Source organism: Solanum lycopersicum, chromosome 8, assembly GCF_036512215.1.
Source record: "Solanum lycopersicum chromosome 8, SLM_r2.1".
Taxonomy (NCBI): domain Eukaryota; kingdom Viridiplantae; phylum Streptophyta; class Magnoliopsida; order Solanales; family Solanaceae; genus Solanum; species Solanum lycopersicum.
Window position 1 is genome coordinate 4,096,314 of NC_090807.1, and position 72,089 is coordinate 4,168,402.

At 31.5% G+C, this 72,089-nt stretch overlaps 3 protein-coding genes, 2 long non-coding RNA genes and 3 other non-coding genes across 16 annotated transcripts in view; 2 read left to right on the forward strand and 6 right to left on the reverse strand.

Annotated features, from left to right (window-relative positions):
- Positions 1-725: 725 nt before the first annotated feature.
- LOC101246453 (probable peroxidase 61) lies at positions 726-5,773 on the reverse strand. Its single transcript, XM_004244771.5, has 4 exons — positions 5,392-5,773; positions 2,296-2,475; positions 2,055-2,214; positions 726-1,304 (listed from the first exon to the last, which is right to left on the reverse strand). The coding sequence occupies exons 1-4, from the start codon at positions 5,653-5,655 to the stop codon at positions 871-873; spliced, it is 1,038 nt and encodes a 345-aa protein (XP_004244819.2). The 5' UTR covers positions 5,656-5,773; the 3' UTR covers positions 726-870.
- A 14,769-nt stretch (positions 5,774-20,542) lies between these two features.
- On the forward strand, positions 20,543-30,073 carry LOC101247640 (serine/threonine-protein kinase RUNKEL). Of its 4 annotated transcripts, none has more exons than XM_004244698.5 (11): positions 20,543-20,833; positions 20,924-21,013; positions 22,114-22,166; positions 22,298-22,373; positions 22,900-22,961; positions 23,045-23,123; positions 23,216-23,275; positions 24,234-25,880; positions 26,814-27,683; positions 28,400-29,525; positions 29,665-30,073. In XM_004244698.5, the coding sequence occupies exons 1-10, from the start codon at positions 20,786-20,788 to the stop codon at positions 29,513-29,515; spliced, it is 4,101 nt and encodes a 1,366-aa protein (XP_004244746.1). In that variant the 5' UTR covers positions 20,543-20,785; the 3' UTR covers positions 29,516-29,525; positions 29,665-30,073. The 4 variants fall into 4 exon arrangements, with proteins under 4 accessions (XP_004244746.1, XP_010324693.1, XP_069143858.1 ...); XM_010326391.4 differs by having other exon boundaries at positions 29,660-29,916; XM_069287757.1 differs by lacking the exons at positions 20,543-20,833; positions 20,924-21,013 and adding an exon at positions 21,656-21,862.
- A 1,458-nt stretch (positions 30,074-31,531) lies between these two features.
- On the reverse strand, positions 31,532-35,364 carry LOC104648632 (uncharacterized). 5 transcript variants are annotated; one of them, XR_011210983.1, is made up of 4 exons: positions 35,213-35,364; positions 35,055-35,150; positions 34,354-34,402; positions 31,532-31,756 (listed from the first exon to the last, which is right to left on the reverse strand). It is a non-coding gene; the product is annotated as an uncharacterized lncRNA (long non-coding RNA). The 5 variants fall into 5 exon arrangements; XR_011210982.1 differs by having other exon boundaries at positions 35,217-35,354; XR_011210979.1 differs by lacking the exon at positions 34,354-34,402 and having other exon boundaries at positions 35,217-35,364.
- Positions 35,365-36,883: 1,519 nt separating this feature from the next.
- MIR10535b (microRNA MIR10535b) lies at positions 36,884-37,003 on the reverse strand. The gene has a single exon (NR_161776.1). It is a non-coding gene; the product is annotated as a microRNA MIR10535b (primary transcript).
- Positions 37,004-38,501: 1,498 nt separating this feature from the next.
- LOC138337102 (uncharacterized) lies at positions 38,502-50,048 on the reverse strand. 2 transcript variants are annotated; one of them, XR_011210978.1, is made up of 5 exons: positions 49,899-50,048; positions 49,746-49,826; positions 49,011-49,151; positions 41,127-41,222; positions 38,502-38,708 (listed from the first exon to the last, which is right to left on the reverse strand). It is a non-coding gene; the product is annotated as an uncharacterized lncRNA (long non-coding RNA). The 2 variants fall into 2 exon arrangements; XR_011210977.1 differs by lacking the exon at positions 38,502-38,708 and having other exon boundaries at positions 41,038-41,222.
- Positions 40,352-40,471, reverse strand: MIR10535a (microRNA MIR10535a). The gene has a single exon (NR_161771.1). It is a non-coding gene; the product is annotated as a microRNA MIR10535a (primary transcript).
- A 3,673-nt stretch (positions 50,049-53,721) lies between the features above and the next one.
- TRNAN-GUU (transfer RNA asparagine (anticodon GUU)) lies at positions 53,722-53,793 on the reverse strand. Its single transcript has one exon. It is a non-coding gene; the product is annotated as a tRNA-Asn (tRNA).
- A 12,134-nt stretch (positions 53,794-65,927) lies between these two features.
- Positions 65,928-72,089, forward strand: part of LOC101246739 (disease resistance protein At4g27190-like) — a 6,237-nt gene continuing 75 nt past the window's right edge. The window contains 4 exon segments of the mRNA XM_019215071.3: positions 65,928-66,065; positions 69,432-71,694; positions 71,697-71,857; positions 71,947-72,089. The exon segment at positions 71,947-72,089 is cut by the window's right edge and continues 75 nt beyond it. Of these exon segments, the coding sequence (XP_019070616.2) occupies positions 66,058-66,065; positions 69,432-71,694; positions 71,697-71,813 (2,388 nt within the window). The 5' untranslated portion in view covers positions 65,928-66,057 and the 3' untranslated portion in view covers positions 71,814-71,857; positions 71,947-72,089.

A 72,089-nucleotide genomic window follows, 5' to 3' on the forward strand; every position in this document is an offset into this window, starting at 1 on the left:
GATTTAGTAGAATTGAAAATAAAATCTTTGTTGCCATTGAGTTCATCATATCAAAACAGAGAATTCTAAACAGAGTGTGGTTTGACACCTTTATTGGGTGTTCGGACCAATTTACACACACCTCGAGTACTTCCACAAGTGAAGTCTCTGGAGAATGACATATATGTTGGGTTTTATTTTGCCCTGATTTCTTACCATAAATAGGTTTTCCTTTTAGGGAAAGGTTTTGGATTGACTAATCATTTTTCTGGTAGAAAAAGGTTTAGGACTCTATAAATAGAGACATGTTCCTTCTAACTTAATCAGCATTCACAATGTAGTCTTAAGGGCTTTGAGAATTTTGGTTAGAGGGAGAATTTATGGGTCACAAGCTTGATACGTTATCACTTGTGTGAACCTCCCATGTATTCCGAGTGAATTGGTTGAGGTTGTTTCCCTCTGTATTTTGTACTCTCATATTTATAGTGGATTGCTCATCTCCTTTGTGGACGTAGGTCGATTGACCGAACCACATTAAATCTTTGTGTCTTTTGGTATATTTCTCGTTGTCTTCTTACTCGTGGTCTTTTGAGGTTTGCTTTGCTAGCTTCCGCTTTTACACCTGCTTATTTCCGGTCCTAACAGTATACACAAATCTTACCCCCTACCTTATACAAGTAGAGAGGTTGTTTTCATGAATAGACCGACTTTTGTAATAAAGGGAATGCCAAGATGAAAATACACAATTCAACTAGAAAATTGAGATTTTCCACATATCTTTATTAATCAACATATAATGTCTTCAATTATTACAAAATACATTGTCCTTCATGAAAATTCAATGACTTATTATAATTATATGTATGACATTTGAGAATCCACTCTCCAAACCTAATTGATGTTAGGATTGTTCTTATTTGTAAACTTGCAATCTTGGCGAATTTCGCCATTTTTACCTGTCAACACTTTAAGACCTCCCATTCTACTAATCGATAATGCAAATCCCCTTCGAAATAGCTCTAAACTCTTTGCGTATTCATCGACTAGTTCACCTGTATCGCTTCCATAAGATAATTGTTGATCAACTCTAAGAAGTGATTCATGAGCAAGAACCTTAGTGTATAATTTGTTAGTGAATGTATAGTTAGAACCATATTCTTCATTGAAATAAACAGGTGAATCATTTTTGCTGTTTTTAGGGCATTGATCCCTTAGCTTTACTAACACAGATCTCTTCATGCTGGGGTCTGGTTTTCCTGTACCTTGGAAATCGTAAAGGCGGTCATAGAAGGAGCTGCAATGTGCTTGTCCCATTGTATGTGCCCCTGAAATAGGAACCAAACGGCCCGCGTTTAGAACAATAACAACATATCCAGTATAAATCTAGTTGCCTGGGTAGAGTTAGTGAGGAACAAAATGGTTAAAGGACATGGAAAAGGACGTTGAGGGAACGACAACAACAACTATATAAAAGTGGATCTTGGGTCTGACTTGACCCCAAAAGCTAGTTCAAGAAGTGACGATTGTCTAAGACATATGAAGAGACCAAGTGCTCCATCCCTGAGTAGGAGGCTCAACACACCCTCGTACGTCTAGACCTGTCAACTAGAGCGTGGACAATATATGGAAGCCCAACATTAGTTAAACGTGGAATTAAGAGCATGGATAATATATGGAAGCCCAATGTTAGTGAAACATGGAATTAAGTACCCCTCAAACATATATATGTCTCACATCTCAAAGACACATTTATACTATACTAATGTCCTATTACCTTCCTGAACTTAATTTATAAATAATTTTTTGCCCCTTTTCGGCCTACGTGACACTATTTTTTCGGCTCAGTGTGTGTTGACTTTTTTTTCAAGCTAGTACCACGTAGACCGAAAAGGGATAGAACATTATTTATAAAATAAGTTCAGAAAGGTAATAGGACCTTAATATAGTATAAATGTGTCTCTAAAATTTCGGACATAGAGTTGGAGCTACTTGTGCATTTTTGCTATTAAAAAAACAACTATTAGTTGAATGTTAAAATGAAAGAAAATTATAATATAAGTCATATATTTATGTACCTAAAAGTGTGACAAAGTCTTGAACATCAAGATTTTTGGATTCAAAGTAAGCAAGTCCTTCCTCCCAAGACATTGAAGGTGAAGGATAATCAATCCATTCAGCTTTTGATTCTACTCCATCCCTTCTTCCCAAGAACACTGGATAAGATGGTGCACCTGCCTGTTTTACATGTTTTTTTTTCGAAATTAGTTAATATATATCGCGATAAATTAAATAAATAAAGTGCAATAGAGTAGTTACATAATGGACGGCATCCCTAACAGCAAGATTGAGAATATCAGCACAAGAAACGGCTCTAGGACATCGAATTTCAAGCACTCTTTTTATTTTATCGATCAACAGGTATCCATCCAGCCTTGCATTTTTCGATGAATTTCTCTCTGTGTTTGGACCCGTTAGCAGGACTGATGCATCACAACCCTGGACAACAATAGTAAAGGAATAAATATCACAAATTAATAAGTTACTGATTGAGTTGATACCTCAGATGCTCATTCAACTAAAAGTTATATTGTCAGAAAGTCATTGTCATTGTATACTCTATATGAGGATTTAGAATATATATAATTAACTCATATTTAGTGACAGTATAATGAATTTCAGACCTGTTGTGGTTAATTGCGTCATTTTTTTAAGTTACTTTCAATTATAGTCAAGCTTCTTTATAACAATCATATCTTATAATAACATTTCACTATGGCAAGGATTGAGATGGTCAAATGGAAGGAGGTAAGAGTATTTGGTGTGTGAGGGGAAGATAATAAATTCGTAATGTTATATAATTTATTTTTTCTATTCTGATAAAAGAATATTTTTTTATTTATAAAGAACTCGTTAATCTAGAAAATATATTCGACCAATTAAATATGAAGAATTGAAAAATATTTTCCTTGCCAACAAACACACCCTTTATATTATACATAATTTGATTTCTTGAAGAGAGATCACAAGCCAAATTTTGAGGCTTAGATCTAGATTATTGTCTAATATTTCCTTATTTTTAATTAATTAGTTGCTTAATTAAAGCTATTTTTCTTTATGACACTGCCCATGATACTTTTCTAAGGGTGAATAGAGATACATTCCCTCCGTTCCATTTTTAAGATGAGGTGTTATTGTTTTGGGAATCAAAATAATATTTTTTTATTATTATAATTTTATCAAAAAAAAATTGAAAATATTATGAATTATTAGTTATGTTTGTAGTACTTCCTCCAATCCACAATTCCACATTAAGTGAATTATTGAGAACTTTTTTGTTCAAAATAAGTAATTTTGCAAGTTGACAAGAATTATTGAGATTTTTTTTTCATATCATTTCTTTTTTTATAATAAAGTTCTTAATTACTTTACATCTTTTAGGAGAATAATAATTAAAAAAACAATAATAAAAATAGTAATTTATTTGATTTATATTCTTATATATTTTTCTTAAAAGGTGTGTCATACCTCCAATTCGAATTTAATTATATAATTAATATAAACTAGAGAGAATACTTTTCAATGTAATTTTCATATATTATATTCTAAATATTTTAACTATCGTACTTTGAACTTCTTCACATTAATTAAAATAAAAAGGATTACTATAATTACTTGTATTCATGGACACCACAAAAATTTGATGTAGTTTAGATCCAACGTAACCTCAAAACTCGAAGAAACCTAATTTTTAAAAATATTCATTACTATGGAACTTATTTCTTGGAATTATCTTTTCAAAGCTTGTGCATAACAAGCCCTGTTTAAATTGACTTATTTTAAATACTTTTAAATTAAGTAACTTTTAAAAGACTTTTGAAGTATTAAGCACTTTATATTAAGCTAAAACGATAAATACAAGCTAAAAATTATAAATTAAAAGTTTTAACGTATGACTTCTGACTTATAAGTAAAAATATAGTCAAATACCGATCCAAACAAGCTCGTAGTATTGTATTTACATATTTTTTTTTTCTTTAAAGAGGAGACACACCATTTTTTATAGGCTTAGATCTCTAGATCATTGTCTAATATGTCCTCTATTTTAGTGTGTATTAATTAAAACTTAGTTGCTTATGGTTAAAGCTATGTCTCAATTTACGAAGCTACCCAAGATTCCTTCCTAAGGCCTCCATAGAAATATTATATGAATATGGTTTAACTTATAACAATATGATCGAAATATATATGAGTAATATACTATACAATGTCAGTGTTATGTGTATGTTGTATATAATATGTGCATATAAAATATACACTATGTACATACATTTTATAGATATTTTGTGAGTTTTTTATTAGTCTTAACACTAGAATTATCAATATATACTAGACATTATTCAACTCGTATATATAGGTTCACTTTTGCACTATTCTCCTTGTTTATGTCTAAATAATCGTACACGTAACGTTATTTTGAGAAATTAAAAACATTATTCATTTTTTTTGGTGTGGTAAATTTTATGCAAAGTAGCTAAAAAGGTATCTAACTTGATATTATAAGTTGGGCTAGTTTTAATATATGAACGACTCCCTTAACTGGCAATCATAAGACCCTAACTATAATTATAGAGAGGGGTGGAATAAGTATAGGTTAAAAATGAGACACGTTAATCTGTGATCTTTTCGTAAAATTAGATATTTTATGTATCTATATATTTTCTAATATTGGTTTATATTAATTGTTCCCATCCATGCTACTCATAAATTGATGGATAAATGGTGGACTAGGTTTGAGTCATATTCTAAAAATCTTAGACTTATCATTATACTTCGGTATATTGAAGCTAAAATAGCAATGAGATATTATCGTCGTCCTATTTTATATGTCACCTTTCAGATTTCAAGAGTCAAACAAGTCTATTTTTTATCGCAAATTTTTTATAGATTTTTTAAATATTTTGAATTATCAATTATTGTGACTCATATTACTTTTTACGCAGTTTACAAATATATAAATTTCATTTCAGAAAAAATAAAAATTTCATGCACAAATTTCCAGTCAAACTTGAACTATTCGACTCTCAAAACATAAAAGGTGACATATAAATTGGGACAGAGGGAGTAAATGGAGGGGAGTAAGTATGTCTTGCAGCAATAATAAAATTATCTTTGTGTGATCTATGGGTAACAAATTCAAGCTACGTATGTCTTGCAGCAATAATAAAATTATCTTTGTGTGATCTATGGGTAACAAATTCAAGCTACGTATGTCTTGCAGCAATAATAAAATTATCTTTGTGTGATCTATGATAACAAATTCAAGCTAAGGAAACACTCACTGCTATTTATATTAGGATAGATTATCTATATCAAAAATTGTGCATGAAATAAAAGAGAGACAAAGAGACATACATTAACCATGCAATCAGCATAGAGTAACTTGAGGAGTTTAGCAGTAATAGTCTTATCCTTGTCCCAATAGAGCTTCACTTGATGTTGAACAAATGGTTCCACATTGGCACATGTATTTAGCTTCTTATAGTAATGTCTCACCAATGGTTTATCCTCCGGTGGCAAAAACACCGCGGCATTTGCATAACCTGAATTCAAGCTCACTGCAACAAAACTCATCAGTATCGGAAGAAGAAGAAGAAGAATTCCCGAGTATTTCTCCATTTTTTTATAAAACGTTCGATCTTCTTCTTCTTCTACTTCTCCTCCTTGCAATAATATTGAATGAGCTTGAATATGATATAGGTTATTATGTTGTTATGTCTAGACAAAGCTATATATAGACTCAAAACATGGCTTAGAGGTGGAATGTACGTATACTATTGATGAAAGTCAATGGAAATTCAAGAAATAATATTATTCGTCTATAGATGCACACTTTTTTATTTTAATATAATATAGTACTATATGCATAGTTGTTTCTAAGGCACTTTTGTGAGTTTTAAGGAACATGTGTGATGGAAGTTGGAACTTCACGTGAATCAAAACTTAAGGGCTTTCTATTGCTGATTTTTTCATTCATCGTTACGTGTTCACTATATATCGACTCGATACGTATACTATTAAACAATAAATAGAAGGATAATTTTACTATATTATCCTTTGAATATTATAAATTCAACGTTTTGGAGAAATGATTTGTAGTTAGTAATAAAATGTTAATTTGAAACTAAATAATAAATTATCTTGTGATTTTATCTAAATTGGATAAGTAAAAATAAACATTTATTTTCAGTATAATGGACGGAAGAAATATTATACATTCGTTTTATGTAAGTTATTTGGTGTTATAGTATACATTTTGCAATAAACTAGCATGCAAATATTTAGTGTTATGTTCACATTTAGATTTAATGTTACTCTATGCAACTTATACGTTTCAACACTCCCATATATTCAAACATAAGAATTTTTCCTTTCAAAATAATGTAGTACGTCAACTAATTGTAATTTTTTTTCAAAATCATAGCTAAAAGTACGATAAATACGAATTTTTTGTTATTCAACTATAAATTTATATTAGTAACTAATTTTTTTATTTTATATCGTAATAAAACCTCGAACCAAAGAAAAAAAATATAGTTGAATACATGCAAGAAAATGGAGGGGAGCCAAATCCGTAATGAATGGTTTATTTTAGCATAAAAAATTAAATAGAAGAACAAAAATGACTTTTCTTCTTGTGGTCGTCAAGCTGTCTCTGAGTAGATGTCAAACTTGAGTTTTTCCTTTTGAAGTTGCTTAAGGATTTAACTATTTCTTTTTTTTTTCTTCATTATTTGATGTTTGACCTAGACATTTATAATTTATGTATAATACTATTAATTAATTTGCAATAAGATTTTCAATTTTTTTTTGTTTAGTTTGAAAATTTAAGTGATAATCACCAAATTAGCTTTTTGTTGGAAAAAAATAAAAATAACTAAAGCTAAGAATCGAGTGAGCTGAATTTGTGCTTTCCCAAATTTACTCAATCATTTCAAGAAAATGCATAAATATTTATATTTACATGTCTATATAGTAAAATAAATACTTTCTAATACTTATCATTTCACAAAAATAATACATAAGTAATACTATTTTTTCTCTTTTATCTTTAAGAGTTATTAGCTTTAAAAATATTAATTTGATCAATATAGAAAAATTAACCTATGCCCGAAATCTCAGAGACACACTTATACTATACTAAGGTCCTATTACCCCCTAAACTTATTTTATTAATATTTTTTACCCCTTTTCGATCTACGTGGCACTATCTTGTGGGCCCAACGATGGTTTTTTCTTTTTAAACTAGTGTCACGTAGGCTAAAAAGGGATAGAAAATTACTTATAAAATAAGTTCAGGGGGGTAATAGGAGCTTAGTATAGTATAAGTGTGTCTCTGAGATTTCGGGCATAGGTTGAGGGGGTACTTGGGCATCATCCCATTTAATTTTAACGTTTCACATGATACGTTTAAGATTAAGATTAAAAAATATTTTGATACATTTTATATATTTTTAGTTTAAACCATAAGTAACAATTTTTATTTTGTTTTTTTTTATTTTCTTAAGCAGTTAAGCTCCATTGTCAACGTCAAAACTAAATCAAACAAAATTGAAATGGAGATTGTGTAAGATAATTTCACCTTGTTTATGATATTTATTTCAACATTGTCTTTTTTAAGAGGACAGTATAATATTATTCCTAAGAGGAGATTTTATTGTATTACTCCATCCATTTTAATTTTCTTTTAGGTCTATTTCAAAAAAATATCTATTTTTTTTGGTGATTACATCGTTTTAACTTTCCATATGACATGTTTAAAATTATAAAATTAAAAAAATATTAGATACATCATACTTATATTTAATTTAAGACTATCAAATTCAAAAATCTTTTTTACTTTCTTAAATTTCATTCCAGAAATAGGTATAAATTGAATTAAATATATATGTATTTTAGTTTCGAGATAGTCTGATCTCAATTAAATAAATTCACTCACCTAATGTTATGAAGAGTTCAATTTTGTATCTAACTTAAGCATAATACTACTAGTATTTGCTATGGACTATGGTTATTATACCTCACCTTTAGAAAAATATTGAAATAAAGTCCACAATATGTTATATTGCCCTATAAAGGGACATTCAAGAAGTATGTTTTCCTAAATTCAAGCCAAATTATTCTCATCCACTTGGCCACTAGTAGTAACAATTGTATAAGGATTAAGTTAAAACAGCTAATTAGCTTGTGAAGAGTGATTAACTACTAATGAAGCATAATGAACAAATTAAATAAATTAAGCAACATATGGATGACTTGACCGACCATGGATTATTATAAAAATTTTGTTTTAAGAAACTAGGAATGAAATAATTCGTTTTAAAAAGGATTCAACCAAATTATGAGAGGTTTATAAGACATGTGAATTGAATCGGTCGAGATATTGAAATATATAAGCAAGAAATCTTTACACATGATAATTCTCTTATTTTTATAGGGACAGATTATCATGATACGATAGTCAAATATATAAAAATTGATAGTTATAATTTCAATTTTTTATTCGCTTGCTATAAATGTTTGTAGTTCTACACTTGTTGAGGATTCTATAGTGGTAGAGTGAGTCTATTGCTCAAAATATGTGTAACTTTAAAATAGACATTTTTATAGATGGTGAATGAAAGTAGATAAAGTAACAATTAACTGTCATTTTAAAGGGACGAATTTAAAAAGATTCGAGGAGTGTCATGTAACACTACTTCATCAAAAAAATTTTATTAAGTATGGATATACCGTTAAGAAGCAGAAGCAAATATAGATACACTGTAAATGACTCTCCATTGATTGAAGTTGCAGGCAACTTGGTTGGTTTTGTGCTAGAGTTTCATTGGCTGTGACTTTGTGAGTTAAAATCTACATGATCTCATTTTGATACATGTTATTTTATACATATTTTTTAAAAAAAAGAATCGGAAAAGATATAGATTCTTTCTTGAACTTATATCGAAAAATAAGTTACACACTTAAACTATATTATGACGATCTATTACATACATTTCTACTTCAAAATGAATTTATTTACTTCCTAAAACTGACGTGAAAAAATAAATAAAAAACTAGCGCGTCAGAAAAAATTAAAGTTGAAAAAAAAATTAAAATTAAAATCTTCCTTCCCCTACCATTACCCTTAAAAAAAAGAATTGAAGAATTAAAAAATAAAAATCTTCCTTCACCACTCATTTTTCCCTTCTTCTTCATTCTTTAATTTTTATCGCAACTTTTTATTTTTCATTACAACCTAAAAAATTCACAATGAAGAGAGTGTAGTATTAGTGTTGCTGGTTGTGGTTATTTGTTAATTGTTCAGATCTGAAAGTGTGGAACTCTTTGGAACTTCATCGGAGCCATGATTCATGAAGCTTTGAGCTCGCCGACACACCAACAAAAGGAATCAAAAGAATAAAATCGTAAAGGGATAAGGTAATCAACTATAGTATTGCTTGAACAAACATGTTGCATGAAAATAATAAGATTGATAAATATTCAAGATGATGTGACATTAAATGTCTCACATAGTTGTAACGACCTGTTTAGTCGTTTTGAGCAGCAGATTTTATTTGTGGAAAAACTGGCAGAAACGACGGACCCCACGACGGACCGTCATGGGCACGACGGACCGTCGCAGGGTCTCGTTTCAAAACACTTAGAAAATCTGAAATTGGGTACTGAAAATCGACTCTCTGAACTTCGTAACGGAATGGCAGGACGGACCGTCACAGGTGTGACTGACCGTCACAAACTCTTCAGAGAAATTGAGTCTCTGAAGTCTGTGACGGAGCAGCAGGACGGACCGTTGCAGGCGCGACGGGCCGTCGCAGGCTGCGTAATCCCAGTCTGGGTCGGATTTCTTTATACGTTTTAAGGGACGTTTTTGACTATTTCTGCTTTAATTATAAAGTTAGTGGGTTAATGTTAATAAGTCTAATTACTTGGGGGTTAAAAGAGGTAACCTTGAGTTAATTAGTGGGGTATTATTGTCATCTTTTATACTTAATTATATGCTAATTAGGGTAAAAGAAAGGGAGTTGGAACAAGAAAACTAGAAAGAACAAAGAGAGAGAGGGAGAATCGAACGAGAAGGTGAAAAGAAGAGGAGAAACACAAAGCTTTGGGAAATTGCTTGCTTGATTACTAGTCTTCGGTGGAGGTAGGTTATGGTTTTCATGCTTTCATAGTGAACTCTTAATAGAGAATGATATGTATTAATAGTATTGTAAACCCTGCTATGTGCTTAATTGTATGCATGCATGAACGTGATTATATAATTGTGATTATATTAAGCATGATGAAGTTATCGAATCCCAAATCTTGATAAAAACCTAATCTCTTTTTAATGATGATGCCTTGGTAAGGGAGAAGGCTTGATGAACTAAAGTAATGAAATTGATGATGCCTTGGTAAGGGAGAAGGCTTGATGAGTTGATAGAATGAGATTAGGGGATCGGGTGTCACGAATCGACACGTAGAATTAGGGGATCGAGTGTCACGAATCGATACGTAGATTTAGGGGATAGGGTGTCACGAACCGATACGTAGATTTAGGGGATCGGGTGTCACGAACCGACACGTAGATTTAGGCGATCGGGTGTCACGAATCGACACGTAGATTTAGGAGATCGGGTGTCATGAACTGACACGTAGATTTAGGGGATCGGGTGTCACGAACCGACATGTAGATTTAGGGGATCGGGTGTCACGAACCGACACGTAGATTTAGGGGATCGGAGTGTCACGTACCGACACAAGAGGATTAATGAATATGAGAGAGCGGAGTGTCACGTACCGACACAAGAGAAATAAAGATAATGAATCTTGAAAGATGATAATATACTCAATCGAATGAACATAACTCCCAAATGAGTATGGTATTGAGGCTTGAGTCCTCATGTGTGAACTTGACGGTAATTGTTAATGATATAGTACTTACTGTTGCTACATGTTGAGTATCATAGTTGATTTTATGATATTAGTTGGTATATATTGATTTCTATTTTGAGTTGGCCGATGATATCTACTCAGTACCCGTGTTTTGTATTGACCCCTACTTTTATGTTTTCTTCTTGTTTATTTGTGGAGTGCAGCAAACGCGCCGTCATCTTCGACTCAACAGTAACTCTAGCCAGTCTTATTACTCCGGATATCAGGGTGAGCTAATGCTTCTAGCTTGGACTGGATCTTCCTCTTCATGTCTTGACGCCTTGAAGTTCCGGCATGGACTAGCTTTTATTTGTTTTAGCTTCTTAGAATACTCTTAGTTTAGTAATTTGATCATAGATGTTCTTGTGGTGATGACTTCCAGATTTTGGGAAATAATAGTTATTGAATTGGTTTTTATTAATGAGTTTAAGTCTTCCGCATTACTTTATGTTGATATTACATTGAAATGTTAAGGTTTAGATTGGTTGGTTCGCTCACATAGGAGGGTAAGTGTGGGTGCCAGTCGCGGCCCGGTTTGGGGTCGTGACAATAGTGAAATCATTGCTTATGAAAATAAAACTTCATGTGTTGATCTGAAATACGATATTGCATAGAAAAGTAATTGTACGTATCAGACCAATAAATTATGATCAACTTTTTTCTTAATTGGTTTATTGTGAGGGACCAAATATTTTTCATCTGATCATTTTGATGTGTAGTATATGATTAATAAATATACTATGACGCACAAAGATGGGTACTCCAAAAATAGATTGAGATATATGTTAGTTTGTCTAACATGGGAGGAGGGGAGCTAAGAAGCAATACAAGAGTTGTAAATGTTCCTATTAATTGGATCAACTAATGTTGAGACTGAATACGTAAATTCTGAAAAGTATAAAAAGTGAATAAGGCTGAGCAGCGGAACGGGATGTACCGGTATCGTTCCGGTTCGGTTGCCTACGGGATGGAATGGGACATCCTGAACCGGAACATGGAATGGAACGGAACCAAGGTTTGGTATCATTGTACCGGTCCTAATTTATTCTGGTTCCGATTAATTAATGTTTATCAATTAATTTATATTATATACTTATATATTATAATTTATATTTTATATTAAATAATAAATACTACCCAAGTAACCCAACTACCCCCTGTTAGTATTACATTAGTATTACATTCGAGATTTAATTGAAACAGAATCCTACCTAGAATTGGTTGTATAAACTATGCACTCTACTAATAGTGGTAAATTGAAATTGTAATTTGTAATACAAATTTAAATAAATTAAATGGATGTTTTTTAATTTGTTAATTGTTTTATCCTTATTTTTATTTAATTTTTTCAAATTACAAACTTAATTTATTTAAATTACAAGTTATAAATATAACTTATAAATTATAACATATTAATTAATAATAAGTAATAACTTATAAACTTCAAAAGATTAAATCTTGAAAACTTAATTAGACTTAATTTGCAAACTTAATAAGTAAAAAAAATTAAAAAAATATCTTTAAAATAAACTTAAGTAAAAAATTACATTATAAATTTTAAAATTATTAATTTAAACTTAGAAAAATAAAAAAATATTCATATTTTCGTAATTCAAAAAAATCATTTTTTGAAATAACTAGATGTGTCATTCCGTTTCAATCCGATCGTTTCGATTCCATCCCGATATATAGTGGAACAGGACGAAACCGAATATCCGTTCAGTAATTCTGATCCGGTTCATTTCGATACCGGTCAACGAACCGATCAACTCGTCCCATGCCGTTGCGGTACCGGTTCATTCCGGTCCGTTGCCCAATCTTAAAGGTGAATATGGGCCCGTTCAAAAATATTTGGTCCTTGACCATAAATTAATTAAGAACAAAATTGATCATAATTTATTAGTCTGATGCGTACAATTACTTTTGTATGCAATATAGTATTTCACATCAACGCATGAAGTTTAATTTTCATAAGCAATGATTTCACTATGTGAGACATTTAACGTCACATCATCGTTCTGATAACGTGTTATGAAACTATATAATAAGTAAAAAAATAGAGATAAGATGAGACTTATTATTCCTAGATCCACAAATCTGATTTACAATGAAGGAAAATCTCTTTTATTTATAGGAGAAACCTAACTTGGTCTCCAAGTAAGATTCCTAACCATATAATAAAAGGACTTCACATAATAAGACATTCACTACAATACAAATATGTTCCTCATTAAAATCTTACTACATAAAACCAGTGGAAAAAAGAAAAAGAGTATACATATCTAGTAATACACATATTGTATGCCTCATTAAAAACCTTACAAAGAAAATTCAGTGGGACAAAACTTTGTGAGGAAAAGAGAGTACATCATGTATTAACTCCCCCTAATGAGAACATCAATCTAGAGACTTAAATCTTCGTTTTTCAAACTTCCGCACCATCTTCTTGAAAGTTGTAGTTGGTAGAGATTTGGTGAATAAATCAACTAGAGTATTACTTGAACAAACCTATTGCATGTTGATATCACAATTCTTGAGAGCAACATGAGTGTATAAAAGCTTTGACGAAATATGCTTCATTCTATCTCCTTTTATGAATCATACCTTTCAGGGCCAAATAATTCTGCAAGTTCCTCATTTAACTTCTTTAAGCAAATAATCTATTGTCTTTTGAAAAACTCTTCAAGAGTTCTAATTCAAGTATTCAACGTGCATAACAATAGAAAAGATTTTTGATTGCTTTAATCTATATATGAGGATTATAAACAAGTTTTTCAAAAACTTGTAGATAATTTAATTTTTGAATCCTTCAGGAATTTTCATATTGATTTAGTCAAGTAATTGACAACATTCAGTATTAAATGTATGACATCTTTTAGTGCCTAGATTGCAAGTCAAATAAGCTTTACGCTTATCAAAATGTATAATTTCACTTTTTATTTGATAATTATTTCACCTACGTGCTTTAATAGTCTTAGAATTTATATCATCATACTATTTTACAATATTGTGTACTATTGTATTGAATATATCGTCAATGATATATCATTTTGTATCGATTCACAATACGACATAACTTATTGAGATCTAATCACTTCATTATTTTCAGGTAGCTATCCGTCTTATGATTTCATAAATTGTATATCATTGGCTCTTCAAGAGCAGCTTGTCTCCTTATTATAATCATTTTGATTCTTTAATCCTCTCTTTTTTCAAGTATTATTTTACTTAGAATCGATTAGTATATCATGCTTCATGCATATCGTAGACTCTATCGTTTAAAAACATTCAATAGGAGAATTTACAACTTCTGTATTATTTCTTAGACTCCCATTATGTTAGACAAACTAACATATATTTTAATCTATTTTGGAGAATTTATATTTATGCATCATAGTATATTCGTTAATCATATAAAATTATCATATGAAAAATATTTGGTCCCTGACCATAAATCAATTAAGAGAAAAATTGATCATAATAAATTGATCTGATGTGTATAATTACTTTTGTATGCAATATCGTATTGCAGAACAACATATGAAACTTAATTTTCACAAGCAATGATTTCACCATGTGAGACATTTATTGTCACATCATCCTAAATATTTATCAATATTATCAAGATGAATTATTTTGATTTCATATTCTAAAAGTTGTGCTCTTAATTTGATTATAATACACTAACAATTTTGCGAATGTCAAACTACAGGTTGACAATGAACGCATATGTGATTATCATATGAATGCATCTCTTTATCATGTCATATGATAGGTGAACGAGCCCAAATTCACCTTTTATGCTTTGCAGAATTTGTAAAAAATTTAGTCACAACATTAGTCGATCTAATCAACTTATCATTAGAACAAGCAACAAAAAGAATTCTTGAAGAATCTTCTAGTTCTTCAATGTATGTCTATTACTCAGTATGCACATCTTTGAGAGATCAAATCATTCATGTCAACTAATAAAATTATTAGTACTTGTAAACTCCAAGTTTACTTTGCCACGTGCCTTTTGCTTTAGTAAATTTCTAATTTTACTATTATATGAGTAAATTTTAATTTTATTACTTTGAGAGTAATTTTCATATTTATTTCTTTTCAGTTACTGTACCCCTTCTAGAGGTGAGTCGTAATTCCACACTAAACGAACTAATTTGATTATTAGAAATTTTATGCACGCAAACATACTATTTGTGCCAACACTTTTGCAAACATCAAGTTGCGGGATGACAATATGCACACTTGATACCATCCAGAAGAAATATCTATTATGATCATTAAGTATCAAAATTAACCACTAAGTGGACGAATATGTCCATAAATATCTTCATGTGTACGTTCCTAGAATACAGGGGACTCAATCTTTACTCTCGTTTATGATGACCTCACAATTAACTTGTCTTGCTAACAAGCAGTACAATAAAATTTACCATTTAAAAGAATTCTTAGATTCTTTAATGGATATCTATTTTAATCTTCTATTATTCGTCTTATCTCTATGAGTATGAGTATTGAAATTAGTAAACTTCTGATTTATCTTAGAATGTGCTTCAATTGCAGTAGTTTTTGTCAATACAAGTAAGAAGATAAAACATGAACCTTTTATATAACAAATGCCTGCTCAGAGGCATTCTTGGTGATACCACATCCACGTCTAATGGTCGCGATCATTTTCACGCCTAACATGGTAGCTTACACCTCATTCATATTAGAGAATGAATCTATATCTTTAGCATTTATCAAAAAAATTTATTCTTCCTGAATAGAACACAATCATCTAAGTACATCAATGTTTAAAAACTTAGTACTCATTCCATATTCATGCGCATCATTCAATTAATTGTCTTCTTTTAGACATTTATGCACTGCTACATTCACTTCAAGGAATGAATATGCTTCAACGAGATACATTTCATGACTAATTTTTATCAAAAACTTATTATTTTGTCTTAGTTATAATTATATCATCAATATGATGCATTGAGACTCAAACCCAACGTCTTATGTCATAAATTAATGAGGGACTTTAACTTAAGTTATTTCATCACGGTGCACCAAGACTCCCGATGTCTTACCCCTCTTGGTGCGATTGAACATGAATCCATCGTCTTATCCTTTTGGTGCGACAGAATCTATCATCTTACCCACAATGAGGCTCAACCTCAAACCTTCAAAACAATTGTAATTTTATCACTTTTGATGATCATTAATATGATCGTACATTATAGCTACACATAAAATTGAGATTACTAATTTATTATAACTAACATTAGTAGTTAAAGGTATAACTTAATAGATCGCATACCTCATATGAAGATTTAAAACACAACTTTCACTAAATTGTTCTCATTTAACTATTAAAATAAACTAAGAAATTCTCTTCTCAATCGGTTAACATAAAACGTAGAAAAAGTAGACAAATCTCTTTAAATACTTACTCCAGATGGTAACTCCAAACTGTAACATAAATAATTATAATTAAGAAAGTAAAATTAAAGCATACCTTACAGAAAGGTATGAGAACCTAATTGCATAACTTATGCAAGATCTCTCTTGCCCTTTCCCGTCTTTTATCATAATTCATAGAACATTCATGTTGATAATATGTTATGGAACTATATAAAACAATGAGAAGAATAAATTAAGGAGAAGAGAGAAGATTTCTTATTCTCTTGATTGATATTTAGAGATTCACACATCTGATATGCAATGAAGGAAAACCCCTTTATTTATAGCGAAAACCTAACTTGGTCCCCAAGTAAAATTCATAACCATAACCTAAAAGAATTCCACATGATTAGACATTCACTATAATACATATATGTTTATAACATATAAAATGTTTTTTTTAAAAAAAAAAGGTAAAGTGGTATATGTAAATTTTATTTCATTTATATTTTGTTCCTTTTTATTATGGTATAACATTGTTTTATTTATGCTTTCTAATTTTAAAAATGACGCCGCTTATGAAAATTTTGCTTCTGCCGTTGATGATTTTAACACTTTGTTATAGATCGTAAACAAAGAAAAATGAATTCACTTAATGATTAAAATTCAAACCTTGTAAACAACTAGACTTAAGGATTGAGATCTAAATAACTAAGATTGAGACCTATCAAGCGCTAACAAATGAGGCTCTAAGCTCTTTCAAATTTCAAGATTTCAGCTATAAGGTCTGATGTAATACAACATGTAAAACCAATATTTATTACTAGACAATAATTTCTCATCCTAGTTAACCCTATGACACAAGGACATAAATCAAGTTTCAGTTTTTCGATTCGATTTTTTGATTCGGTTCGATACTATTTTTTCGAAAGTTTAATTGTTCAGTTCGGTTCGATATATATATGGGCATACTCTTAACAGAAAGTTAAAAATTCAGTCAACAATTAAATCATTCATGAACAAATTAAAGTAACACCAAGTGTACAATTCAATAGTTAACTTGAAATATCAATTTTGAAGAGAAACTCAAACATATTTCTATCAATGTACATTATGTAAATCCTCATACTTGTTTTTCTCGATAAATTATTGGAGGCATAATGTTCTAGATAAAGATAAATATAATCTTTTAGTTAATAAAATAAGTGTTCCACGGTAATAGACATCATTCCTTAACATAGTTTTAAATTTCAAAGTCTCTTATACTTTATCTTTATTTTATTTTTCGTTAAAGCTGATTTAAAAATACTGAACTAAACTGAACAGAAGTAGAAAAAATTGAACGAATCAAATTAGTTTGATTTAATATACGGTGCACAATCTCTAAAATCAAAAACCAAAAGACCGAATTGAAGTTTGAGAAAATCAAACCAAATAATTGAACGTCCACACCTAAATCAAGTGTTATCTCATGTATTCAGATTTGCAAACCAGAAACAATTAAGATGAAAGAAAAAAAAAGAATTATCCGAGTCCATAGAAATCACTGTGTATTCTTAAGAAATTCATCCCCTCAAATATCCAGGTTGCAGATTAATTCCTCCCAAGATAAAACAGATTAATCATTAAAGTAGTAGTGGTACCTCAAACTTCAATAATTTCGACGAACTCAAAATGACAACAATGAATCACACACACATACACGATTGATCTATTTTGTTTTGTAAGAAATGTAAGCAAAAGAAGAGAACAATTCGATGCAAAAAAATGAGAGAAAACCTCTCTATTTATAGCCAATAAAAGGTAAATATCACAACTCTTTGAAAAAAAAAAGACAACCTTTTAGAGAAGATTAACATTTTGGAAAAGGCACAACCTTTCAAATGGTCACAACCTTTTATAAAGGTCACAACCCTTCATTTCATGTTCACACCTTTAAAGGCAACATCAAGTACTAGAAGGTATTGATATTTCTGAAGCCTTATATGTAGTTTGCGAGCTATTGCATAGAAATAGGGGTTTTATCCTGTACGCACTCAAAAGATAGCTGATGCGGACTTGGATTTCCATTATCATAGAAAAAGTATTTCTAAAGCCTTACAATGTGATGGTTACAATAATTATTTTTTACAAGAAAGCCTGGCCTATATGATCAAATTAGTCAATCAATTAGTTATTTTTTTTTTGATATTTTAGAGGTCTATATAGTCGTCAATTATAAATCATTAAATATGTTAATCAACTAAGCTCAATGTTTCGAACTCAATGAAACTATCAAAACACAAATTAGAGTTCTCCTTGATCCGAAACTCATGAAAGTCAAAATGAACTAACTTAAGGCTCAAAATTATCAAATTATCCTCGAAATAAAATTCAACCAAGATCCCTCTTAGATCCAAAATCCCCCCCCTCCTCCCCACCTCCCGAAGCCAATGGAACCATAAAAATTTATATCCAAGTATCTGAACTCTGAGTAGACCAAAGTCAACACAAAGTTCAAAATCACTCAAACTTTCAACTTAAGACCTCAAGTCCACGAAAGTCCTTTGAATCTGAAATCGACGACTCTTCGAGACAAAATTTCACATCCCAAAGTTGATGGAATTACAAAATTTCATTCCGAGACTCAAAACTTGATTGTTAACGAAAATTACTTTTTAACAACCTAAATCTTTAAAAACTCAAAACTTTTAAAAACTATAATCTCTTACACAAATTTCAAAATCTATTTCAGAAACGACTAAGGACAATTATCGAGAGGGATAAAACGATAATTTTACAAAAGCTTTCAAAATTGACCTTCCATGCCATTGCATACACTTTCTCTTCTTGCCTTGCCTTTTTTTCGAACTTTCTCTCCCTCCCCAACTAAATAGTTACTTCTTATGAAATTCTATTTGACCAAAAGTATATTTTAAATAAAAGCGTAAGTCATCTGCAGCCCCTTAAAGTTGTCAGCATAATTCATTTAGACACCTTAACTAGGACCTATACCTATTGAACACCTCTACCCTCTAGAATTTGAACCATTTAAACACTTTATGCAGATGTGGCATAAGAAGTGTGATGCACGCTTGGTAAGCGCGTGAAATCGTAATTTTAACATTTTCCTTTTTATCTTTCAATTTTTTCTTTTTTTTTCCTTTTAATTTTTCTATATTTTATTTTTCTCTCTCTCTTTTTTTTTTTTAAAAAAAACAAGTTTGTATTTTTGCAGAATACTCCCGTCATTTCTGCAGCCATTCTTGAAAACAATTTGATGTCACTTTTTTCTTATATGAATTTCCATTTTTTTGTTCTTAATTTTGTTTAATTTATTTTCTTATCATTATATTATTAATTTTGTAGATGTAGAAAGAACTTTCCTTTTTTTTTCTTCTGAAAAATAAAGATCAAATATCAGCGGTTCTTTACCGAAAAAATGAAGATATAAATCTACATTTTCTTCGCTAAAAAAATGGAGACCAACAATGGTGAAGAAGGGTGAGTATTAGGAAAAGGAAGAAAAGGACATTGGGGTTGGGATGCAATGGGAGGTGGGTGAGAGGTGTATAATTTTATTTTTTTTTTTAAAAAAAGTTGGGAAACTTTTCTTTTTAATTTTTGACTTATTTATATTAAGAAATTATAATTATATTTTTTTAAAATTAAAATGCCACGTGTCTTTATTTGATTTGCTATATTGACACATCATATGCATGTGTATCACACACACTTCCTTTTTTTTACTCAGTATCAAAAAAATGTTCAATAGTTATTTATATTTTAAGATTGAAGTGTCTAATAGGAAATGAGGTCTATTAAAGTGTCTAAATGAATTATGCGGGCAACTTCAAGGGGCCACACATGACTTCGGCCTTAAATAAATATATGTTCTAAAATTTTGATTAAACATCAGTATATTTTTTCTGAAAAAATAAAAACATGCTGTTTTCCAATAAATAAAACAACTTTTTTTTATAAAGAATATTTATCTAGTAAAACTAAAAAAAAAAGGAAAAATGTTATCAAATTAGATGTACCTTATTAAACTAAATGAAAATGCATCTATGGATTCAAATTTAAACCTTATGATAATAATAGTATATTAATTAGTCAATCAAACCGTTGCATACAATTATTAAACAAATCGAATATACCCTTTTTGCCCCCTATTCTATATTTTAAAATTCTCTCTGAAAAAATAAATAATAATATTCCTCATTACATTTCATTATTTTTCAACTCTAAATCTTCCCGCCCACACACTCTCTCTTTCTCATCCTCACAAATCTCACCATTTTTTTCAAAAATTTTCAGTAGATTTTTGTTTGATTTCAATTCATTTCTTCAGTAAATCTCTTTGATTAGCAGAGAAAAGAACTGTATTTGTTTCAATTTCAGATTCAGAAAAAGAGGAAAAACCCTAGCTAAATTTTGTGTGAGCAAGTGAAAAAATATGAATCAATATCATATATATGAAGCTATTGGCCGTGGAAAACACTCGGTAATGGTTTTCTTTTTGTTCCTGTTCTTGTTCTGTTTGCATTTTTTGGGTTAACTTTGTTGTTTAAGTTTTTTGTTTTTTTATTCGCAGACTGTATATAAAGGGAGGAAAAAGAAGACAATAGAGTATTTTGCGATTAAAAGTGTGGATAAATCTCAGAAAAACAAGGTTCTTCACGAAGTAAGAAACCCCTGGAAAAAAAGTTTCTGTCTTTGTTTTGAATTTTAATTTTAATTGTATTTTGAGATTTATTTCGTATAGAATTTGTTAGGGACGTGGAATTGGATCGTTGAAGGTTTGAATTTGATTTCATCTACAATAATATACGTAGTGTAATCTCATAAGTGGGGTCTGGGGAGGATAGAGTGTACACACACCTCATTATTACCTTGGGAGGTAGAGAGACTAGACTGTTTTTGATAGATCCTTGGCTGAATTTGCTTGCACCTCTGTTTATATAATTGTGGAAGTGCCTGATTTATCCTCTTGATAACAGTGGTATTTGCGCCACCTTGTATTGTAGGACATAGTACTGTCTATTAAACTATGCACACCAAGGTTTAGGTGATGAGAAGATTTCACCTATCATTGTCTTTGGTGAAATTCGAACCTTAGTTTCCAAGCTGTTACTTGATCTATTTGATTGCTAGGCCAGGATGAGACTGTACGATTTAATTGGTAACAGGGCTGCAGAGTTTATTGCCTACCTAGTAGCTCTATTAGAATTTTGAAAACTTCATAATATTGACTTTCATTGTAGTCAACTTCTTCTAGAGGAATAGACAAAAAGTATTTAATAACTATTTGCGAACCCTCCTCAGTGGAATTTAGAAATCGTTTGCAGGAAGAAAATACTTATAACATGTTGTGTACGTTATGCATTGACTTGCTGTAAAAATTCGATAGGTGCCTGCTAATCTGCAGTTGCTCAATAGATCTGCATACTCAATTGTTCTAACATTATCGGTAGTTCCTGCACATTTTCAAAAGCAGCTGAACTACTTCAGAAGCTAAATGTATATTCTTTTAGTAAGTTTGGTCTTAGAAAAAAACTTACCTTATCATATTTATAGTTGTTATGGATTGTTGTGCTTGTGACTATTGTAGTTGTGAGATTATTGGAAATTATGCGAGTCATAACACAGTCTTCCTATTCTGTGTCATAAAATTGAAGTTTGGTGAACAAATTGATCAAGAAACCCAATCTTTTCTTAAAATCTATTTCCTTCAGTTTCCTTTATGCATGTATTTTATTCTTCTATTGGCTACATTTATTGCAGGTCAGAATTCTTCATTCTCTAGATCATGCAAATGTGTTGAAGTTCTACTCCTGGTAAGAATTATCTTTTTCCTTTCTTGCATATAACTTCTTTTTTTTATATTCAATTTCGTTGAAGGGGTGAAGTCTTTTTGGCGTTTAATAAGAAGATTCCTGACTTATTTTCTTAATCAACTGACCCGTAGGTATGAAACATCTGCACACCTGTGGTTGGTTTTAGAATATTGTGTTGGAGGAAATCTCATGAGCTTGCTTCAGCAGGTAAGCACTGGCAGGTCTGCCGTTTTTCATAAATAAATTTCATCATTTCAGTGGTATAACTACTTACCAAATGAGGTGTGTTTTGCCAGTGTTTGCCTATAGGATGCCTCATGCAGCATTAGATATAAACCTCCAAATTTTTGACATTACCCTAATTCTTCTTGGTTTTCTTTTTAATAGAGGCATAAAACATTGAGGTTTCATGGTAAGTTTGTTGCATGCCTACATTGGGATTCCCAAACAGGCACTAAGGACATTGGTTTCTTGTGGGATTGACCACTTCAATTTTAAATGATTGTTTGTAGTTTCACAAATGAATTTTGTCGACACTTTGGGCTAACTTGTTTCTTGTACCAGTAAATTGAGGTGAAGGAAGTAGGTTCCTTTTTTTGATTTGTATTTTGAGAGTAGTCAAATGACCACACTTTACTGGTAGTTGGTAATGTCACATCCTTATCATCTTACCTGTATTTTAGTTTTAACCACACCTGGGAGATTTTAACATCATTTAATCTTTGGGTTGAAGGATGGTAAGCTTCCTGAAGATTCAATTCATGATCTTGCTTGTGGCCTTGTTAGAGCTCTTCTGTAAGTAACTTTAGCCTTAATTCTTCTTTTGTAACACTTGTTGTTTTGGGCATGAATAACCTTTCTGGTGTCTACTATACCAGATACTTACATTCAAAGGGAATAATTTATTGCGACTTAAAGCCATCAAACATCCTATTGGATGAAAATGGAATCACAAAGGTATGGTGATCTTTATGTTGTGATTTTTCCACATTGTGATGAGTTCTTTTGACCAATTATATGACTTTGAAGTTGAATTTGTTTCCTGGCAGCTGTGTGATTTTGGATTAGCAAGAAAATTGAGTGATATATCAAAGACACCTTCCTCCCAGGTAGTTCAACTCTCTTTCCCTTCCTTTTTCCCTAAACTGAACACAGGAAAAGTTAAATTGGTGGCATAACTGTTTTGCAGTTCATTAAAGGTAAATCCTGAATGGTGCACTGGTCAATTCATTTTTTTTAATAAGGGTAGTGTGCGGGTTCGCTTGCGCGCACCTCCACTGGGTATGCGTTGCTTCCACCAACATAGGGTACCGACTGGGTAACTCTATCCACCACTTCATAGAAGGATGACAAGAAACCACCAAGTGTTTTTTGTTGTTATTGAGATTTGAACCCTAATTTCCAAGGTTTGCACCCACTTCATTGGTCCACTTTCTTTGGTGACTGTGCACAAGTCAAGTCTGGTCACTTTTGTGTTTGTAGAAGTGGTTTATATTCACCTGTAGGAGAAATTCTAAAGGTATTGTGACAGCTTTTGCAAGCTTTTCGTTCTTACATTAGGCACCTTCTCATCTGAGGCTGCGCTTTAGAATTAGGAAACTGAGCCAGAAAACATAAAAGGAAGCCAAAAGAAAGAGATTTTTGTTCTTCTGGTGCAGAAAGTGAGGAAAACTTAAGAGGAACACGGTTTTCGTTGTTTGGACATTGAAAAGAAGCAAAAGAAACATCTTACAGTGAGCTAACTTCTAGTCATTTCTGCAGAAATTCTCTAAATTATTCTTTTTTTGGTCTGTCTAGAGAAATTTCAAAGTCAAGACTCAAGAGGACGCACAAGGTCTCTCAAAGATCTTACAATTAGTTGACTTCTTCCTTCCTTTGCTTTTACTTCTCAATTCACAAATCACACATGGAAACCACAGTTCTAAATTCTTTTGTATTTTCCCTTTAATCAACTACCGAATAGAATATAGAATTTATAAAGTGATAGTTATTGCTTCCGGTTTTGATTTGTGTCTTTTCCCTACTTTGTCATTCATATGTGCTATTTTTGTATCATGTATTTTTCAGTTACCACAAATAAAGCGAGGAACCCCATATTACATGGCTCCAGAGCTTTTCCAAGATGGAGGGGTCCATTCCTATGCCTCTGATTTCTGGGCTCTTGGTTGTGTCTTGTTTGAATGCTATGCTGGGATACCTCCTTTTGTTGGCAAAGAATTTACCCAGCTAGTGAGATCAGTCATTTCTGATCCAACTCCAGCACTTCCTGGCACGCCAAGCCGCCCCTTGGTCAATCTGATTAATTCTCTTCTTATAAAAGATCCTTCTGAAAGAATGCAGTGGCCCGAGCTTGCAGGACATGCTTTCTGGAAAACAAGATTTGCTCCAGTGCCATTACCTCCTCAGCCTGCTTTTGATAATATGATAGAAATGTCTTCTAAGCAATGCCTTTCAGAAAGGAACAGTGAAAAGCCAATACAAAACAAGACCCCACAAAAGACTCGTGAAAAAGATTCTAAGGTGTCCCTCAAGCATGATGAAAATTCAAATACTGGATCCAGAGGTTACGTGACACCAATTAAAGGCATATCCAGTGGCCGGAAAGCTCAAGCGAAGGGTTCTGGCAAGACAACTGATGACAAGCAGAAAGACACCTCGAACAATACTAGAGGTGTCAATCTATTACGTCTTTCAAGAATTGCAAAATCAAATTTAATGAGGGAGAATGAGAAGGAGAACTACCGTAGGCCACTGCCTAATAACTCTGAGAATGATGCTGAACTTAAGGTTGAAAATACTGACATGGAACTTGACTTTAATGAGAATAATGAGGATGATACACAAGATGAACCTGATGAAACTGATAGCACTCAGAGTCCCGAGTCAACTACTTCAACTCCAAATCTGACGGAGGGTAATATGGAAGAGATGGATATTGATAGCAGACATCCAGATACACCAGCTGTGGTTAATACACCTTGCTCAGATTATTCAAGGACATCTGACCATGAACAGTCTTCTAAATATGAAGTGGCTGCTATGCTACCTAATGATAGCCCTCAGCTAAAGACTCCTGTGATTAAAGAGAACTCTGCGAATATCTCTGATATCTCAAAACCATCTACGAACCTTTCAGATATTCTTTGGCATCCATCTGATCTCTCAGTCAGACCTGTAATGCCTAGCAGAAAATCAGATAAAGGTTCAGATGCAATTCCTTCACTTCCATTCGATGCACCTCAACTGTCTGATTTTGTCAAAATGTCGAAGGAGCAATTAGACTCTTTTAATAGTAGAATCATCAGTATTGTTAGTGGGAATACTCCCTCAGGGGAGAAGCAAAATGTGATCAGATACCTTGAGCTTTTGAGCAGCAATGCTGATGCAGCCAACATCTTGACCAATGGGTCTATTATGCTGGTTCTAGTCAAAATGCTTCGTCACTCCAAGGTTACTCTGTTGCGTGCTCAACTTGCTTCACTTATCGGTTTGTTGATTCGTCACTCAACTTTTATTGGGGATGAGCTGGCAAATTCTGGAATATTAGGTGCACTAACTGATGGTCTGAGAGACAGGCAAGAAAAAGTGAGAAGGTTTTCCATGGCTGCTTTGGGTGAATTACTATTTTATATATCTACTCAAAATGAGCATGCTCGGGATAACAAACCAATGGAATCTCCATCTAAGGACAGCCGACCCTCATCCTGTTGGCAGGTAACTTCGTTGCTGTAATTTCTTATTTGGTGCAACTTGTCAAGTTAATTACTCCCTCCGTTTTCATTTTTGTTCGATTTTGACTTGGCATAGAGTTTAAGAAAGTTAAGAAGATTTTTGAATCTTGTGCACTTAAATTAAAGATATATAGAATGCACCAAATGTTCTTAAATCTTGTGGTCTTAAACATGTCATATGAAAAGATGAAATTAAAGAGTTGCCAAAAAAGAGAAGGCACATTTTTTTTAAAGGACCCAAAAGGAAAGTAGGACAAACAAATTGAATTGGAGGGAGTATTATATTCGTTTAAATTCCTTTCCACAATAAATTACTAAGCTATATTCCAATGGGGTTTTAAGTGTTCTATGAGCAATCACTTAAAAGCATAGGCACTATCAGAAACACAATTCAAGCACCAATGCAGCTCTTATGAGAAAAAGTTATCACTAGGATATAGATGGTATACTTATTAATGGGTTACACACCTTACACCAGTAATCTTTTAATTAGTGATAATTATAGTCACGTATACTATCAGACATATAAGTGTATACAATGATTATCTTGTAGTAAATCATGTCTATAAATCTGCATGGAACAAATTTCTAACATGAAGAATAGATGGATGACAAATGACAACTTGGCATAGACTTCAATTTTTCCCGTAAGCTATCTTCCCTTATCATGAAATATTGTTGAATCTATATATACAAGATTCTACAAGTTTTTCTCTGTATTTCTGGAAGAACTAATAAGCTGGCAATTCCCTTGTAATGCAACATTATATAGCAGTAAAATGAACAAGAGTGTTAAGATATTTCTCTTGGGGTTGTGGGAGAAATAAGATAAAATCATACAAGCATCTATACTATCTTTAATTCTTTACATATTGCAAAACCTCGCATTTCCTTTCTGAAAATGTTAATGTTTTAGGTGACAAGTCCAATAATTTCATTGGTTTCATCACTTTTACGGAACGGAGAAGATGATATTACTCAACTTTATGCTCTGAGGACAATTGAAAATATCTCCAGTCAAGGAGGGTACTGGTCTGCTCGTTTCACCAGCCAAGATGTCATTACTAACCTCTGCTACATATTTAGGGCTCCTGGAAAGCAGGAGAGCATGAGGCTGACAGCAGGGTCTTGCTTGGCTCGTCTTGTTCGTTTTAGCCCTTCTAGTATTCAACGAGTCATGGAAAAACTTTCATTCAAGGATATGGTTTCAAGCCTGGTCAAGCGTAATCCACGAGAGCAACAAATCTGCTTAAACATTCTGAACATGACTCTCCTAGAAAGTCATACACTTCCAAGTATTGGAAGGTACCTTCTTGCCTTGGTCGAAGACAAGAATCTTGTTCTGAATCTTGTGACTCTAATTGAGCAGGGAAGTGAAGTTTTGAAGGGAAAGGCACTCATATTTGTGGCTCTACTTTGTATGAATGGAAAGAGGTGGCTGCCACTATTCTTTTGCAATGCTAAACTGCTCTCAACCGTTGATAGGTTGGTTAAGGAGAAGGATGACTTTGTGAAGCAGTGTTTAGATGCACTTGGGATGGTTATCGCATCAACTGTACCAAGTTTGCTTGAATGTATATCTGGGGACATTCAGCAACTGAAGGGTGGTAAACGCCGTGGGCAGATAATTAGTGTCACAAGTCGAAATTCTTCTAAGAACAGTATGCATTTATTTCCTGTTGTTCTCCATCTTCTTGGGTGCGCTTCACTGAAAAGAAGGGTTGCTAATCATCAGGTTCTGCAACAGTTGGCAAATCTACTTAAACTGGTGGAGTCTCCTTTCCAGGTAATCTGATGATATCTTTGTTGCATCTTCTAATTGTAAAATTTCACATATAAGCAAGATTCTTACTTAGAAGAAAAGAAAAATCCAAATGTTTCAAAAGCCCACATAGAAGACATATAATCCTTGTCCTAGATTTGGAACCTTCAATTTAATATGGTTCGTTTACAAGACCTCCTGTTAATCGTCACCTGAGCCAAGTGTTAGCCACCAAGCTAATATGCTCCAAACTCTGGTAAAGAAGGGTGGGTGTAGGAGTGCATAAGATTAGGTTGAATGATCTGTCAATGTGGACTGTTTATTTTAAACACTCAAGAGTTGTTTGGTAGGATGTATTGCCCTTGGTATTATTTAATACCTTGTCTGGTAGTGTTTTCAACGTATGTATAGCTAATATATCTATAACTAATCCTACTTAGTACTATAGGGTGTATAACTAATACATAGCAACCCATGGTATCAGCAATACCAGTATTATTGATACTAGGTTAAAGACAGAACTACCTTGAATACACCTACCAAATCACGGATAAGAAATGATCCCAGCATTGCTAATAATACCCTATTCAGTACTATTATTATACACCCTACCACATGGCTTAGGGATTTAGCTTAGTTTTCTCAAAATTTTGATCCATGATAAACTGAAGATGCATGCAGAAGATTGGGTTTCTTGTTGGTCTACGAAGCACTTACACGATTCTTACTTTCGGTTGCAGGGTAGAGATGATTTTCAGATAACACTTTTACGTGTTCTTGAGTCTATAGCAGAGGAGATGTCTCTGGTTCAAGATAGTTCTAGCATTTTTATTAGCCAGATTCTACCTAGTTTATCTGTTGTTTACAAAGGGAATAAAGATGGAGATGCCAGATTCTTGTGCCTGAAGATTTTGTTTGATGTGATGGTCATTTTACTGGATGAAACATCTGAAAATGAACAGAAGCCGGAGAATTTGAAGTCCATATCTAATTCTTACTTCCTCCCTCTCTACCCCTCTTTGATTGAGGATGAGGACCCAATACCTGTGTATGCTCAGAAACTTCTTGTGATGCTCATCGAGTATAACCATATAAATATTGCAGACATTGTCCACATGAAGATAATCTCCCAGTGCTTTGAATTTCTCCTTGGTGATTTCTCAACTGCAAATGTCAACAATGTACTGCTCTGCTTGGCTCTTACATCTGCTCCAGAGCTGGAAACCAAATCTCTCTCCCAACTAAAAGTTGTCAGAAAGATCGGAAGCCTTTTGGAATTTGTATATGCTAAGGAGATGGAAGATTTCATTGAACCTACACTTCGTTTGTGTAGGGCTTTCCTTTTACGCTCAGTAGGCACTGTGAGAGGCTCTATGTTTGCAAAAGAACCTGTTCGTTTATATGAAAATTCCTCAGATGGAGCTAGTGCCTTTGATCAAAATGAATGCATCAGAGATATTATGGACTTTGGTGAAAATGTTGGGGTCTTATTAGAACTCACCCATCTGAATGAGATTAATGTTGCAGATTTAGCTTCTGAATGCTTAATTTTATTGCTCAAGGCAGCTCCAAGGGAAGCTACCACTGGGTTCCTGACAAATCTTCCCAAAGTCAGTCTCATCCTTGAGTCATGGAGACAAAGCATATCTCACTTGCTGTTGCAACGAATTCTGATCGCACTTGGTTATTCTTGTAGACAGTACCTGTCACATGCTATGATATTGTCAATAAGTTTGCCTGAGATATCGAAAATCGAAGGGATTGTTTCTCAGGTCAAAAGCTCCACAATACCATCTCTCGTTGATGCTGTTTCTCGTGCAGCATTGGAGCTTCAGAGACTGCCTCGTTGCATTTGAGTTTGAAAAGGTTAGTTGTTTGCTTTGGTTGTATGCCGCTTTCTTACTCTTCTTTTTCCATGAGGAGTTATCACATCATAATAAACCTTGGTCATCGCTCGGATTTCAACTTATTGAAACCTTAAACATTTCCTTTGCTCTCAGCGCAGCCAACTATGTGTTGAATCATGTTATATCTCCCTTTTGGGACAGATACATAAACTGCAGCTCGGATCAAATGGATATTGTGAATGAGGAGATAACTGTGGTTGTCATCGACTTTTTGTATAAACCAATGTATGACTTATCATCCTTAATATCTTCAATTGAGTGATAATTCTTTGAAATACTTCATGCAGATTCCAGTAAATTTTTGTAATCAACAGTAAGCCATAATAGCTCAATTTTTATGCCCTTTTCCAGGTTCTGCACCTTTCATTTTGAGGTAAAGACTTTTACCTTCTACATGGCCACCCTCTCCCTCCCACATTTTATACACAATTTACATACAATTTGGTGGTATGTATAAGTTATGATAAAGTATGTGCAAAATGGGTATAAAAATTGTATTTTCAAACATTTGATCAGTTTGTTTCCTTGTCATGTTTCATTCAATATCTTACAACTTACATACAATTTGGTGGAGGGTTGTGCAAGACTGTATTGGAAATATTACACTCCCCTCTATTTCTAATGCCCTAAAACTTTGTTTCGAGAATCAAAATTATAGTCAAGGGTGTTTTCTCAATCCAATATGTGCATGTCATGCGTTTAGATTTATAGTTCATTTTACTTAACTTTAATTAATTAACATGCGTTTTACTTCATTAAATAAAAGAATAATGAATATTGAATTAGTTTGAAGTAGACACTCGGTGTGGATAAGTTTTTTCCCTGTGATAAGTCTTAACTGCATCCTCAAACATAGAATTTTAGAACTATTTACCTTCTAATTTATAAGAAGTCTTAATTACGCTCTCTTGCTTTTGATTCAATTAATATGACTTGCTTGCTTTTCTTTTCAGAATCTCAAAAGGAATGACAAATTCTTAGATTTAGTTAAAATTTAACTAAAATTTTTTGTTAACTCCTGATGAAATGATTTATAGTCATATAAATACTTATGACTTATTGTTTTAGATTTTTTGTCAAGTCAAAGTACGTCCTATAAATAGAAATAGGATTAAACTTTTACTAAACATAGAAATATGCTTTTTTTTTGCGCAGGGAAAGTGAGTCATATAAAATGACTTGGAGTAATTTTTTAAGGGTAATTAAGACATTTCACAATTAGAGGTGTGAAGAGTTCCAAAAATCTATGTTTAAGGGGAATAATTAAGACATTTCTTAGTTTAGGGGGTGTAAAGAGTTCCAAAAATCCATGTTTAAGGGGGTATTAAGACTTTTCATAGGTTAGGTTTGCATGCCAAGTTTAAGAGGCTTTTTAGCTATTAACTCAATAAAATAAGGTTTGGCTCTTGGATGGAGATCACGGATCTTAAAATACTTAAATGCACTCCAAGAAAAGTTAAAATAAAAACTAGAGGTTTGAGACTTCCTATAGGTTCAGATGATAATTTGAAATTTGGTTGAATAGTTTGGACGGGTCCCTAGAGGCTCGTGTTTCAGATACTTCAATTGAAAATTAATGAATATAATAAATAAGAATTGATGAGGATCAAGTATGTGTCTATACAACCTTCCTAACCTTGGCTAGATCAATTGAAACTTGGTGCCTTAACTTGGGTCCGGATTTGGTGGGTCGAAACGACTCGAATCAAGACGACTCCAGTCGAGTTTCCTCCGGGACTAGGATCAATCGAGTTGCGATACTTGTGACAAAATGGAAGTTCCCTCCTGTCACTTTCGAGCCAACACCCTAGATGTGACCGACACTCGAGAATCGTTGTTGGTCTTCAAGCGAACCCTTAGCATGGCTAACTAAAAACTAACTCAAGCAGAATCAAGTTTTAAACATAATTAAACCTTTTAATCTCAAAGTACTCGAATGTTTCAAAAATACTTCAAAAACAAGAATTGTTGAAATGCAATTTAATTATACCGAAAATATATTCAAAACTAACAATCTATGAAGCCTTTGTTGTTCTAGACTGATGTTGGTTCAAGACCCACGACACCTCAAAGTAAATAACTAAAATATAAAAGTAGAGTCCTCTAGAATGCAAGGAGGCTCAACTAAGCTAACTGGAAGTGCAAGTGATTTCAATGAAGAGTCTTCTGTATCTGCATCATAAAAAGATACTGATAGAATGATATCAATACATTGAATGTATGAGTATGTAATATAACTAAAGCAAAATAACTGAATGAAAGAACTACAATACATATAAATATTTACTCAACTGTAAGTAAAGAAATAAATGAGTGAAAATATTTAAACTTTACAAATACCTACTCATCTGTGAACTCAAAATATTAAGTGATATGATAAAAATACACTTTTAATTCTATCTGGGAGATCCTCTAATCGATAACCATCACTATGAGGAACGCGACGGTATAACGTCTTGTTCATGCTGCCAGAACTGTCCTATACCTTGCAGAGAAATAGAACATTTCAACTAAGTGGATCCACTAAGGCTTTGCTTGAAAGCAATAAGGAGTCGTCTAAATAATACGATCTTTTACCCATGTTGGCTACATAATTTATGAGGGATGTTACTTGTCTGAACTCATTCCCATATCGGTGCTCAATACTACTCTCAATAAATATATGGTCATGCTAAAATGTATAAAACATATTGTTTCTCAATTTTGAGATAATTTCTCAAGATATCCTCTTTAAGGAGGTAATGTTTTGAAATATCTCTAAACTCGTTAACTCATTTGGAAATCAAAATACTATTTTTCTCAATGTAAAAAGTGATACATTCGGAAATACATAGTTCCCTTATACTCTTACTCAAATCATGTTTAAAACTCTTTCTCAAAACTTATCTTTACTTGCTCCGAAAATCAGCTTAAGACAAAAATGTTTGCTTTAAAAGATTCTCAAAAATTACAACTCAAAAAAGGATTCATGCTGAAATATAAACATGAACACCTTAACTCAAGGATATCAATAACAATATAGAGAACTCAATACTAAGAAATCAAAAACTCAAGATTCGACGATATTACTCACCTCAAAAATACTTAAAATTCATGATAAAATCCTAGATTACTCTTTTACTGAATTTAGATAGATATAGGGTGTGAGGACGAACATAGTCCACCATTATGATAGCCTTACATACACTGAAGAACAAAGTTCTTGGTGAAATCGGTGAAAATTCAAAGAACGCTCAAAATCTTAGCTTTCTCCTCTTGGATCCTTGCTTTAAGACTTGGAAGCATTAAAGAACGTAAAGGATTCATTAACACTGTTCAAACCCTTAACTAGTCTTAAAAACTGGAAAAAAACCCTTCACGGATCATTCGTGGTTTGATCTACGGACGTAAATCCCATCTGTGCATTTTGTATTGAATTTTAAGACTCAAATTTTGTTCTATGAGTTCAATCTACATACTACGTGTAAACCTACTTAAAATGTGAGTCCAATAGTACTTACGGATCACAAGCCTATAGCATTTTGTGTTTTTTAGGCCTCCTGGTAAAATCCATGATTTAAATGTTACTTATAGGATAATCTCGAATTCCCATACAAATAGCTTTCAAAAGGAGCTAATTCCAAGTGATGTTGGATTTTATAGGCTTATGTACCTAAGAATATGCAACAAAGTATTTTTTTCAAAGAGGACATGTGCTTTTCTGATGCATAAAGAGACTATGAAAATTTATATATTGTTATTGTAAAAGAAATAAAAATTATATACACAAAGGGTTGACACAAATTTGTTAAAGCTAAAGGTTTAAGAGCAAAAGATACAATTATTTGCGAAAATAATTGTACTTTGCTCCTAAACCTCCGGCTTTCACAAACTCATGCCAACCCTTTTGGAAAATAATTTTTTTGATTTCTTTTGCAACAATACATGAACTTTCATAATCTTCTTGATATATCATAAAATCTCATGTTCATCTTTGAATTTAAGAAAAAGAAATACTGCATCTGTTTTGAAAAGGATGATCTAGTTTGACTTGGAATAGAGTTTAAGAAAAGAAAGAAGACTTTTTAATCGTGTTGTTCTAAATTAAAGTTATGTCAAATGTACCAAAATGTCATTTAATCTTGTGGTCTTAAACATGCCACGTGGAAAGTTAAAGTTAAACTGTTGCCAAAAAAGAAAAGTGATCATTCTTTTTGAAACAGACTAAAAAGGAAATATGGTCATTCTTTTTGAAACGAAAGGAGTAAATTATTACATATTTATTAAGTATATACAAGACTAGAAAGTCCAACATCATCCATCATTATCCTAAGTAGCACTGGAATCATGATTTTAATGTTACTTATAAGATAATGTTGAATTCTCATACAAATAACTTTTCAAAAGGAGCTAACTCCAAGTGATATTGGATTTTAGAGGCTTATATACCTAAGAAATATGCAACAACATATTTTCTTCAAATCCAAAGTGATGACATGGGATTTTATGATGCATAAAGAGACTATCAAAGTTTAGATATTGTTATTTTTGTAAAAGAAATGAAAAAATTATTTACACGAAGAATTGACATAGATTTGTGAAAGCTAAAGGTTTAAGAGCAATTACAATTATTTGAAAATAATTGTACCGTTTGGTCTTAAACCTCTGTCTTTCACAAACTTATGCCAACCTTTTTGCAATAACAATACCTGAACTGTATGTGTTTATCTCTGGTATGACATAAAACAACATACACATTTAGTGTAATTCCACAAATGACGTATAAGGAGAGTAGCATCTACACATACCTTAGGACAATGCCCATTAAGTTGGCCTAAACCACCTTTGAGTCTTCATCTAGAATTGCAAGTTTTTTTCTCAGATGCATGAATCTTGTATTTTTTGGGCAATAGATGATTGCTCGCTCTTAAAACGCAATCACCAATTGTTACTTATGTGATTATACTTGATATTAAGGTCATTTCGTCTTTCATGTTGAATCATAAGAATTTTTTTTTCTAAAAAAAAAGATATTTTGAGAAAATCTATGAAAATATTAGAGATTGGTAGGTAGTTAGGTACAATTTCAAATGCTGAATTTTATTGTTCAGACACAAAGATTAAAATATAAAATAATAATATTAAAAATGGACAATATAATAGATGGTCTCACTCAATTAATGTTTATTATCATAGAAAGACATTCTTCTTGTTGATTTTCAATTTTTTTAACAAGTAAATGACTTTCTGAGATGATAAATATTAGCTGAGTGACCATCTGGGAGGTCAATACAATTCTCTCTTAAATTCTATTTTTTTTCTTTTCAAATTTCACAAAATTTATGTCCAAACGTCCATCAAAACAAAAGACTTTCTCTGTTTTTACAAATCAAAAGAGAAAAGAACTATCAAGATATTCATTGAAAGATTTAAACCAGAATATTTTTTGCAAAATTATAGAAACAAGAATTCATGTGAAAAAATACAAGGAGAATGAACAAAAACAAACCTAATTATGTCAATCATTAATGACAGATTCACATAACCCGACCTTTTTGTCGAGAAAATTTAAAGATCTACTGCATCCACCAGAGTATATATACCTCTGCAAAAAAGAGAAAGTTAAAGGAGATACAAAGAATTACAAAGATAAAAAAGAAATGATACCTACTACAACGAGCTGAGAAAGAGAAAGTATATAGCGTCAGGAGATACACATAAATGTTCCATAGAGCGAGGAGGCGGAAAGTAAGTCAAGTTCAAACCAACTCCAGGAGAAAATGTATTGATGAAAGAGGCGGAGTGAAATGACGAGTATCAGGAAACCCTATCATTTAGAATGAATTTATAGAGTGGTCTATTTCCTATTTTTGATGGACCCAGTTAGGTTGTACTTGTTTGATTTATTTGGGCTTATGTTGGGCCTTTTTGTACAAAATTTTTGTAATGGAATAAAGGAGCTAGACGCTCCGCAATTTTATTTTTAAAGAATAGTAAAAGTGATATTATTTTTATAAGAACAAGAAAATTCTTATTATTATGATAGGAAAAATAAACAAAAATATTTATATATATGATTGTACCATAGAGATTGTAGTGATTTTAATTAATTTAATTAATTCAATAGATTAGTTGGAGAATTGATGGAAGTTTCAAACTTGTACATGGTAACTTTGTTTGTTAGTAATAGATAAATATGATTTGTTTGACACACTTTTTATGGAGTAATGATTAGTTGAAATATCTCTAAACTCGTTAACTCATTTGGAAATCAAAATATTATTTTTCTCAATGTAAAAAGTAACTTATTTGGAAATCAAAATATTATTTTTCTCAATGTAAAAAGTAACTCATTTGGAAATCAAAATACTATTTTTCTCAATGTAAAAAGTGATACATTCGGAAATACATAGTTCCCTTATACTCTTACTCAAATCATGTTTAAAACTCTTTCTCAAAACTTATCTTTACTTGCTCCGAAAATCAGCTTAAGACAAAAATGTTTGCTTTAAAAGATTCTCAAAAATTATAACTCAAAAAAGGATTCATGCTGAAATATAAACATGAACACCTTAACTCAAGGATATCAATAACAATATAGAGAACTCAATACTAAGAAATCAAAAACTCAGAATTCGACGATATTACTCACCTCAAAAATACTTAAAATTCATGATAAAATCCTAGATTACTCTTTTACTGAATTTAGATAGATATAGGGTGTGAGGACGAACATAGTCCACCATTATGATAGCCTTACATACACTGAAGAACAAAGTTCTTGGTGAAATCGGTGAAAATTCAAAGAACGCTCAAAATCTTAGCTTTCTCCTCTTGGATCCTTGCTTTAAGACTTGGAAGCATTAAAGAACGTATTAACACTATTCAAACCCTTAACTAGTCTTAAAAACTGGAAAAAAACCCTTCACGGATCATTTGTGGTTTGATCTACGGACGTAAATCCCATCTGTGCATTTTGTATTGAATTTTAAGACTCAAATTTTGTTCTATGAGTTCAATCTAAATACAACGTGTAAACCTACTTAAATTATTTGAGTCCAATAGTACTTAGGGATCACAGGCCTATAACATTTTGTGTTTTTTAAGTCCTCTTGGTAAAATCCATGATCTTAATGTTACTTATAGGATAATCTCGAATTCCCATACAAATAGCTTTTAAAAGGAGCTAACTCCAAGTGATGTTGGATTTTGTAGGCTTATATACTTAAGAATATGCAACAAAGTATTTTTTTCAAAGAGGACATGTGCTTTTCTGATGCATAAAGAGACTATGAAAATTTATATATTGTTATTGTAAAAGAAATAAAATTATATACACAAAGGGTTGGCACAAATTTGTTAAAGCTAAAGGTTTAAGAGCAAAAGATATAATTATTTGCGAAAATAATTGTACTTTGCTCCTAAACCTCCGGCTTTCACAAACTCATGCCAACCCTTTTGGAAAATAATTTTTTTGATTTCTTTTGCAACAATACATGAACTTTCATAATCTTCTTGATATATCATAAAATCTCATGTTCACTTTGAATTTAAGAAAAAGAAATACTGCATCTGTTTTGAAAAGGATGATCTAGTTTGAATTGGAATAGAGTTTAAGAAAAGAAAGAAGACTTTTTAATCGTGTTGTTCTAAATTAAAGTTATGTCAAATGTACCAAAATGTCATTTAATCTTGTGGTCTTAAACATGCCACGTTGAAAGTTCAAGTGTTGCCAAAAAAGGAAAGGGGTCATTCTTTTTTAAACAGACTAAAAAGAAAATAGGGTCATTCTTTTTTAAACGGAGAGAGTAAGTTATTACATATTTATTAAGTATATACAAGACTAGAAAGTCCAACATCATCTATCATTATCCTAAGTAGTACTGAAATCATGATTTTAATGTTACTTATAAGATAATGTTTGAATTCTCATACAAATAACTTTTCAAAAGGAGCTAACTCCTAGTGAACTATATTGGATTTTAGAGGCTTATATACCTAAGAAATATGCAACAACATATTTTCTTCAAATCCAAAGTGATGACATGGGATTTTATGATGCATAAGAGACTATCAAAGTTTAGATATTGTTATTTTTGAAAAAGAAATGAAAAAATTATTTACACAAAGAATTGACATAGATTTGTAAAAGCTAAGGGCTTAAGAGCAAAAGATACAATTATTTGAAAATAATTGTATCGTTTGGTCTTAAACCTCCGTCTTTCACGAACTTATGCCAACCCTTTTGCAATAACAATACCTGAACTGTATGTATTTATCTCTGGTATGACATAAAACAACATACAAATTTAGTGTAATTCCACAAGTGACGTATAAGGAGAGTAGCATCTACACATACCTTAGGACAATGTCAATTAAGTTGGCCTAAACCACCTTTAAGTCTTCATCTAGAATTGCAAGTTTTTTTCTCAGATGCATGAATCTTGTATTTTTCGGGCAATAGATGATTGCTCGCTCTTAAAACGCAATCACCAATTGTTATGTATGTGATTATACTTGATTTTAAGGTCATTTCGTCTTTCATGTTGAATCATAAGAACTTTTTTTGTTCTAAAAAAAAAAACATATTTTGAGAAAATCTATGAAAATATTAGAGATTGGTAGGTAGTTAGGTACAATTTCAAATGCTTAATTTTATTGTTCAGACACAAAGATTAAAATATAAAATAATAATATTAATAATGGACTATATAATAGATGGTCTCACTCAATTAATGTTTATTATCTTCGAAAGACATTCTGTCTTGTCGATTTTCAATTTTTTTAACAAGTAAATTACTTTTAGAGATGATAAATATTAGCTGAGTGACCATCTGGGAGGTCAACACAATACTCTCTTAAATGCTACTTTTTTTTTTCTTTTCTAATTTCACAAAATTTATGTCCAAACGTCCATCCAAACAAAAGTCTTTCTCTATTTTTACAAGTCAAAAAGAAAAAAACTATCAGCATATTCATTGAAAGATTTAAACCAAAATATATTTTACAAAATAATTGAAACAAGAATTCATGTGAAAAAATACAAGGAGAATGAACAAAAACAAACCTAATTATGTCAATCATTAATGACAGATTCTCATAACCCGACATTTTTGTCGAGACAATTTAAAAATTTAATGCATCCAACAGAGTATATATACCTCTGCAAAAAAGAGAAAGTTAGAGGAGATACAAAGAATTACAAAGATAAAAAGGAAATGATACCTACTACAACGAGTTGAGAAAGAGAAGAGTATATAGCGTTTGGAGATATTTCATAGAGCGAGGAGACGGAAAGTAAGTCAAGTTCAAACCAACTCAAGGAGAAAACGTGTTGATGAAAGAGGCGGAGTGAAATGACAAGTATCTGGAAACCCTACCATTTAGAATCATTTATAGAGTGGTCTATTTCCTATTTTTGATGGACCTAGTTAGGTTGTACTTGTTTGATTTATTTGGGCTTATGTTGGGCCTTTTTGTACAAAATTTTTGAAATGGAATAAAGGAGCTAGACGCTCTGCAATTTTATTTTTAAAGAAAAGTAAAAGTGATATGATTTTTATAAGAACTAGAAAATTTTTATTATTATGATAGGACAAAATAACAAAATATTTATATATATAATTGTACCATAGAGATTGTAGTTGATTTTAATTAATTTAATTAATTCAATAGATTGGAAATTTCAAACTTGTACATGGTAACTTTGTTTGTTAGTCATAGATAAATATGATTTGTTTGACACACTTTTTATGGAGTAATGATTAGTTGAAATATCTCTAAACTCGTTAACTCATTTGGAAATTAAAATATTATTTTTCTTAATATAAAAAGTAACCCATTTGGAAATCAAAATATTATTTTTCTCAATGTAAAAAGAGTGATACATTTGGGAATACTTAGTTCCCTTATACTCTTACTCAAATTATGTTTAAAACTCTTTTGTCAAAACTTATCTTTACTTGCTCCGAAAATCAGTTTAAGACAAAAATGTTTGCTTTATTCATGCTGAATTATAAACATGAACACCTCAACTCAAGGATATCAATAACAATATAGAGAACTCAATACTAAGAAATCAAAAACTCAGAATTCGACGATGTTACTCACCTTATAAATACTTAAAATTAATGATAAAATCCTAGATTACTCTTTTACTGAATTTAGATAGATGTAGGGCGTGAGGACAAACTTAGTCCACCATTATGATAGCCTTACATACACTGAAGAACATAGTTCTTAGTGAAATCGATGAAAAGTCGAAGAACGCTCAAAACCTTAGCTTTCTCCTCTTGGATCCTTGCTTTAAGACTTGGAAGCATTAATGAACGTAAAGGATTGATTAACACTGTTCAAACCCTTAACTAGTTTTAAAAGCTGGAAAAAAAATCTTCATGGATCATTCGTGGTTTGATCTACGGACGTAAATCCAATCTCTGAAATTTGTATTGAATTTTAAGACTCAAATTTTATTCTATGAGTTCAATCTACATTCTACGTGTAAACCTACTTAAAATATGTGAGTCCAATAGTACTTAGGGATCATAAGCCTATAGCATTTTGTGTTTTTTTAGTCCTCTTGGTAAAATCCATGATTTTAATGTTACTTATAGGATAATCTTGAATTCCCATACAAATAGCTTTCAAAAGGAGCTAACTCCAGGTGATATTGGATTTTATAGGCTTATATACCTAAGAATATCCAACAAAGTATTTTCTTCAAAGAGGACATGGGTTTTTATGATGCATAAAGAGACTATGAAAATTTATATATTGTTATTGTAAAAGAAATAAAAATTATATACACAAAGGGTTGGCACAAATTTGTTAAAGCTAAAGGTTTAAGAGCAAAAGATACAATTATTTGCGAAAATAATTGTACTTTACTCCTAAATCTCCGGCTTTCACAAACTTATGCCAACCCTTTTCGAAAATAAATTTTTTGATTTCTTTTGCAACAATACATTAACTTTCATAGTCTTCTTGATATATCATAAAATCTCACGTTCACTTTGAATTTAAGAAAAAGAAATACTCCATTCGTTTCAAATGAACTTTCATAATCTTCTTGATACATCATAAAATCTCACGTTCACTTTGAATTTAAGAAAAAGAAGTAATCCCTCCGTTTCCAAAAGGATGACCTAGTTTGACTTGGAACAGAGTTTAAGAAAAGAAAAAAAACTTTTAATCGTGTGGTTCTAAATTAAAGTTAATAATGGACAATATAATAGATGGTATCACTCAATTAATGTTTATTATCATAGAAAGACATTCTTCTTGTTGATTTTCAATTTTTTTAACAAGTAAATGACTTTCTGGGATGATAAATATTAGCTGAGTGACCATTTGGGAGGTCAACACAATTCTCTCTTAAATGCTACTTTTTTTTCTTTTCAAATTTCACAAAATTTATGTCCAAACGTCAATCAAAATAAAAGACTTTCTCTGTTTTTACAAGTCAAAAGAGAAAAAAACTATGTGGATATTCATTGAAAGATTTAAACCAGAATATACTTTGCAAAATTATAGAAATAAGAATTCATGTGATAAAATACAAAGAGAATGAACAAAAACAAACCTAATTATGTCAATCATTAATGACAGATTCACATAACCTGACATCTTTGTCGAGACAATTTAAAGATCTATTTCATCTACCAGAGTATATATACCTCTGCAAAAAAAGAGAAAGTTAGAGGAGATACAAAGAATTAGAAAGATAAAAAAGAAATGATACCTACTACAACGAGCTGAGAAAGAGAAGAGTACACATAAATGTTCCATAGAGCGAGGAGGGGGAAACTAAGTCAAGTTCAAACCAACTCCAGGAGAAAACTTGTTGATAAAAGAGGCGGAGTGAAATGATGAGTATCAGGAAACCCTACCATTTAGAATCAATTTATAGAGTGGTCTATTTCCTATTTTTGATGGACCCTGTTAGGCTGTACTTATTTGATTTATTTGGGCTTATGTTGGGCCTTTTTGTACAAAATTTTTAAAATGGAATAAAGGAGCTAGATGCTCCGCAATTTTATTTTTATAGAAAGGTAAAAGTGATATGATTTTTATAAGAACTAGAAAATTCTTATTATTATGATAGGACAAAATAACAAAATTATTTATATATATAATTGTACCATAGAGATTGTAGTTGATTTTAATTAATTAATTAATTCAATAGATTAGTTGGAGAATTGATGAAAGTTTCAAACTTGTACATGGTAACTTTTTTTGTTAGTCATAGATAAATATTTTTAATTTGAACACTTTTTATGGAGTAGTGATTAGTAGAATGACTTGAAAAAAAAATATGAATTTGTGAGTTAAAGTGAAACATTTTTTGAATAAATTATTTTTAAAAGATATATTTTCCAAATCTAATGCAAAATCTATAATCAAACACTTGTTAAATATATAAGAATCACATCACATAGTTTAAATAAGGAAAATGAATTATTTTACAAAAGATCATAATCGATTTAAAATTCCTATATACAATTGTCATTTGCATAACTTAAATAATAAAATATTTTCTAGCCAAAATCATTGTTGACATAATATTTTTTATATATTAGAAAAATATTATATTATAATCTTATTTAAATTTTTTTCTCAAAACATAAAAAAATTGACCTAACAAAGACGCGTGTGCTTTTTGATCACAAGAGGGAAAAATGTATCTCTAAATTGGAGATATATCTTCTAAGATTATGACCTAAGTAAATGGTTCACACTTCATAAATTTAAATGAACATATACTACCTAAACATTTTATTCGTCAAAATAAATAATCTTATAAGACATATACAAAAAATATTAAGATTAGACTCACTATTTATAAAATTTTTAAAAATAACAATTTGCAATAAAGTACTAATTTACTTCTAATATTAAAATTATTTATAGAGAAAAACTATTCAAAATATCTATTAAAAAAAATAATTAAATTTTATTTTTAAAAAAATTAAAATTTACATGTATAATTTTCATTCAATATTACACGTTTTTGGGAGGATAAAAAAATTATTTTTCTTCTTTTAATCTTGTAAAAATATTATTGTTACCTTTTTACTATTTTACAAAATAATATGTAATATAATATATAGTATAAAAAATAATAATATATAATGTAAAATAAATTATAACATAATGTTGGAGATTACAGAGCAATGACACAACGAAAATATAGAGTGATCGACATACCTCCAACCATTGCTAGCGATATAGTTGGAGTCTACAATTCTTCTTTTCTTCAAGAATCTTCTAAGCACTCAAAATCTCACTCTTAGATGATATAAAGTTTTTAGAATGTAATGTGCTTAGGGACCTTTGAACCAAATAACATATTTATAACCGTCCTTCCATCAAAAACGGTTAAAAGGTCATGTGAAGTTACCAACCACTTAGTAGGATAGTGGATTCATGTAGTGGGATAATCGGTATTTAACCATTATCAATGGGCAGTTAACCATTATCTCATTAGGTAGTTAACTAGCTTCCCATTAGTGGAATAATGGGTCCATGAAGTGGATAATGGACCATCTAATACGGACCATATCAGCATTAACAAAAATGCTAACACATTCTCATATAAAAACGGAAAAATAAGATTCTTAAATATTTTTAACCAAACCTATTAATATGTTAATTAATTAATAAGAAATATATTAATAAGTGTATACATAAAAAATAATATTTTAGTCTTGAGAAAAATAATTTTTTGTTTCAGCGTCGATTTTCTTTTTTAAGCAAAAATTTTTAGCTTCTTTCCAATAGCAAAAAAATTACTTCTATTTCTATTTAAAAACTTTTACTGATTTGTCGAGCATTTAATTTTTCAATAAAAGTACTTTTTTCCCCTCAAAATAAATGCTTTAGATCGTTCGATAATAATGCCAAACAGACTGTAATATTGAGTATAATATTACTATATAACTCAATCACTATCTCATACAAAATAATTAAAAATCAATAAGGCAGTCTATTTAAACAACTAAATACTCTACCAATACACAGAGATAATAGAACCAAAAAATATAATTGTAAAACTTACTTTAGGCATAAAATCAAAACCATAAGACTTCACATTGTAGTGATAAATGAATGAAAATATTGAGGAAATATAATTTCTATAGAAGAAGATTAAAAATAATATCGACATATGTAATGATTATTCACTTCAATTAGAAATTCAAATGATTTGCATACATGAATCATAAGGAGATTAGAGAAATTATTTTCTATATATTCTTAATTTTAGGAAAAATATATCGTGAAATAAAGTAATGAAATTACAAAAATCATGACAAAACATTCTGAACAAATTTAATAACTATAATAAAATAATATAATAATCGAAATACAGGAGATTATAAATGTATAAAAAATTTAAATTAATTGATAAGAAAAATGAATTTCATTCTACAACCAGACAAAATAATTTAAAAAAAATAAAATCTCACCAAAATGGAGACACCAATTGGGGATTAGATAGATGAGATGAAAAATACAAAATTGATACTCATCCCAATATCTCAGTTGGTATTTATAATCGAAAGCACTGAATATGTATTTATGGGAATATGAAATAATGTTCATTAAATACAATAAATATAGGTTAAAATATATTTTAATTAATTTAAAATTGTTCTGTGATAGACATTAAAGCGTATTAATTGTCTATTTAATTGAATAATTATGTTATGATCCCTTTTTAATAGAGAAAATTATAGGGGATATTAAACTATTAATTGAAATTAAATGTTATAACTATAGTTTATGTTATTTATAATTCACATTAAATATTCTATTTTTTTTAATCTTAGCCATTTTCAGTATACAATTACCCATTTGATATACAAATATATAAAAAGCGTTTGTGATTGTATAAAACGAGAAAAAAGTGTAAATACAAATATAAATATATATATTTTCATTTTATACGCTTATAATTATACGAATACAGATCTTATTATACAAATTATAATGCAATATATTCAATTTATACAAAATTAAACAGTTTGTATAAAGTTGAATGTATCTAGAGAATTATACAAATCAAAAGTCTTCATAGCAAACATGAATTTGCTATGGATATGAAGCGCAATTATGTAAACAATAGATATAATATACAAATATAATTTTAATATATGCTATATTTGAAATTTGTTCTTAATAATATTACCTTTAAATTATGAAAGAGAAGACCTAATTTTTTTATTTTTAAAAAAGACAAAAATGAGAAAAAAATAAATATATTTTTTGGCAGAGAAACTTCAGCGTGGTATCCACATGACATTTAACAATTTTTCGTTAATTAGAAGGGCACTTTTGACCCAATAGTTTGACGGGAAGGGTAGTTTTGAGCCAAAATATAGTTTAAGGGTATATATGGGATATTTCAAATAGTTTAACGGTATTTTTGACCCTTTTCCGAAAAAAGAATTACATTCAATTACTCAACTTTTCACCTCCCACTTCAGGAATTTAAAGGAATTTCCTAGATTAAACACGAAGCATCACTAATTTAATATATGGAAAAGGAAATATTTGTCAATTGCCCTTATACTCTTAGAAAATGGTTATATATATACCCTTAGTTATACTCTTTTGATATATTTGCCCTTATCATCCAACTTTGAGAGCATATTTACCCTTGATCAGTTAAATATTATGCCACTACTTTTATTATCTTGTGTGGCGCTTACATGTCTCCCATGGATATATTTTTAATAAATTAAAATTTTCTTTATATTTAATATTTTACTCGATCCACCCAATTTGGAAAGTTGTTAACCCTAATTTCGTAGCCATCCTCTCGAAATTACCGTCCAATTCACCTTGACATTCTTATCAACCCATTTTTCGATAATCATGTTTCTCTGAAATCTTATTTAGACCAACATTCATGTTATCAATTAATAATTATAGTAAGAGGTGTTGTAAGGATTAGTTTCTAATTGATATTTGCACCTCTTAGAGTTATATGAGTGTTGTAAGGATAATTTTAGTGATACTTGTATGCCGTCTTCTTTTTCTAACAAACATATCCGTGTTCTTCAAATTCGATTATTTATGAAGAGAGTTTATTGATGATATAGGACTCAAGAACGTGAACGAGATAGCAAAATATTACAAACTAGACATTTGTTGGTCTTTGTCTATAATGTTTATACCCATGGAGTAGTCGTATGCACTTATCATCACTTACGTAATCATGTATTTGTGGTACGTAACCTATTTAGAACAAAATGATCAAATATTATTTGAAGGTATATGAGTTTATATTTCGTACATGTTACGATCCGAGCCTACACCTAGGATGTGTCATACACTCCAGAACAATTGATAGTCCCGAAGCGAATCCTCATCCTGGATGACTACAAGTGGAAGACTAACTCAAGCATACAAAACTTTAAAATTAAATAAAATTCATGAAACTTACAAATATTTAACTCAAATGAGTAACTCTTAATTAAAATAGAATATTCAACTAGCCAACAATAGACAACTCAAATCTTTAATACACTTAATAAGATAAATGAAACAAACTTCTCAAACTTTACTATCTATCTATGAAGCCTCTAAATGACAAAGATGGAAGTTGGGGCAAGACTCATGACATCCTAATTACAACCGATATAACTGAAAGGTAAATGGAATCCTCTGGAAGCAAGGAGACTCACCATAGCTAACTCGAAATACTTTTGGTATGAACGAAGCTACTACTATTGATGATCCAAGAGACTTGAATCTGCATCATGAAAGGATGCAAGCCAAATGACTCAGTACATGGAATGCACGAGCATTGCAAAACACTATACTGAGCCATTCTGGGATCATGACCAACAGTAGCTTCGTTGATACCACATGGAGTTTGAGTTAGCTATGGTGAACCTTCTTACTTCAAAAGGAAATCATTTACCTTTCAGTTATATCAATTGTTAGGATGTCGTGGGCCTTGTCCTGACTTCCATATTTGTTATTTAGAAGTCTTATAAATGGATAGCAGAGTTTGAAAACTTTTGTTTCTTTTATCTTATCAAATGTATTAAAGACTTAAGTTGTCTATTATTGGGTAGTTGAATATTCTATTTTTATTCAAAGTTATTCATTTGAGTTAAAGATTTGTAAGTTTCACGAATTTTATTCAGTTTTGAAGTTTTGTATGCTTGAGTTAGTCTTTCGTTGAGTAAGTAAGTCACGCCAAGGATTAGCTTTGAACCAAAAATATTTCTCGGGTGTCAGTCACGTTCGGGGTGTAGGCTGGGGTGTGGCAACCATCTCCCTCTCAGTTATAAAGCTAACACTTGAAAGTCATGGACCTATTTCATCATCTCTATACTGATGTACAATCATCTTACTCTAACATTCGGGAAAACTTATCTCATGGATACTAAATTCTCCATAAATGGGTACTGAGACCTCTTTCTAACATGTATCTCTTAACATCTTATGAGGCATACCTTCTCAGCACACATTTAATGCTCTTTTTACTCTTGTGAATTAGTCACACTTCATTGCCCTTATCTAAACATTAGGGTCTGTCATTTGTATCACGCATATGTATTGCAACTTATCACCTCAATTCCTCACCTACTCTATGTCAAGTCTTCTAGATCAAATCTCAAGACTAACATCATCATCCTCGTGTTTTCATTCTTTTGATCATACACTCATCTCAAATTCAAACTTAATATTTATGAGTAAATCCGAATACCAATATAATTGCTCTCTTACTATAATAACTTCCAACTACGGGTACAAATTCAGAAACACTCGTCCACTAGGACCTTATGACAAATAGTCAATCCTTACCTCTTAGTATTCATACTTACAATATACTATCACATTCCCTTCATAAGTTGAGCACTATTCACTCATTCACTATACACCAATGTCTAATTAATTGGGTTGTATGTACTGTTGCGTTGAAAAAAAGCTGACACTGAAATAAACTATGTTGGGCCTATTATGACGTCCCGCCATCTATCCAGGCAGATCGCCACCCATCTAGGTAGCTAGCAGCGTGTGCAAGGGGACAGGCAGCCCAAAACGGTCAGCAGACGAAGGGGCTGGCAGTCCAAGCAGGCAGCAGACGGAGGGGCAGACGTTTCAGGCATTCAGCGGATGGAGGGGGGCAGTTTTCAGCCTTAGGGAGGCTTGTGCAGGCCCTCTAGAACGTTGGGGCAGACTAGGGAAGGGTAGGAGTCCCTTTTTGGAAGAGTTAGAGTCATTCTTAGAATAGAGTCATTCTTAGAATGTAGTCATGTCTTGAGTGCATGAACTTAGGGACTTGTATTGTAGCATTTATTTACTCTTAGTCATTAGAGTAGTATAAATAGTAGAGTCATTGTATTTGTAATACATCCATCAATTGACTAATAAGATACTAGTCCTTTCTTCCAAATTCCGTCTTTTGTCTGCCTTCTTATTTCTCTTAGCGATCCAAATTGTGAGAGGCTTACTTGAGTTTGCGAGATTGTGAAAGAATCGTGAGCAAACCGTCAAGTGCCGCAAGGAGTCTTGTCAGAATCTTTAGGTCCGTGACACTATACTAAAGCATGAGCCAAGGCAAATCTAGTCTATATACTGCATGTGAACTTTCTTAAAATATGTGATTCCAATAGTACTTAGGGATTACAAGTCTAAAACATTTTGTGTTTTTTTTATCCTCTTAGTAAATTTACGTTTTTAATGTTATTTAAAGGATAATATGAATTCTCATACAAGCAACTTTTTCAAAAAGAGCTAACCCCAAGTGATGTTGAACTTCAATAAGCTTACATATACCTAAAAAATGCATTAAATTATTTTCCTCAAATCCAAAATGAGGAGATGAACTTCTATGATATAGGAAATTATGAAAGTTTAGATATTGTTATTGCAAAAGTAATCAAAAAGTTATTTTTACAAAGGGTTGGTCTAAGTTTGTGAAATAATCGTATCTTTTGCTCTTAAACCTTTCTCTTTCACAAACTTACGCCAACCCAGTGTAAAAATAAAATTTTCGATTTCTTTTGCAATAACTCAAATACTTTATTGCTTATATTATTTTTTTAGATATACACAAACCTATAAAACTCAACATCACTTATAGTTATTTCCTTTTGAAAAAAATTGGTTCTTCGAAAATTCAAAATTATCCCAAATAACATTGAAATCATGAATTTATCAAGAGGATTAAAAAACACACAAAATGATGTAGGCTTGTGATCCCTAAGTAATATTAGAATCTCATATTTTGAGAAGTTTTACATATAGTGTGCAGATATCTTTGTGGGTAACCTATATAAATCATTTACATTGTTGTATATAATTTAAACTCTTAGGAATTTATATTTTCTGTGGATCGTTGTCAGAAAATATCTCTTGTATAACATGCAAAAATAACAAATCAACAGCGTACATATTAACTGTAATCCCACAAATATTGTATAAGAAGAGTAGTGTCTATACATACCTTAGCATAATGACCATTATGTTGGCCCACAACACCTTTGAATCTTGAACCAGAATTGCAAGCTTTTTTCTCACGTGGATGAATATTGTAGTTACTTGGACAATAGATGATTGCTCACTCTTAAATCACAATCACCAACCACTACATATATGATTGTGCTTGATATTAAGTTTGTTTCGTTAGTTAGGTACAATTTTGATTGTTCATACACAAAGATCGAAATATAAAAATAACAATAAAAAAAATAAAATACGTAATTCCAATTCATTTTAAATCCACTCGAAATAGGATTTTGTTTATCTTCTATTTAGATGGTCTCACTCAATTAATGTTTATATCACATTCTTTTTGTTGATTTCCAATTTTTCAATCAAAAAATGACTTAAGATAGATAACTATTAGATGAATGACCAATTGAGAGGTCAACACAATTCAATTTTAAATGCTACTCTTTATTCTTTTCAAATTTCACAAAATATATGTCCAAACTCTCATCCAAATAAAAAACTCTCATAAGATATTCTAAGACTTTCACGCTTTTACAATTCAAATAAATAAAACTACAAGGGTTTTTATACAAAGATTTAAACTATAAACTTTTTTTGCAAAACAACATTAACAAGAACTTATGTGAAAAATACAAGGAGAATGAACGAATATTAACCCGATTCTCTCATGTATTAACAACGATGCTTTGAAAAAAAAACAAAAAAGAAGGAAAAAGAAGATACTTACATAGAGTTCGATCAATACTGCACAAGACTTGGCATCTTCTCGAAACAATTTTGAAATCCATCGCATTAATTGGAGATACCACTGCAAAGAAAGAGAAAGTTAGAGGAGCTATAAAAAGTTTTTGTTTTAAAAAAAAGAGGGAAGGATACCTACTTCAGCAAGCTGAGAAAGTGAAGAATGCATGACATCATGAGATACACATAGATGTTCCCAGAGCGAGGAGGCGGAATGTAAGTCAAGTTTAGATCCATTCTAAGAGAAAACAAGTTGATGAAAGAGGCGGAGTGCAAGGAGGAGTATCAGATAGAAAACCCTACCATTCAGAATCAATTTATAGAGTGACCTATTTTCTATTTTGGATGGGCCCGGTTAGGTAGTACTTGCTTGATTTATTTGGGCCTATTTTGGGCCTTTTTGTACATAATTTTTGAAGTGGAATTAAGAAGCTAGACGCTCCAGAATTTATTTATTTTTTTAAAAAAATGACAAATGTTGCGTGATTTCTGTAAGACTAAAAAAAATTATTATTATTGTTTTAATAAATCAAAATAACAAAATATATATACATATAATATGAAAATAAAGATTTTAGTTGATTTTGAATAATTAATTAATTAATTCAAAAGATCAGTTCAAAAAATGATAGAACTTTCAAACTTGTACTTGGTAAGTTTGTTAGTTAGTCATCATAGCTAACTACTTTTAACTTTACATAACTTTTATGGAGTAAGCAGGAAATCCAAACCATCAGTGGAACCATATTTGAAAGGGAACATTTCTACAAATGTGAAATGTTTCACCTGGCTAGTGATAAAGAAGGCTTGTTTAACACAGAAAGTATTACAAAGTGTGGACAAATGGTTCTCAGATGCTTTTTGTGCAATTTGACAGGAGAAACAAATAATAACCTTTTCTTGCACAATATCTTTACCAAGCAAGTCTGAAATTTATTTCTTAGCATTTTAAATCTGAATTGGACAATGCCAGAACATACATCAGAGTTGTTGAAGAACTGGGTAAGGAGAGGATGCAGCAAGAGCCAAAGGAGATGATGGAGGTTAATACCATCATGTATATGGTGGTTAGTTTGGTAGAAAGGAATGGTACGTAGATGTTTTGAAAATACATCTAATTTCATTCACAAGGTCAAATGGAATTGTATAGTATATTTATTTTTTGGTGTAAACAGTTTGTTAGGACCGAAAATAAGTAGGTGTAAATGCAGAAGCTAGCAAAGCAAGCCTCAAAAGATCACGAGAAAGAAGACAACGAGCAATATACCAAAAGACACAAAGATTTAACGTGGTTCGATTAATCGACCTACGTCCACAAAGGAGATGAGCAATCCACTATAAATATGAGAATACAAAATACAGGGAGAAACAACATCAACCAATTTACTCGGAATACATGGGAGGTTCACAAGTGATAACGTATCAAGATTGTGACCCATAAATTCTCCCCCTAACCAAAACTCTTAAAGCCCTTAATACTACATTGTGAATGTTGATTAAGTTAGAAGGAACATTCCTCTATTTATAGAGTCCTAAACCTTTTCCTACCAGAAAAATGATTAGTCAAATCAAAACTTTTTCCTAAAAGGAAAACCTATTTATGGTAAGAAATTTAGGGCAAATAAAACCCAACAAGTTGTTGTGACGAAAAGATGAAACTGAAAATCTAACAATAAAGAACATCAAGTTTAATGTGGAAAAACCCTTCAAATCGAAGGTAACCACCACGGGATCGACAAGATCGAAATTGCTTCACTATACCAATAAGAAGGTTACAAATATTCTTCTATTGTCTACACAACATGTGCCAAAAGAGAACAAACAATAGCTACACGAACAAAAGATAAATAGAAAGAAATACCATCCAAATTCAGCTTCTGTTCGGGACCTAAAATAGGATCTTGATGACCTTCAAATCCGATCTCAACCGTTCAAATAAACCATCAAGATGTCAGGAATACTCAATCCAAATTTTAAACTGATCCAACGGTTAGTTATTTGGTAAATACGATTTGAACATTACTGGTCGGAGAAAAAGACTGCAGGAAAAGAATCATTTTCTTTCTCTATTTTCTCTTGTTGAAAGCTCTCTCAAAAACCTTTCTTATGTCCTAATGTCTTTCAAAGACAATATCAATGAGCAATTGAATTATTCTCTCAAGACCATCCTCTATTTATAGAGTTATGTTTTTCCTTACAAACCCAAAACCAACTACAAATAGAATTACAATTTCAATCCTTTTCCTAATAGAATTGAAAACCATATAAAGAGTAGGGATAATGCCCAAGTACCCCCTCAACCTATGCCCGAAATCTCAGAGACACACTTATACTATACTAAGGTCCTATTACCCCCTGAACTTATTTTTTAAATAATTTTCTGCCACTTTTCGGCCTACGTGGCACTATCTTGTGGGTCCAAAGATGGTTGACTTTTTTTTTCAAATTAGTGCCACGTAGGCTGAAAAAGGGTAGAAAACTACTTATAAAATAAATTCAGGGGGTTAGTAGGACCTTAGTATAGTTTAAGTGTGTCTCTGGAATTTTAGGCATAGCTTGAGGGGATATTTGGGCATTATCCCTAATATTAATATAGTAACTTATCAAATTCAGCGCAACTATTTCAATATAATTATATAAACTTTATAATGTTTGAGTCAAGTTTTATTATTCTAACATTATATTATAATTTTTTCATTGAAAATTTCATTGTTTGCATTCTTACTTCATAAGGTCTACGTACACTCTACCCTCTCGAACTTAAATTGTAGGTTACATTAAAAAAAATGTTATAGTTATTCAATTTATATATAATAACTCTAAAAATATAAGGCCTCTCAATGAAATTTTGATTTATATATATATCGTTTATATGTCTTTGTAAATAAAAATTTTCTGGTGTATATAATTGATTCTCATATATATTAAAGTATTCTATTATAGCTTTTTCTATTTTTTGTAATCTTTGTTTTTCTTCTAGTTCTCTATATAAATACCAATAATTTATTCTTATACTTCTAGTAAAAGGATGTTTTCTCATAAAACTTGTAGCCTCTAATCTGTGTATTTCTTGATCTAAGGTGTCTTAATAGCTTGTATTCTAATTTTTTTAATTGAAAATAATAGATTATTTAGTTTCTGACTATTATTTAATTTTATTTCTTCTAAATGTTTTGTATATTCAAGATATAAACTTAATAATTCTTGTTTAACCTTACGATATTCTTTAGTATTTTTATGGGATCTTCTCATATATGTTTATCCTATAGGGCTATTGTAAAAATAACTATTTCTTTTAATAATGCGAATTCTGTTTTAATCTCTTGTATTCTTATAATTAATGTATTATTAACTTCTTCTTTTTGTTTGTTTTTTAGTTCGCCTAATTTTTTATTTAATTCAATTCCTTGTTCCTTAATATAATCTAACTTACCCTCTATTTTGTTTAAAAACCGTTTTTGTCTATTTTGAGTTTCTTCTTGTTCACCTAGTAATTTTATAATTTTATTATTATGTTCTCTAATTTTTTTCGCTAAAATTTATTATTAAGTCTATTAGGGTATTATATTGAGAGTCTTCTGTAGTGTGTAAACAGTATCCTCCGTTTTCAAAATTACACTTTATTACACTATCGTCTTGTAGCCTTTTAAATTTCTTTTCTATATTTATTTGTAAATCTAAATATTCTAGGTTTTTTAGAGAAGCTATTTTTACCATATTCTATCCTAAAGTTGTTATTTTACACTGTTCCCTATGGTCCTTTATTCTTTTAGTAAAAATGTAAATTTTATCTCTAATTCCATGTGTGTGTGTGTGTGTGTGTATATATATATATATATATATATATATATATATATATATATATATATATACAAAGACAGGGAACGGGTTACTTATTCTTAACGGGCAAAGCGAGCCCCTTTAATCTTATTCTGAATTCAAGAATTCAGAATCAATCAAATATCCCCAAGTAGGATACAAACCTACGACCAATCGATTAACAGCCGACCGCTCTACCATTGAGCTACCAAGGAACAACAGGAGATTCGATCTCATAGAGTTCAAATCCCGTTCGCAACCCATGACCAATATGAGCTCGAAGCTTCCTTCGTAACTCCCGGAACTTCTTCGTAGTGGCTCCCTTATATTCCTCATTTCAGAGGTAACCTCAAAATGGCTCTATTTCATTATATTCCATCCATATCCCAATTCCATTCATTTAATATCCCTTTGGTGTCATTTCAATGTTGTGGTTTGTGGCGTGATGATAATAGGGACAACATTTTCGGATTTCGTGCTGAAGAGAATATGGCATATACACATTCTTGTAGTAATGGGTAAAGACACCATTCTGAACCAAATTCGAGTAGATTTCCCTCATTATTTTCTTGAAAGGTGTGAATGAGCAATGAAAGAATCTGGTTCCCTCTGTGATCGGTCTGTCAAGACGTGGTTCATCATATGCAAGGATGACACCTTCACCCCAAGTGTTAGGATTACTATCCATACTAAATAAATAACGGACTGCGTTTTTGAACCCAATACACTCCTCTATTGTATGTCCTTTCTCCTAGGATGACATTCATATGTCTTGCGGAGATCTGCTAATCCCACTTGGGGGGACACTTTCTTAACGGATCCTAATAGGCCCCTAGATCAATAGTGTTAAAAAACGAGAGTGCACAAGATGACCTCTATCTTCTTCCGGCCTTCGTGCGGATATGCCTCGAGAGAAATTTTGTTGTCCCCCTTTGCCTGACGTCCCTTGAAAGAAGGTGGACGGGCAAGTAACTCCTCATAACTTTCTTCATTGATTTCCTTCTCGGGCTCTCAGGAGGGAATAGTGATTAGTATAGACGTTTTCCGCGCTGCTTTTGCCTCTCGATCCTCTCTTCTTCACTTGGTTTAGCTTGAATACCCTTTTCTTTGTCCATAGCGTTGATTTTACCTTTCCTGAGACAGTAGAGTAATGTTTAGGATTTGGAGATGAGATTTGTCTTTTGAGTGAGAAATTTAAGACTTAGGAAATTTTGGTAGGACATTTGTAATAATGACTTCTGTAAATTGGAAATTTCTGGAAAGGAGTTGATTTTGGATTTCCTCATTCACAACAGCATAACACATAAGAAATTAATAGCACATATATCGCGTCCTAAAACATAATGGGGACCCTTTTGTGCCAAGGGTAGGAGGCCTAGCGCATTTGAATGATGTACGCGTGAATTTGAACAAAATAAACAATTCCCCCAAATAAATTTCACAAATGAATAATAATGTTCACAAAGAGGAGAATAAAGGATAAAATATTAAAGACAAACCCACGCAGGAGCCATTTGAAAGTGGAATAAAGGCAAACCCGTGCAGGGGCTAAAAACAACGTAAATACATATAAAAACCCACACAGGGGCGAAGTCCACTATGTTGTGCCTAATGATCCTGCTCCGTCGCCGTCCCCCTGAGTCTTGTATTGCTGAAATATATATCTTAGCATCAGCAAGGATCCCTCACATAGGCGTCCTTTGTCTTCCAAGCTTTCGTATTGCATCCTCTCGATTTTCTTCTTGATCCAAGTATCGAAATCGTCATAACCACGTCTTAGTTTTTCCCCCTCTTGAGTCGCCTTCTCTAGAGTATCTTGGTTCTCGACAAACTTAGTGTACACTTCTTGGGCCTCTTTCTTTAAACCTCTTGTAACTCGGCCACTACTCTCACTTCCTAATCTGTCACGCTGCGAAAATTGTGCGGGGTTGGGAGGAGATACTTTGTATGTCTTTTTTCAACCATTTTCTGTAACCTTCATCATATCCAGCATTTAATCGGTTTAGGGCAATGGTAGTTTTATCCATCCGTTTGACGCTTTTCCATTCCCTGAATATTTGGGACGCGTCGTGCACTCTATCGTCTCCAATATCGTATACATAAGCGCCATAGTATGCCTCTTTGGGTACAATTTGTCTCCTCCCAAGCTGTCGCAACACTTGAAAGGGTGCATAAGGGCGAATTCCCCAAATACCTTGTAGAGGAAGTATATCTGTCTGCGACTCTCCACGACGAATTCTTTGGAGATGAAACGGTCAAGCATCCATTGGAGATATTCTCTCAATTCGGAGAAAATCTGAGTTATCTCCCCCTTGTTCTCGGATTGTCCATATTCGCCAGTACAACATGTCATTCAAATCTTTAAGGGTAGCTTCTGTGTCCCAGCACCCTTTGCCAAGTGGCTGAGAATCCACCACTGAAAGAGTAGGTTGCATCCTTGGAAGTATCGATGTTCCTTTTTACACTTTCCCAAGACTCGATACATGTCAGACAAGATGACCGGGGCTATAGGATAGTACTTTGTTGTTCTTTGGTTCTCGTACCCTTTTAATAGAGTGTGCACGAGTGTTATGACTCGGGTATTGATGCTTAGACTTGGGCCATGTGGGAGACCATCATTCTCATCAATGCTACAACAAATGCTAGAGGACGGATTTCATTCCATTCTTTGTAAGAAACCTTGAACTCTCGGTTGTAAGTGGAGTAGAATCTTGCATGTCCAAATCGGATATAAAGATCTGTGAATGCTAATTGGAATTGTTGACAGCAATAGGCAAAGTCTTTCCCCAACCCGAACCAGTCCGCAATATCTTCTACGGAAGGCTTATTAGGGATGAAGATGTCTTCTTGCTTTCTTGCCTTTCTTTCTATACCTGTCCCTACTGTGTCTATGCAAAAAAATGTAAACGTTATGAGAATCAATTCAAAATAATGAAGACACATCGTTAATGATCCACTTAAGCAGTAACCTTATAAATAGATGGTAATAATAGCCAAGAATAATTTGTATCAATGATAAGTAAACAAATTATAGGAAAAATTTACCATGTCAAAAAATTAATGACTGAAAAATAACTATCAAAGGCTATCTGTTCTTCACAATAACTAATAGGACATGCTTGTTAAAGTCGATGGAACATTCGATGATTTAGAAAGATTACTGTATAAAAACGATTAATACAGGAGAAAGAAGCAAAAGATTCAGACAGAACATCAAGCAAACTAAAATAAACAAGAAAAGGCGAAAAACTAAGGCGCATGATCATCTATATATGAGAATTGAAAGGATATCCTGAGGCATACAGAATTTTAATAAAACAAGAGAAAATGTATTAAATTAGACTAATGAATCAACATAGAAACTTCACGAAGTTTATCTCCAACAAGCACCATCCTAATATAACAGATAGATTTTATAACTATATTAAGCTAAAGTAAAGATCAAAGAACAAACATATTTTCCATCAATGACTAGAAGGAAGCAACAAGTAGGACTAAAACATGATTTTTCGTAACGAGAATGATTCAGATTTTAAGCTTAACAAGTAGCCAAACAAGGATTCTGATTAAGACTTCGACATTCTGAACTAAAAGTTTGGTTACTGTAGTAAAAATTGATAGAATATGATAGAATCGATAATTCATGTTTTGATGATAGACAAGAAACTCAAATAATCAATAGCAAATGTACACAGCGAAAGAAGCCAAGATCGAATCCAAGATCGAGTAAAATGGGTCAGCCAAGTAATCAAGAAATAGAGTTTTTTGTCAAAGCCAAAAATAATATATTAAAGGTATAAGTTGATACAAATAAAGAAAACCTTAAATATATTATTAAGGAAGGAAGTTGTATATAATAAGGATTGTACTTTAAAAGGGAATCCTTGTTTAATAATAACTTCCTTACCTTATCTGATAAGGACTGAAGGCAAAAGGAACTCTATAAGAAGAGCACGAGGCAGAGGAAGAAAGTCAGCACTTCACGCAGAGAACAAGGGAGAATTATTCATCAAATTGAAGTCTTCAAGGTTGATAGGATTACTACGTTTAAAACATTCTTGAGTAAGAAGGTTTTATCGGGTAGAACTATTTGTCTTGTTTTTGTTCTTAATTGTAGCTTACAGTTTATTGTACAAAGGGTGGGTTTGGCTCTTTGTAGGGTTGAGTGTTAGTAAGAGTTGTAACAAAAGGTGGGTTTGGCCTTTTGGAGAGATCGATTGGAGTCAATCGAGGGAGTAGTAGAGATAAGACTTTTGATTATTGAGTTGTAATCACAAAATCTTATAGTTGAATTAATAAAACGAGGTTTTTCCTTCCTTGAGTGAGGAAGGTTTTTAATTCAATAAGTATTTGTGTCTTTACTCTGTCTTTACTTAAAAGAAACTTACACGAACCTGGTTCGTGTTCTGGGGTAAGGTTTCTTCAAAAATAAAATAACCAACACAAGTTCAAGACACACACAACTAACATGTATGCTTTGCACTTAAATCATGATTTTATAAAACTAATTATTTAAGGTTGTTTTGTAATTGAAGAAGCTCAAAAATTAATTATCATCGAGAGGATCAAAATTAGGTGTCAAAAATCATATGCGACGGCAAAGTATATGACAATTCTGGCAGCGTACAATACATGTTGCAGCCTTAGAATTTTTTCAATCACTGTAAGTAATGTTATTATGTTATTCTCGCATTCATTTCTTTTGGAACTCTTAAATAAATAATTAGACTAATATAATTTAGTAATTCATCGACAAGTCTTTTGAGCTCGATAATTCGATCCATTTAAGAGTCATTATATTACTTGCGCGACCATGTACACTTGCGTGTTCAATTGGAAACAACATTCTTGTTTTATCTTTCTATTTTCTTTCGTTTCGTTGGGTTGAGGTTGACTTATTCTTGGTGGAAATAGACACGTTTGATCACGTCCTATTTTTTGGATCGTAACAACATGTTATACAAGATGTATTTTCTGACAATGATCTACAAAATAATTAAATTTATTAGAGTTTAAATTATATAAACCATCAGTCTAAATGATTTATATACTATTAGGTTACTCACAAGGATATGTAAACCTTCTTACATATGTAATTTCAATAGTACTTAGGGATCATGAGCCTATAACATTTCGTGTTTTATTAATTCTCTTGGTAATTCACCATTTTAATGTTATTTATATGATAATATGAATCCTCGTAGAAGCAACTTCTTCACAAAGAGCTAACTCCAAGTGATGTTGAACTTTAATAATCTTATATATACCTCAAAAATGCATTAAGTTATTTTCCTCAAATTAAAAGTTAGGACATGAACTTTTATGATACATCAAGAAAATTATGGAGGTTTACGTATTACTATTGCCAAAGTAATCAAAAATTTATTTTACAACGGGTTGATATAAATTTGTGAGAATAATTGATATAAAATTATTTTTAAATTTCTTTTGCAATAACAGTACCTAAGCTTCCATAATCTCCATGATATAGTGTAAACGTTCATGTTCTCACTTTAGGTTTGAGAAAAATACTTTATTGCATATATATATACTTTTTTAGATATATACAAACCTATAAAGCTCAACATCACTTATAGTTAGTCCCTTTGTACGAGAATTCAATATTATAACATAGAAATCATGAATTTCATCAAGAGGATTAGAAAAAAAACATGAAATGCTATAGGTTTACATATGCTATGTAGATATTGTTGTGGGTAACTTATACAAATCATTTACATTTGTATAATTTAAATTCTTAGGAATTTATATTGTTTGTGGATCATTGTCATAAAATATCTTTTGTATGACATGCAACAACAAGAAGTCAAAAACATACTTACCTAGTGCAATCGTACTAGTGTATAAGGAGAATAATGTCTACATATACCTTAGCACAACGACCATTATGTTGGACACAACACCTTTGAATCTTGAACTAGAATTGCTAACTTTTTTTCTCACGTGGATGAATAGTGTATTTTCTTGAACAATAGATGATTGCTCGCTTTTAAATCACAAACACCAACTGTTGCGTATATGATTGTACTTGATATTAAGTTTGTTTCATATAAAGATTTAAATTATACTTTTTTTAAGTATTAACAACGGGGCTTCGAAAAAAAAAAAGAAAAAAGAAGATAAAGGAAAAGGAGGAGAAACATAAATACAGTTCGATCAATAACACACATAAATTGGCATCTTCGTCGAGACAATTTTGAAATCCATTGCATCCACGGGAGTATACCTCTGCAGAGGAAGAGAAAGTTGGAGAGCTACAAAAAGTTAGAAAAAAGGGAAAATATACCTACTTCAGCGAGCTGATAAAGAGAAGAGTGCAAGGCATCATGAGATTTGCACAAATGATCTACAGAGCGAGGAGACGAAAAGTAAGTCAATTTCAGACCTATTCTAGGAGAAAACATGTTGATGAAAGAGGCGGAGTGAAAAAAGGAGTATCAGATAGGAAACCCTGCCATTCAAGATCAATTTATTGAGTGGTCTGTTTTTTATTTTGGATGGGCCCGATTAGGTATTAAAGGCTTGATTTATTTGGGCTTATTTGGGCCTTTTTGTATAGAATTTTTGAAGTGGAATAAAGGAGCTAGATGCTACGCAATTAATTTTTTTTAAAAAAAAAATATGGCAAAAGTTATAGTCAACTATATTTGTATATAGTTACTAGATAGATAATCTAGAGTCTGTGATACGGGCCTAATATAATTTTATATATTTTATTTGAAAAATTACATAAATTCATAATTTAAGATATCATAAACCCCTCTCGGATATATTTTTATCTCCTCAATAAATATATCCCTCCCATGAAGTAATATATATCATTAGTAATGTACCAGACAACCAAGGAATGTATTAGAGAGCAACAAAAAGATTGAGATTTTTGTAATTGAGAAAACTTCTACGATATAATGTAATTAGCCTATAAATATATGATATTTCTATACTTTATACCTTTTTTTTACGGTAAACAACTTCAATATATTACTTAATAATCTTTTTCAAATGTTCATACGACATAAATTCATTGTTTACAACCCAAATCGAGAAAGTTGAATTTCAAAAAAATTCTATGCAACAAGGAAATAGAGAATTGTGTTAGATTATGAGTCAAAACATTTCACATTCGAGGAACATAAAATGTTGATATCTTTGAAAAAGTTTATCGATCTTCGTATATTTTCGCAAGTGCTATCTATTTTCTACAATGTTATCATCTTCTTTTTGTAATATTTGCAGCATAAGCTTTGCATTAGATAAAATACTAATCATTGATCAACCAATTCGTAATGAAAAGTTCATTTACAGGTTCAATATTACAACATTATATATTTATAATACTAATTGAATTAGTTTCGAATAGAAAAATTATTTTGACATTTTCAAATAAATATAATAAGAGATAATAATAATAAATTAGATTCTTCAATGATTAATATTATGTCAAATATATTTATTTGAATTAAATAATTAATTTAATGAAATTCTTTTTCTATTTTATTTAAAATCACTTAATAAAATTGATTATAATTGTGAGTCGTAATATATTAACAATTTTCGTACTGATCTCATCTATAGATTAGTTTTGTGTAAACTTATAAAAAAATTATAGGTGTGTAACAAACAAAAATAGTGACTTAATTGACAAAATATTAGAATAAATCATCTCATTCTTTACGAAATGATAAAAAGATTATAAAAAAAAGTTACGACTTTATATTTTGTCTTTATATTCATTAGAATTAGGAGAACAATTTAAGATGGTAAGGAAAGAACTTTCTTCTAAAGTAACATTGAGAAATAGTGAATTTTACTTTTGTCTTATAATTGTTTTACAATAGTAGGGTTAATCATTACGTAGGAAATTAACCAAAAATGAAGTTCTTAATGTTGAAAAAAAAGTTGCATTATTGATCTTCCTAATAAGAGATCTATATCGAAGTGTGTATATTTTAGGATGCACATTAGAAATTAATGGCGAGAAATTTATTGGTATAAGACATGAGAGGGGAGAGATTTGGAGTGAATGAAATGAAGAATGTGTTAGTGTCTATTTACTTGTATCATGGACTTAGTTCTAGAAAAATCTTATAACTTAGAGTTTCTAGAATAATCATGTAGCTTATGTAGGAAACTTAGCCACTTGAAGAAATATTTTGACAAATTTAAAAATTGAATTTTAAAATGAAATATATATGAAAATGACCATATTATCCTTGATCGTCCTCAACTTCATATTTCTACATAATAGAAAAGTATCACATTTTGACCTGTCAACTTTGAATTTAAATCAAACCTACATTAGTTCACTATTCAGATTAATATGTTTGAAATCAAATAAAAGTAAAAAAATTATTATATATTTTAATGAAGAACTACCTTTTAAAAATCTAGGAAACATTTTTAATTTACTTTAAATGTAAATATACCATTCTATTCATTTTATTTGTAAAGTTACATTTTGACATCTTTAAAATATTATTTTTCAATATTAAAACTATTTATTTATTGTTTAATTTCAATCTAATATATATATTATTAATTTATCTCACTTATTTCTTTTCAGGTATATTAATTAGAGCTAAAGTAAAAATAATTAATTATATTTTTAAATAATAAATTTTATATTAAAGTAGACATTTTTAGTAAGTATAATAAATAAAAAAATATTAAGAATTAAATTAAAGTAATAGTAAAATATAGTAATGAGTATATATATTTCATTCATTATAAAACAATAAAAAATTTAACTTTACTCATATAAATTAAAATAACTTCTGTGGGAGATTATCTAACCGACAACCATCACTGTGAGCCTAAGTAATGGTACAATGTTTTACCTCACGGTGCCGAGGACCATTCTATACCTTGCCATCAGTATAGGACCTTACTTAACTTAGTGGATTCACTAGCTTAACTTATGTGATCATCTAAAAAGTATGACCCATTAATATCCATGATAGCTACATAGTTATGGAGACTTGACTTATTATGAACTCGCATCCTCATACCGGTGCTCAATACTACTTCCAAAAATATCGTTAGCTCATGTGTTGCTAAAACAACTTCTTTCTCTGTGTTATGATAATTGCTCAACACTTAGCTTTAAAAGCTCTCTTGGAATCAATGTTTCCTTTACTTGCTCAAAATTCTTTTGGGAAATCTCAGTTTCCTCTTATATTAAATGTGAAAACATTTATAAACTCTTAGGGAATACTTAGTTCCTTTATAACTTTTTGAGAATGAACTCAACAATTTTATTCTTTACTTAGCTTGAAACTTGAGTTTTAAAACAACTCTCAGGGAATAATTAGTTCCCTTATAACTTTTGAGAAATGAACTTAACTTTTTACTCTTTACTTAACTTGAAACTTGAGTCTTAAAACAAAGTTAAAACGTTGTTAAAGACTCTTCAAAACCTATAAGAACTTTGTTTTGACTTGCTTCTTAACTTCTAGACTTGACTCTTAACTTCTTTGACTTTGATCTTAACTTTTCTTGAATTGAATTATGAATTCAAGGTTCATGATATCATGTTTATTAAATGATTTCATGATGTTTAGATGTATCTTAGAGTGTTAGAATCAAATAGAAAACATATGTATATCACTTAGGAACTAGTACGAAAAGGTGGGAAAAGAATGAGGTGAATTTGCGTCCTTGAAGCTCTGAGAGGCGTGGGGCGCCAGGCCCCAAACTTCAGAGGCTAAGTTGGGTAACTCTGGCTGGCGCGGGGATCCAAGGCCCTATGGATAGAGATTTTCCTTTGGGGCTATGGGAGGCGTGGCGCCCCAACCCCTGTACCCAGGTGTTCTCGACTTTTCTCTTTCATTTTTTTCATTTATAAAACCTCTAAACTTCCATGATTCTTTCTCCAAACACTTAGGATCATTAGTATCATCAATACCCAATTGATTTAACTCGAAAAATAACCCGGAAACACGAATCAAATCAACACTAGACATTCAACAACTCAACCAACAAGAATTCAACAATGTTCTTCAAGAACTTCACATATTAATATTAAACAACTGACCAATCACTGAATTGAAACAAATTTGGTGTGTGGATGAATTGACCCAATACTAAATGATCTCACATACCTTTATAGGGATCACCCCCGATGAATTTCACTCGTGAAGTGATATTGTAAATACAAAATAAGCAAAATAAAATAAAAAAAAGTTTGTTTTACAAACTTGATTATTCTTTTGGCATAATATAGAATTTAACTTGGCTTTAGCTGACATTTACGTCCTCCAATTTTGACTTTGCACAAGTAGGCACTTAAACTTATATAAAAGCGAACATTCATCCTATGTATCATCATACATGACAATTTGGTGTCATATGTGTCGTCTTAAATGTATTATATAATGCCACATAAGATGTGTGTCTTCTTGTTTAATTTTATACAAGTTGCAGTGTCGCATGCCCAAAATTGGAACACATAAATACAAATTAAAACCAAATTAAAGAACAAATTTATGAATTATGCCTATTCTTTTCTATGCCATATTATATCTTCTCATCAACAACATTTTGCTATAACAATTCAAAAAAATATTCAGAAAACCTATGTCATTATATAAAAAGAAAAGGCTCATAAATAAGATTCTTTCATATTTTGGTTTAAGAATACCCCAACTTATTTGTTTGGCTCAAAAATATCCCTAATTTATTAAAAATGACCCAAAAGTATCATTATGGTCTAAAAATACCACCAACCTTTTTTTTATTCAAGAATACTGTCTTTCCACCTTTTTAGTCTAAAAATATCGCCAACCTTTATTATATATATATATATATATATATATATATATATATATATATATATATATATATATATATATATATATATATATATATATATATATATATATATATATTTATGATTTTAATATCGATTAAACTTTTACCATATAAAAATCCATAATTTTGTTGTTTGAACTAAATGAAAATTTTTGCTCTCTTTTTCCCTACAACAACAACAACAACAACAACAACAATAATAATAATAATAATAATAATAACAACAACAACAACAATAATAATAATGAGAATGAAGAAAGTTATATATCATGGGAAAACGATCTAATATATACCCTTCAATTTTACCATTTAGAGCTGATATGTACCACTATAAAAAAGACTCACATATATCTCCACCTTAAAAATGGCTCACATATACTCTTTTATCTAACAGAAGTAAAAAAAAAATAATTTAAAATTATTTTTGATTTATAATTTTTTTAAAATTCATGTAATAAGGAAAAGTGTGAGTCGCAAAAGAAAGAAAAAACTTAGGAAAAAATAAAGTTGACCATCAAACTAACATGAGAAATTTTACAAGCAAGTTAGTGACAAAATAAATTTGACTATCAAATTAATAAATATAAATCAACCGTTGAATCACAAAAGTCAAAAAAAGTACGTATAAGATAGATCAAATTTGCCCCTATATGAATGTTCTTTTTTTAAAAAAATAAAAATAACTTTTTTCACTTCCGTTAGAGGAAAACGGTATATGTATGTTATTTGTGTAATATAATTAATAATATAGGTATATAGGTGCCACTTTTATAACGAATTATATTTTATCCCTATATTATATCCACACACAAAAAATAATTTTAATCATATATAAATAATGTAATTTTTCGCTCAAAGTTTAGTATGAAATGAACCAAACAGATTCTTCATGTGTTACCTCAGTAAACCAAAAATACAATCAAGAATAAAGTATTGCTGGGGACCAAATATGTTTTGCTTTGTTGATTAAAGTATTTGTATTTTCCTTCAATTTTACTTATTCTATTTGCCTTCTTTTTCTTTTTGCCTTCTCTCAAGATTCTGCTATAAACAAAGTAGACATAGTCAGTTTAATTGAGAGCAATTATATCATTATTCTCTTTTTCTTTATCTCAAGAATTGTTCAATGGAAATACTTGTCAATGTTGTAGGTGGTTTTGTTGTTGAGGTGGGAAAGTTTGTATCGAAATGCATATATCGTAAGATTGAAAATGTTGTCCGTTTCTCATCAAAAGTCGAAAATTTAAGGGAGGAAATGGAAAAGATAACAAAGTTTAGAGATGATATCAAAGGAAAGGTGGAAGGAGCTGAGGGAGAAGGCTATAAACCAAAACTAGATGTTGTCAAGTGGATCGAAGATGTTCACGAGCTACAGTATGAATGGGAAACTATGCAAGAAAGCATTGAAAACGCGAAGAAGCTTGCCTATAAATGTTGTCCAAAAAGCAGCCTTCGCTCACAAGTCTCTAATCAAGCACGGAACATTAGAGATAAACTTTGTAGGCTTATAGAGACTGGAGAAAAGTTTGGATCCAATTTGGTGGTAGAAAATTTCAGGATGAAAAAAGTTGAGTTCATTCCGGGACCATCAATAGAAGGCCAGTCGATAGCAAGAAGGAATCTCAACAAAATTCTACGACTATTAGAAGATGATAAGGTAATGTTGGAAGTAATACAAGATTTAATTCTAAATCTTTTATGATTTGATAGTTGCGAATTTCATTAATTCGAGTCTGGTTACATTTTTATAGTCAAAAGTAGATTGAGGTGAGAATGTGCAATAATTTGATGGATGATTCCCCCTCCCTTTTACAAATGTATTTCTGCAAAAGATCATATTCTCCACATCTGACACTTCTAATCATGAATTTTTATTTTATCTAACTGATTTTCAACAATACATACTTGACATTTTGATTTATTGCACTAGAAGTTAGGCAAAACTTCTAAATTAATCAGTTTTTGCAAGTTTGGTAATTGACATGTCCCAAATATTTATGTCACAAACAATTTAATTCAATTAAGTAAGAACAAACAAAAATAATAAGCTTGAAAAAACCTTCTGCGAGGTAACCTTTTCCCACAAATATTTTGTTCTTCACTTTGTATAACATTCAGTTTATTATAGAATTACCCATGATCATAGTGTTATTGGTCCAACAAGGACAATATGATCCAAATGTTCACTTTACAACACAAACATAACAAATCACTTTTCACCAATGTTCATGTCTAATAGACACGTCTTTTCATGAAAAATTACAAAAATTTTGAGTAACACTTTTTCATCAAAGAATACAATTCTTTTGAAAGAGTAATATAATTTTGAGGGTTTTATACTAGTCATGTCATATACTAGTAAATAGAGACTCAACGACCACAATATCAAATATACACCAACAATTTTGACGGTCTAACTTAATACAAGAATGTCATTATATTTCATATCTTGTACTTTCAAATTTAAGTTAGATAGTAAGTCTAATTTTGTCTTTATCACAAGTAAAGAGCTCCCACATTTTAAATACGTTCTCAAAAATATTTTTCAAGTATTTGAAATTATTTTTCACATATTTTTTCCATGCTTTCAAATTGTGTACCATCAAAATACAGATTGGCAACACGAAGCCTTCTTTTGGAGAATCAATCTATAGAAAAACCCATTGCAGGCACAAAAAATCACTAGTTTTATGTTACTAGTATTGTTTTTCCTTTCTGTCACAACTAGATAGACCACTTAGTATTTAGAATACTAACAATAAAGATTCAATCTTTATACAACTTGTTTGTTGTTTAACGATGAAGATTTTATGTCCTTCTAATCGTTAACCGAATAAACCTTGAATTCTGATGAAGTTTTTATATTCTTCGAATCAGTTTTACATTCAAACAGAGAAATAAGCCAAAATGTTTAATCTCCATAAACCTCGAATACAATACTGTTTCTAGCTAATGAAGATTTTATCTTTTTCAAATCATTTAGCCTTAATATTCCTGACGAAGATTTTTTACTCTTCGAGCAGAATATTCATTCAAACATGGTATTGAACAAATTGGTGAAGTTCCTATATTCTTCAAATCAATGAACAATCTGAATTGTTCGTGAAGTTCTTATATTCAAACCAAAGGAGTAAAAAAATTAGAAGATTTTAATCTCCAAAAGTCAATCACAATTAAATTTACATTGAATAGAAAACTAAAAAAAAAAGAATCTCCTCCTCTAAACAGAATACATATTATTATTAATAATAAAGACATATTTTGAGTTCATCGCATAATGACCATTTATCCTAACATTTATGAAATAAATGTCATAACTTATAAAAGATAGAAAAAGAAAATAATAATCATGGAAAATAAAGATAGAACCCGACTTTTACTCTCATTGAATCATATGCTATCTGTTAGCAATGACTCCATGCAACTCACTTTTTTTTTCCTTTTCTTAGTTTCCATTGTATTCCTATTTTTCTTAAGAAAACATTTAATTTCAACAAGAAACTAAACTCATTTTCAAATATTGTTAGGAGACAATATTTGTTCATTTACTTCTTCATATAGTTTAAAGTGCATATTTTAGCTTTTATGCATAAATTTTTTTCTTATTGAAAAGAAAACTGAAGGGTGCAATGCATCAATGAACTTGGGATATTCGAACATATTAAAGTAGAACTAATTTATCCCAAATCTCTTTTATCATATGATAAAATAATTTCCCTTTTTTCTCCACAAAAAGAATACAAAAAATAAAAGTAATTTTCTTACCACAGAAAATACCATCAATATTAAATTTCTTAAGCTTGTTATCTCCCGTATTCAATTAACAAATCAGAAATAATAAAAGATGAAAAAAAATGCAAAGAACTATCCGAGTCCACATAACCCACTGTGCCCTTAAGAAATTTAATCCCCTCAAGTGTCCGAGGTTGCATATTAATTCCTCCCAATATAAAACAGATTATTAACCATTAAAGATGTAGTGGTACCTCAACTTTCATAATTTCAATGAACTCAGATTGACAACAACGAATCACACACCGACACTGTTGAATGCCTTGAATCGGACCCGTTACAAACAGAAAGGACGGGGGTCTCGCTGTTAATTGGGCCCTTAATTTTCTGTCAATTCTGTATGTTGGGCCCAAGCCTGTTAAGGCGTAGCTTAGCACTATATATATATATAGACGCTATGGCAAACCCTATTTTTGTAATTCTGTTTTTGCCTCTCCATAATAAAACTGCTCCCTCTCTTGCCGTGGACGTAGCCAATTTATTAGTGAACCACGTAAATCTGTTGTCTTGTTTTTCGCGTTTATATATTTTCTCGTATTATCTCAAATTTCGCACAACAGACACAATCGATCAATTTTATTTTGTAAGAAATGTATGCAAAAGGAGAGAAAAATTTGATGCAGAAATAAAAGAAATCCTCTCTATTTATAAGCAACAGAGGGTAAAGGTCAGAACTCTTAGAAAAGAAGTCAACTTTTCAAAAAGGCCACAATACTTTGAAAAAGACACAACCTTTCAAATGGTCACAACCCTTTAGAAAGAACAACCTTTTATAAAGGTCACAACCCTTTAGAAAGAACAACCTTTTGTAAAGGCCACAATCCTTCGGCATAGTCACAATTCTTCAAAAGAGTCACAACACTTCATTTCATGTTCACACCTTTAAATTCCAACAATAATTACCTTGCTTCTTGCGGGATCTTAGGTATTTTAAACATTTTCTCTTGAAGTGTTCCCACTTTAAGCATAGTATGATATACACACTACAACAAAAATAATTTTTAACGATAATAAATATTAATTTTAATAAAGAGTGTTAAAGTCTTTACCAGCGTTAGTTACTAAAGACTCTAGGAACATATACAAAGAGTGTCAATTGTCGCTAAAAATACATATTTAGCGATAATTATAAATTAATTGCCGCTAACGATCGTTTTTGATGTAGTGATATGACCATTTTGCATCTTTCGCTTGTAAGTAAATTATTTTTTGTGAATTTGTCTACTTTCAGGTATGCATCATCGGCGTGTGGGGGTACAGGAGGAGTTGGGAAAACAACATTGGTGAAGAATCTGAACAATGAGCTTCTAAAGATTAAGGTTTCAAATTCGAAACTTTCTTTTGGTGTTGTGATATGGGTTACAGTGCCGAAACCACCAATAGATATAAGAAAGGTTCAAGAACAAATTGCGAGAAGATTAAACCTAAAGGTGGATAACGAGGGAAATTTAATAACCATTGCTTGCGAAATCTATGAAAGGCTCAAGCAAGAAAAATGTTTCCTTCTCATACTGGATGATGTTTGGGAAGCTATAGATTTGGATGATGTAGGTGTGCCTCAACCTGAAGATCCCTCGAGAAGCAAGATAATTGTTACCTCTCGTTTTTTGGATGTTTGTAGGCAAATGAATACGAGAGCAGACACCGAAGTGAATGTTTCCACATTGGAGGAGGATGAGTCTTGGCGACTGTTTGTCAAAAATGCGGGAGATGTTGCCAATCTGGAGGGCATTCAGCCACTGGCAAAGGAAATCGCAAGAGAGTGTGGCGGTTTACCTTTGGCAATCACTGTTATTGGAACATCTATGAGAGGCAAGACAAGGGTCGAGCTCTGGAAAGATGCTTTGAAATCACTTAGAATGTCCGAGCCTCATAACAAAGACGTAGAAAAAAAGGTCTACATGGTCATCAAATCAAGTTTTGATTCTTTAGAATCTCAGGATATTGAATTATCCTCAGGGCAAAGAAGCAAACATGGAAACAAAAAGAGAGGTGACATTAAAAGTTGTTTCTTGTATTGCTCGTTATATCCACTGGATATTCCAACGGATGATCTCATAAATTGCTGGTTGGCAGAGGGGTTCCTCGGTGAACATGACACATATGAAGAAGCCTACAACAGGGGAATCACAACAATCAGGAGTCTTGTGGATGCCTGCTTGCTAGAAACACATGAGATGGATTTTGTGAAGATGCACGATGTGGTTCGTGATGTTGCTAAATGGATAGCTAATACCTTTGGGGATGATTACACTTGTGTTTTTCAAGCTGGAATTGGGTTGACTGAGATATCACATATTAAAGTATCAGCTTCTGTCAACAGAATATCTTTCGTAAGCAACAAAATTCAATGTCTACCTGATTGCTTCACGGAATGCCCAGAGGCAACGTCTTTGCTTTTGCAAGACAATGAACCCCTTGTGAAAATTCCCAATGAATTCTTCTGGTCATTTCCAGCTCTAAGAGTTGTGAATCTGAGTGCAACTGGTATTAGAGCACTGCCTTGTTCCATCAATAGTCTACGTCAACTACGTGCTCTAATACTACAGAATTGCAAAGGGCTGAAAGAGTTACCACCTATTGGTAATCTTTGCAATTTGCAATTGCTTGATTGTGACAATACAAGGTTACGTTGTCTTCCGCAAGGAATGGACAAGTTGACGAATCTGAGGTTATTAAATATGCCTGAATCGGATTTGGAGAGTAGCATCAGCCAAGGATTTTTCCTCAAATTGTCTAGCGTTGAAATAATAAATATGACGGGTAGCTGTCTTGGATCAACTTCTTTTGATGAGATATCGTCTCTACACAATCTGACATCTCTTTATATCAGATCGGATAGCTCATCAATTTTCAATAGAGACCACACCTGGATGACTAGATTGAAACGGTTTCGTATTGAAGTTGGGAAAACTTCAATGTACGTACCATTCAATAAGTCGAGAAGGGAAATAATCGTCTCCAAGTGTGAAATTTTCAGTAGCAGAGTGGTTTCAGGCATGTTCCAGTTTGCTTCACATTTGTACTTTGAAGAATTCATTGGTTTCAGGAAGTTGTTTGCGTACAACAGTTTTGACGGATTAAAATCACTACATGTTGAGAGTTGTTCTTGTGATATCGGATCAGCGGAAGACCCTTTGCCAAATCTGGAACATCTCAGCCTTGTTTATGTAGATAATTTGAAGAGTGTTTCTGATTTCGGTCATCTAAGATTTTCTAAATTACGCCGACTGGACATTAACATTTGTGACAGTTTAACATGTCTGTTCAATGTTAGTGTAGGTTTCTCTGTACCTTTGGAAGAAATTACAATTAGCTATTGTGAAGAGCTTGTAGAGTTGTTTGTGCGATGCAGCGCAAGTCAAATTCCAAGAGTCCGGAAGTTAGTGTTGAGATACTTACCAAAATTAGGAACGTTGGGGGAGCCGTGGGAACACCTGGAGGAACTTAAAGTGATATCTTGCAATGAAATAAGGAAGTTGCCTCTCTCTAGCAAACCTCCAACAACATCAAAGTGATAAGAGGAACACCAGATTGGTGGAGCCATTTGGAGTGGGACGACGAAAAATTCAAGTCAAATTTAGACCATTGTTTCACAGAATCCTACTGGTAGAAGGATCAAAGTTGACGTTACTTCCCCCGCATTTCAGGAATCAGGTGATATTTGCTTGACTTTATTTTTTTCTTCTTCTGTTATTTCACCTAAATATTGTTAATAACACTAACTTAAGAGTTTTATCATTCAGGGGACTAAAGAATGCAGAGAAAGGAAATTCTTGCACCTGAGAGACACAGAGTTTGAGCTGAAGTTGACCGGTCGAGTTTGTTGTGATGTATTTCTTATCAGATGTCTTGAGTTTTTTCTGTCAATAACACTCTTTAGTGTTCC

What these genes read in the sequence shown, in the direction of transcription:
- LOC101246453 (XM_004244771.5), bottom strand. Translation starts at nt 5,655, where the DNA reads ATGGAGAAATACTCGGGAATTCTTCTTCTTCTTCTTCCGATACTGATG. An exon ending in ATGCTGATTGCATGGTTAAT is followed by an intron (nt 2,476 to 5,391) that starts GTATGTCTCTTT and finishes ATTGTTGTCCAG; the next exon opens with GGTTGTGATGCATCAGTCCT. An exon ending in TTAGGGATGCCGTCCATTAT is followed by an intron (nt 2,215 to 2,295) that starts GTAACTACTCTA and finishes CATGTAAAACAG; the next exon opens with GCAGGTGCACCATCTTATCC.
- LOC101247640 (XM_004244698.5), top strand. Translation starts at nt 20,786, where the DNA reads ATGAATCAATATCATATATATGAAGCTATTGGCCGTGGAAAACACTCG. An exon ending in TTGGCCGTGGAAAACACTCG is followed by an intron (nt 20,834 to 20,923) that starts GTAATGGTTTTC and finishes TTTTATTCGCAG; the next exon opens with ACTGTATATAAAGGGAGGAA. An exon ending in TCATGAGCTTGCTTCAGCAG is followed by an intron (nt 22,374 to 22,899) that starts GTAAGCACTGGC and finishes TTTGGGTTGAAG; the next exon opens with GATGGTAAGCTTCCTGAAGA.